The 70,724-nt window shown below is 38.4% G+C and overlaps 6 protein-coding genes across 9 annotated transcripts; 4 read left to right on the forward strand and 2 right to left on the reverse strand.

The window, feature by feature from the left end:
* Nucleotides 1–10,797: 10,797 nt before the first annotated feature.
* Nucleotides 10,798–17,150, reverse strand: u2af1 (U2 small nuclear RNA auxiliary factor 1). Its single transcript, XM_042495337.1, has 8 exons — nt 17,063–17,150; nt 15,528–15,615; nt 14,905–14,971; nt 14,411–14,460; nt 13,713–13,811; nt 13,459–13,592; nt 11,793–11,885; nt 10,798–11,699 (listed from the first exon to the last, which is right to left on the reverse strand). Exons 1-8 carry the CDS (start codon nt 17,104–17,106, stop codon nt 11,576–11,578), a joined length of 699 nt encoding a protein of 232 aa, XP_042351271.1. The 5' UTR covers nt 17,107–17,150; the 3' UTR covers nt 10,798–11,575.
* Nucleotides 17,151–19,413: 2,263 nt separating this feature from the next.
* On the forward strand, nt 19,414–27,192 carry gabpa (GA binding protein transcription factor subunit alpha). 3 transcript variants are annotated; one of them, XM_042495335.1, is made up of 11 exons: nt 19,414–20,040; nt 20,303–20,375; nt 22,594–22,693; nt 22,788–22,932; nt 23,057–23,141; nt 23,263–23,487; nt 23,580–23,774; nt 24,571–24,627; nt 25,463–25,588; nt 25,720–25,912; nt 26,421–27,192. In XM_042495335.1, exons 3-11 carry the CDS (start codon nt 22,617–22,619, stop codon nt 26,641–26,643), a joined length of 1,326 nt encoding a protein of 441 aa, XP_042351269.1. In that variant the 5' UTR covers nt 19,414–20,040; nt 20,303–20,375; nt 22,594–22,616; the 3' UTR covers nt 26,644–27,192. The 3 variants fall into 3 exon arrangements, with proteins under 3 accessions (XP_042351269.1, XP_042351267.1, XP_042351268.1); XM_042495333.1 differs by having other exon boundaries at nt 19,414–20,375; XM_042495334.1 differs by lacking the exon at nt 20,303–20,375.
* A 1,591-nt stretch (nt 27,193–28,783) lies between these two features.
* Nucleotides 28,784–44,122, reverse strand: LOC121949599 (amyloid-beta A4 protein). Of its 2 annotated transcripts, XM_042495330.1 has the most exons (18): nt 43,892–44,122; nt 40,294–40,461; nt 39,912–40,041; nt 39,688–39,800; nt 38,886–39,076; nt 38,536–38,768; nt 38,230–38,397; nt 36,378–36,511; nt 36,173–36,247; nt 35,680–35,838; nt 35,235–35,363; nt 34,971–35,070; nt 33,729–33,796; nt 33,342–33,480; nt 33,116–33,169; nt 32,217–32,308; nt 31,982–32,128; nt 28,784–31,896 (listed from the first exon to the last, which is right to left on the reverse strand). In XM_042495330.1, the coding sequence occupies exons 1-18, from the start codon at nt 43,949–43,951 to the stop codon at nt 31,795–31,797; spliced, it is 2,262 nt and encodes a 753-aa protein (XP_042351264.1). In that variant the 5' UTR covers nt 43,952–44,122; the 3' UTR covers nt 28,784–31,794. The 2 variants fall into 2 exon arrangements, with proteins under 2 accessions (XP_042351264.1, XP_042351265.1); XM_042495331.1 differs by lacking the exon at nt 38,230–38,397 and having other exon boundaries at nt 43,892–44,121.
* Nucleotides 44,123–45,357: 1,235 nt separating this feature from the next.
* On the forward strand, nt 45,358–52,482 carry LOC121949602 (butyrophilin subfamily 3 member A2-like). The gene is made up of 5 exons (XM_042495336.1): nt 45,358–45,658; nt 49,388–49,702; nt 49,821–50,105; nt 51,020–51,134; nt 51,321–52,482. Exons 1-5 carry the CDS (start codon nt 45,616–45,618, stop codon nt 51,358–51,360), a joined length of 798 nt encoding a protein of 265 aa, XP_042351270.1. The 5' UTR covers nt 45,358–45,615; the 3' UTR covers nt 51,361–52,482.
* A 2,343-nt stretch (nt 52,483–54,825) lies between these two features.
* Nucleotides 54,826–63,653, forward strand: piga (phosphatidylinositol glycan anchor biosynthesis, class A). Its single transcript, XM_042495332.1, has 7 exons — nt 54,826–54,936; nt 56,339–56,809; nt 56,898–57,168; nt 58,004–58,136; nt 58,575–58,707; nt 61,354–61,560; nt 62,349–63,653. The coding sequence occupies exons 2-7, from the start codon at nt 56,375–56,377 to the stop codon at nt 62,634–62,636; spliced, it is 1,467 nt and encodes a 488-aa protein (XP_042351266.1). The 5' UTR covers nt 54,826–54,936; nt 56,339–56,374; the 3' UTR covers nt 62,637–63,653.
* A 2,022-nt stretch (nt 63,654–65,675) lies between these two features.
* On the forward strand, nt 65,676–69,736 carry asb11 (ankyrin repeat and SOCS box containing 11). The gene is made up of 7 exons (XM_042495078.1): nt 65,676–65,772; nt 66,184–66,263; nt 66,351–66,458; nt 67,478–67,628; nt 67,881–68,015; nt 68,724–68,912; nt 68,996–69,736. The coding sequence occupies exons 1-7, from the start codon at nt 65,676–65,678 to the stop codon at nt 69,118–69,120; spliced, it is 885 nt and encodes a 294-aa protein (XP_042351012.1). The 3' UTR covers nt 69,121–69,736.
* Nucleotides 69,737–70,724: the final 988 nt, after the last annotated feature.

Genomic DNA, 70,724 nt, shown 5'->3' on the forward strand with positions numbered 1-70,724 from the left:
AACCCAGTGGTGCCTGTGAGAGGAGCTTGATGCTGATGTGCAGAGAAAGGCAGAGGTGGTGCATTAGATGGAGTGTAGAGCTACTGTGAGTCAGACTGTGCTGCCGTGTCAGCTCGTCCAGACAGACGCTGCTCTCCAGGCTCTGTGTAGGTGTCTCTCAGGGGACAGTCGGGCTTTTCTGTTACGAAACTAGGAGTCCAGGCCGAGCAGCCGCTGCAGCTTTTCAATACTTCATGACATGCAAGGGGCCGCCTGCCTGGTAACACAGCAGAGCACTTCATCTGAGGGTCACAGCGACTGAAGAATAAAATGTTTTTAAATCAGACATCCATTAACAGATTATCTGTGGACCTCACTGTTTTTGAAAAGCTTGTTACATGATCACAATAAGCATTTCAGTCTGTGTTTCAATTACAGTCATGAAGGTCTTTGCTCAAAGACAACTTACTGATGTTTGCTCCCTAGAATAAAAAATTATTTGTGCATAGATTATTGGATTTTTCTGCTGGAACAAAATGTATTAATATGCATCCATCAGGGAGCTTTTTTTCACAGCCTCCTCACAACATTAAATTAAATTTGGCAGACCTTATAGTTAACAATAGTCAGCAGTGACTGAACTAAGTCTGCTTTAATTTGTATTTCCTGGCTTTCCATGAAATAGGATGAGTGAACTGATGTCAAAGCAGCCACCATCAAAATTCAGCAAAATGTGATATTTACCTAATTTGTTTATTTATCAAGGAAATAATGTCACTTAATGTCACTTAGTGATACTTATTGATATTCAAAATTTGCATTCACGAGGAGAGCGCATGTGAAATAACTTGAAAAAAAATAAAAAAATAAATGTTTAAAAATAAATGTTTAATGTAATCTAGCTATCCTCAGCAAGATATGTTTTTTAATTCACCACTTTTTGAAGATATGTTACTGGCAATATTTTCTCAAATAACATTTATTTCTGTTTTTTTTAAACCCAATTCTTTCTTTTTTTAATGTATGTGTGTGTGTTTATATTATAAAGCACACATGAGGACAGAAGCAGACTAATTTCCCTTGCTGTTAAGATTATTTTTGTAAATTTAAGAACTTAATGCATTTTTTGAGAGATAAAGTGTTCATGATAGATATTATCGTTTTTAACTTCAAAGGTTTAAACTGTAAAAATAATGGATGCAGCTCCCATGACTTCACCCATTGGTTTGTGGTCTCAAATTTGGCATTTCAGCTGGCACCATCTTGTTTTTTTGAGGTAGAAATGATCAGCTTTGACAAGAGGTTGGATCTGACTGAGAAGTCGAGGACACTATCGGCAACCAACACCCTTAATTAGGCGTAACTTAACGGCCTTAATAAAATATAAATGTGTGAGTTATATAAAAATTCATCCATATTTTGTACCAGGCTGTAAACATTTTTATTTCTGCTGTAAAATTGGACATTTTAATCTGGGGTCTATGGGGATTGACTCTGTTTCGGAGCCAGCCTCAAGTGGCTATTCAAGGAACTGCAGTTTTTGGCACTCAGTATTGGCTTCATTTCTCAGCCCCAGAGAATGAAGTGTTTGCTGTTCAGCTCCAAAACTACCTGATAAGGTATAGGTAAAAAAAAAAATACATGGTTTGGTTTAGAAAAAACATAACGGATTGGCATTAAATAAACACTACCCAAGCAGCCATTGTCATGAGCTGCGTGCAGACAAACACTGAATCACAGATAGCCTACGCTCTGAATGTCACATACAGCTACTCTAACACTTTAAAACCTGGATCGACGTCTGTTTTTTTTTTTTTTTTTGCTGCATTCAGACGCCTCTCTCAAGCTTTTTGATCCTTTAAAGACTGAGCAGATTGGTTTGATTTCTTTAAACAACATGGAGAAAAAGGAAATTACCTACGTGGCAAGAAATGTTCCCAAAATGGAAAGAAAGAGTAAAATGTCCAAAAAAATATATTCCAAATTATAATTAATATTTTAAATCATGTTATGGACAAAATGTAATTTAAAAAAAAAAACCAAAATCAGCATAGTCATTCTTCTATTTTCAGGCAATTTTCTTGTAACTTTTTTTTTTAACTAATTTTTTGTTTATTTTTAGGCTATTTCTTGTTAAGTTGCTTGTTGCCTTCTCCCGATGTTTTTTGAAAGAAATCAAACCAATTTGCTCATGTTTTAAAGGGTTGAATACTGGTAGTTAGCCTTGCTGGTTGCTGGTAGGAAAAAATCATTGTTTGCTTAGTGACAGTAATAGTGACAAAGACCAGGGAAAAAATCCTTGCATCCTGAAGCTAGCAGCTACTTTGGCTCTTTATTAAAGTTGTCTGCAGTGGATTTTGTAACATGTACTGGCGACTGACATCTACGGTATCAGCAGCGTTGTCAGTGGCTCCACTGTTCCTCTGTTCTGTGCCACATTATGAACTCATTATGAGCAGTGTCTCTGCTATCCGTGACCTTGCATACCACAGGCTTATGTAACTGTAACGGTCTCTGTTTTCATAGACGTGTAACACGAGCTCCGGCACAGACGTCTATAAGCTCCATGTGGTGTGTGAGTGAGATCAGTCTGCAGCTTGTGCAGCCTCTCACACAGATGCTATTAAACACACATTTCTATCAGTTTGTAGCAGCTAGGTGGCACATTGTGTGGTGCTGATTTAATTGAGACATTTTTTAAATATTGGAGAGAAATTTAAGAGAAATAGCTCCATTAAGAGTGTGCTAGTGCAGTGGATATAAGTACATTTCCTCATGTAGTCTTCATAAGGACAAATTTTAGGTACTAGTATTCAATCAAATCTTTATTTGTATGGCATTTTTCATACAAAGAGTAACACAAAGTGCCTAACAGAGATTAAAAACAATAACAGAAATGAAAAACATCAAAGAAAATCAAGAAAAATACAGACAGCCTGACCCTCCCACCCCCACATATACGTACGCAACAAAACACACACATTCATGTAGATATTCCCACACATATTCGCAAAAGGCACCCGAACACCCCCCCTTACCACCCCCACACACGCACACATACACCAACACACACCAGCTGTTACTAAAGAGACATGGCTAGAGAGACATGGCTAGGCACTGAGACCTGAGGCGAGGGAGAAGCTACCTTTGGGGGCCAACCTCACTGAGAGAGGTCATGGTCCAGCACTGCCGGGGCGCCGCCACAGAGACCATCCCAACCCGGGCGGACAGGAGTGCCTGCACCAAGATGCCGAGCCCTCTAGCCACCCGGGCCGAAACAGTCCACGGTACAGCACCCCCAATGGTGGACCAGAGACCACTCCCAGTCCAGTAGGCCCCGATGAGGAAACACTGGAGCTAAAAACTAACACAATAAAATAAGGTAAAGAACATAAAAGCTAAGAACATAAGGGACTAAAACAGTAAAATAAGACAAAGAATACAAGTGCACAGTAAAATAGTTTAAAGGTTATAACCGCTAATAAATAAATAAATAAATAAATAAATAAATGGGAGACTAAAACAGTGGAATAAGATAAAATAAAAAAGTAGAATAAATAAATAAATAGTTAGTTAGTTAGTATTTTACTTGAGGAGTCCCATTTTATGCAACTTTGATGCTTCTACTCTTCTGGGCCTACATTAGATTTATTCAAATTGGAGATATATTGCACCCCAAACGACCCCACAGTATTATCTCTGTAAAGTGTCCTTGAGTGCTGAGACATGCACTTATAAATAAAATGTATTATTATTATTTTTTCTAATATAGGCTATAAAAGATAGAAATTAGCACAACTTTACGGTTCAGATGAACAGCAGTTTGAGCATAGCCGTGAGGCCCTGTAGATGTAGTGCTGTTGGGATAGTAATGTCCGTCAAGTTGACAAACTCCATCAAATGATCCGTGTAAATTAGTTGCTAAAATAGTCTATTGTAAAATGCCTTGTACATAATCTGGAGCTGTCACTGATTCTACTTTCCTCAAAGTGAATAAATTCTAGGCCACGGCTTATAAATACGGCACGACCACTCGTTTTTTGTGGGAAAACCCGCAGACGTAGCATGCTGTTGCAAACAAGCTAACTTAATCTTAGCTCTGCATTTTTAGCGTATATTGTTGTTGTCATTGTGGGTGCACAATATGGCTGGGAATGTTATCTCAAAAGGATTTAAAGGGCATTTTCTCAACTTAAAACATCTATACCAATACAGTGCAAGATACACATTAAATCAGCAGTAATATTAATCCAAAAACATCATATATTGTAGTAAAACACTGACAGGAAACATTTTAATGCACAATGACTTCTTTTAATTTTGATACTTTAAAATATGATGATAATATAGACGTATTTTTACTTAAATAAGGATTTGGATGCAGGACTTTTATTATGAGAGTATGGCGTTTTCATGGTTTGTTTTTTGTACTTTTACTTATCCTACATCACTATGGTTGTTTATGTTTGAGTGGATGTGCGAAGGTGTTTGTGCCAGATGATAGGAGAGATGCACATTGTTGTTCTGACTCAGGAGCTTTTCCATTTTGGGAGCCCCCGTCCTCCCATCTGTTTTTATCATCTCCTACGTCAATGCCTCCTAACTGTCACTGAGTGAAAGGGTTTTCCCGCTCAATGTCCCCTGAGAGCTGCTGCCAGCCCTACTTTATTACTGTAGGCACTTTTACAGAGTGAGCTGCAGAGAAAACTTCAGAGGAAATACTGACTCACCTTCCTGACTAACCCCCCCGACTTCTTTGTCTCCTTTGTTATGGCCGCATTTTTCCAAACAGGTGTTTGTCCAGTGATATAGTAAACTTTTTTGTAATTTTTTCCCCTCAGTGAAACGGCAAAAGTGAACACGAGATCATGACGTCAACAGGACGTGCGCTCACTTCCTTTGAGCAAAGTGCTATGTTCCTGTCATTTGACTTGAGGTCATGCAATGACTTTGTGTAAAACAGACGGGAAATAACTGATATAGCGGTTTCAAAGCGTGGCTTGACTCTCGTAAATGAACAGAGATGCGACCAAGCAGAGGATTCACAAAGTGACAGAGGATCTGAGTACGTGACCCAGAATATAACAGCTGTGGATTAACGGGAATGAAACAAAAAGAGCAAAAGAGGAGCAAAAGAGGCAAATCTCTTGGACGAGACTGTTAATTACCTCGACAAATTCAACAGAGCCACATGACTGCTGAGCTGGAACAAAATATTGCCTCTTGTCTCAAACAATCTGCTCTACTAATGCCAACCCCTGCCCTCGTACTCAACCCATTTCTCTGCCCTCCGTGCCGCTGTGCAAACACACATGACCCACTTAGAAAGGCTCACACACACACACACACACACACACACACACACACACACACACAAGCCCTCTGCAATCTTGTATAACCAACAGTTCTGAGGAATGAAAGACAGACTTGTAAACATCTTGCAGACTGTTGGCTGTATTGTGGAGCTGGAGAAGCTGACGTCAGTGCAGGCTGATGGCTTCATGTGTCCCCTGCAGGCTGAGGAGGTGACAGACAGACTGACTGATTGACAGAAAGGTGACACAGATAAACAAACAAGCTGCATCCAGACAAAGCAGAAAAGAGACCCGGTCACTGAGAGGAGAGCATGAGGCAGCAGTTTTGACCTATAACCTGCAGAAAAATGTGAGACCTATATGCATGTGCCTATGTGTGTTGTTTATTGTGTTATTGTTTTTAAAATGCAACATTGCATTACATCAGTATCAAACAATTATGTTAATGTGATTCATTTACATGAAAACATATGTCAGTATACCCCAAGCGGTTGATTAAGGGAAATGAGGGGCAGGTTTGCTAGCAGCACAGACTATAAAAATAATGTACATTTTTTGGACTCTGATTTTGAGTTCTTGAGTTTGACATTTTGGCAGTTGCCATCTTGTACTTTCTACGGAGCCCCTCTGGTGACATTGGATGACAAAAAAATAATGCGTGGCCATGTATTACTATCTCGTCGCCACGAGATAATAACTTGTGGCCACGAGATTCCTTGCGTTTAAGCCCATGCATTTTGAGCAGCCGAATTAAGTGTCTCTTGCTAAGAATTACTCCATGCTTTGCCGCAAGTGACTTAAGTATGTCATTGTAATTCATTCCTATATTAAAATAAAATGAAATTAAATCAAACTTGTCCATGATAAAAGCAACAGTCTGCATGGGATGACTACAATTACTATCTGGTGGCCGTGCGTTATTATCTCGTGGCCACGCATTAACTATCTTGTGGCCACGCATTATTTTTTTTCATCTAATGTCACCAGAGGGGCTCCGTAACTTTCACATAAAAGCTTCTGTATGTGACATTAAGGATGTTATCATAGCAGAAAAAGACTATTTGCTATGTAAAGATATAGTGGAGTAATGTCTGAGCAGGGCGTAAAGTTATGCTACCTCTGTGCTCCGAGCTTCTCTGTTGTTTGTTGTAGCCGGTCCTGCTGCTCTTGCATGTCAGTGAATGCATGAATCTTATTGTAAATAACTGGTTGGCAGCATCATGGAAGCATAGCGTCCATCCTTAGGTTACTCACTGATTAAACCTGCTCACTCTGTCAGCACTGTTTCTAATTGTTGAGTACTGTTTATTAAGTTAGCACTGTTAGCTCACAGACTTCCCAGTCAATGCTAAACCATATACAAGACAAAAGTCTCCACTGTGAGACCAACCCAACTCATGGTGCAACAAAAAGTGTCACATGACTAAACAACAATAATTCAACAGGAACACACACAAGGAACACTAACACAAAACAGAACATGATAGGCAACGCCTGAATGACCCTGAACACATCCAAACACACTCCAAAACACAATCCCCATAGGAATGCTGGGAAAACCCCACCTACATATCTCCAACACGCTACCATATATGTATATATGATACAAAACGACCAAAACCGTCTGTATAGCTCCTGAGCTGAGCACACAGCTCTTGCATTCACCGTCACTGGTTGACATGAACACCACCACGAAGCAGGAGATCAGCGAGAATCCGCTGCAATAAGACGTCAGTTTAACACTGAATATCAAAGGGAGGAGAGAGATTTCTGGGCAAACCCTCTCCTACAAAAGTGATCATTTGATCCACTGTTCACCTACAAATATTGATTACAGCTGCTTTAAGTGAAGGATTTAAGGCCCTTTTCCACCACTGAATATTGCTCTCAGGAGGCAACTTAATAGATTCAAGTTTCAAGACCTTTATTTGTCCCTGAGGGGCAACAGATTTTGCTGCAGCAGCAATAAATAAAACAGCTATAGGCTACACACAAGATAAAAAGCAAACCACACACACATAAATACAAGAGTAATAATTGAAAATACACATAAATATTCAATTTATATAATCATAATACCATCCAAACATGCCTGATAAAATAATTACATTATCTACATTTAGGCACTTTTGTGCGTGCAGCCTTGTGTTGATGACTGACGGAGACCAGTGTCATCCTGTGGTGTCGTCTGCGCTGATGTTGACTGATCAGGTGACCTCGTGCAGAGGACAGTCAAGGACAGTATGATGTGTTATCTGTGGTTTACCATCATCCGTTATATTGGTTGTGCTATATGACTAGTTTGCTCCTGTTCAGCAGCCCTGCTAAATAATGAAGTTGATGGTTACAGTTTCTCGCTTAGCACACGCCGTCGCCTCCGTGTGAAGTCAACGTTCAGTGGCGTGTCCAGACGTTTTTTACTGGGTGGCCCAAGCGGGCACAGACTTATGCAGAGGTAGTATAAAGTACAAGCGCTGCTGTGAGCACGCGTCGGTGTGGCTTTAATTTGCCATTTTTGCCTCCACCACCCAAACCCACATTAATTACTCACATTGCAGTGTCTTACATCCCTATTTAACCCACTGCTGACATTTTTTGCGATCAAATTGCTTCACTAAAAACTTGGTAAAACCTCAGTTTAATTTTATACAGATGTTTTTATATTGTGCATTTTAGTATTCCAATTATACTTTAAATCTATTCAGTTCTATTTCATTTTATTAAGTTGACTTTTTTTTCCACCATACATTTAAAAAGACTTTGTCAATAGATTCATTATTATTTGTATTTACTTTTATTTGCTTATTTGTTATATTTTGTTTGTTTATATGCTTATTAAAGTAGGATACTTTTATTTTCAGATTTTTATGATATAACATTGACAATTTTTTTACCATAAATTTTAAACTAGATTCATTTTTATTTGCATCTATTTATTTTTGTTCATTTATTTTTATTGTATGAGGTCACTTTTATTTTCAGATTTCTATTATATTACATTGTCATCTGCACTTTATTTTTTTACAATGCATTATACTATACAATCTAAAATGTCTATTTCTATAATCTATCCATCTAAATCGCTAATTTTTTGCAAAGGTATTTCTTAGTGTGACTGTTAAAGGGTTAACAGATAAACAGACCTACCACACAACACAACAGAGTGGCACCACACATACGTAAAATAAAGCTTCCATACTTTGTTAAAGAAATTGTTTCTCCAAAAGTAAAGACTAAGTAGCAAATAGTACATTAATAAGTATAAAGAGACAATAAAATTTAAAAAATTAAAATGAAGAAGCCTGTGAGAACAAACTTTTTAACAGTTGTATGAATTTATTAGTAAAATTAGTCAGGTTAGACACAGAGCGGGTAGAGAGCCAATCAGGTGTCCAATCAGATTTTAGGAGCGACCTCCATTCAAAAAAAGGTTTGGACAACCGTGGAGTAAACCAATGCACTCTCAGTGAAAAAGAGAAAAAGTTGTGATCTGATGGAGGCGACAACATAATATTTTGTTATGATGATATTTGCTGTACTTTTTGTTATAGTATACGCAAAACACAATTTTAAGTAATGACATGGAAAATTCATCTTATTAATGACGGTTATACGTCAGCAATATTGATCTACATTTTGTCAACTAAAGTTAGCATTAGCTAACATTATCTACAGGTCACACTAAGATTGTAACTGCGGCAGTTTATTGAATTGAACCATCTCATTGTTTGTGACTTTCTCTTTCGAACGAGGAATACTGTGTTTTTCTCTTCAAAGTGTAGAAACACCGCTTATACATGTCGTGCAAATTTTTAGGAGATTAACATTCTACAGCTTTAATGTGAAAACAGCATATTTAAGAAAAGGAAAAAGTGAAAAATATTGTCACAAGAAGGGATCTTTATAGTGTAAAGGAAACAAAATTACAGAGATTTTGGACAGTCAGGTCCCTGATTGAGTTTTTTTTTTTTTTAAGAAAAAGAAAGAAAAAAACTCGTCAAAAACTACCATTTGGTGTAAAATCAGTATCATATGCAAAAAGATTAGCAAAAAAAGGATCAGCCACATGTGGTTCAACTAATCCTCTAATAATAGTCGTAATCAAATAAAATTGATATGATTCCAGTCATGCTATGAGGACACGCTGTGCTTGGGTGATTTCTTCTAAAGATTATCTTCTTAATTTAAGAAAAGATGATTTACTTAAATTACATTTCCATTCATTAAAATGTGTCTTTCATGAGGGGATGTTAAATTTTGTCTTTTCCATCTGTTTTCTCATTAAACTTTTAATAATCCATAATTTCTTAAAAAAATCATGTGACAGGGAGCTGTACCTCCAACAGCAATTATATTTTTTTTGTTTTCATATTTTGTGCTATTTCTATCATAGACATATTTTTATATTTTTGTTTTACCATTAATTGATTTTAAATTCTTGGTCTGGGGACTGTTTATGGTTTGTATTGGTTTTGGTAGGTTTTTTTTAGTTATTATTTGTATTTTTTCTGTTTACTCACTACTTGCTCATTTGCTTTATCATTATTTTACTGAACAAATATTGTGCTGTCCATCTCTTCTGTTTGGAAAAAATAAAGAAAGAGATCTGCTGTGAGATAAAGTGCTCAGTCCAAATCTTGTTGTACTTGAATGAAGAATAGATGCGTAATTATTGAGGACAGCGTGGCCCTTTAAGTTCCACTGAACACGATGTTCTCATTAAGGAACTGAGCAACAGTACAGTGTGTTTTAGTGGAGAGTGATCAGTGTAGATCCAGTTTGATGTCTGTTCTCCTGCAGCGAGTCAGTACTGCCTCCCTCTGGTCAGTAGAGACACAACAGCTGGTGACAACAAGCCAAATAAGGACATTTAATTTAAGAAAGGTTACCCTTCTGTCATACTGAATATTCTTCGTGAGACATAGGCCATAAAAATGCTCTGATTTGAATAATTATTTGTGTCTGGTGTGTTTTTTTCCCCAGAAAAAAGAAGAGTTCAATTACTTTTTTCAGACATTTTTAAGATGACATTTACTCCTTCTGCCTCCATGAAAAATCCCAATCTATGAATATGCAAATATTGTGCATTTGAAATGTTTAACAACTTGACACGAGGTGCCTCTTGCTTCACATAAAAAGCCAGCTCTCAGCGAGCGTGTGTTAGACGTTTAAAGTTTCCACATTTGCATGCTGAATTGTGATTGACTTTAGAACTAGTTTTGTCAGAAAATCACTGTCAAAACACTTAAACTCTGATTTAACCCTCTCAAACAAATTTGATGATTACAAAAAAAAGAAAAAAAAGAATTGTTTTCAATATACTTCATACAAAGCAGTTTTTTTTTTGATTATCACAGTCTGCGATATTTCATTTGTGACAGTGCACCTCGTGGAAATAACATGTATTTTCTCCGTATGCTAAGTATGGTAAAAACAACAACATCAGATGGTAAATAGTTAAAATTACAGTTTGAACACTTGAACAAATTACAAGATACTCAGATAAAGTACTTAAGTAAATGTATTTCATCAGTTGAAATCACCAGAGCTATCTTTCAATGGCACCAAACATCCAGATGCACGGCACAAAAACTAATGACCGTAGCCAGAGCAGAATGATCTCATTTCCGTCGTACATCTCCGTAACACAGTAAAAGACCCAAAAGTTAAACAAACACTGTGCCTTCAGGAAACGCGTTAAGTAAAAAAAAGAAATCAAACAAAAAATGCTTCCTCAATTTAAGTTAACAAGACAATACAGCAGTACCGTTCTCACTTAAAAAGCTTCTCAGAAAAGTAAAGACCGATAAAAAACGTGATCTTTTTGCTGCCTTCTGTTTTAAATGAATAAAAAAATTGGGTTGAATTGCAGGAACGTTAACTGTCTGTATCTGATAAAGTTAACAGGATTTAAATGTGAAACTGTGACCTCAGGGCAATGAAATGAGTTAAACTGCACATTCGGTTTAATAATCGTCAGTGTGCACATTTAGTTTTTACTGTATTCCATCAGGAGCAGTCGGCACATAAGAAAACTATTTACGCTGTGTAACAAGTACGATTCATCAGTCACGTTGAGTAAAAATGTTAAATTTAATGAGGTGAAAGTCATTTTCAGAAATAAAGAAAAGACAAGTTCGTCAATGCTGTCACAGCTTCAGAATCAGGTACCTCTCAGTTCGTCCTCAAAGGGACCTGGAAGGGCACAAACTTAAAAAAAAAAAAAAAAAAGACTGGGGATGGATACAGGGAGGGGGGGACAAGTAGTCATGGCTTGTGGTTCAGAACCGTCCTGAACGCTCTCTGTCTCTGGAGCGACGTCTCTCGTGGTCGCGGCCGCCTCCTCGACCTCTGTCCCTCGAGCGAGATCGCCTCTCTCTCGATCGAGACCTGGACCTGTGGCGGCTGTGGAAGTGAAGGAGGAGCAATTATGAATTTCTACAAAAACAACAGGTTTACTGAAGTGCCTGAATGTGAAAAGATGACGGATGTGTTTACCTCTTCCTGCGACGTCCATAGAGCTCTCTCCTCAGCTCACGCGAGATCGGCTTCAGATGCATGAAGTTACAGAAGCCACCTCGAGTGCACTCCCTGTGCAGAGAGGGCAGCGTGGAGCGGAAAAGACAGCACACAACATTTTAATTGATGAAAAACTTACTAACGTTGACATGCTGCAGTCAAAGCTGAGGGCAAGGTTAGGTTTTCTTTTTCGGAAAAAAATCCAGCGTTCCATTATATACGAGGAAAAGAACGGTTGAGGTCGTTTTCTTCTCTCTTTTGGACTACGGTAATGTTATACCGCTTTCCCACTAAAATTACTGCATGCACGCCGGTTTTTCAAACATGGGTAAACCCGCTTAATCCTGCATTTCTACTGCCAGCGAAACGCTGCATCATACGAGTCGGCCTTTCTGTCAGCTTTTTGTGTGTGTTGTTTTGTTGGTGTGTCTGTGTGACATCACGGACAGGCAGGAGAACAGGCAACAGGTAAACAGCAGCAGGAACAGAGGTTTTTGAAATCAGAAATAACTCATATTCAGGAAGGAAGCTGGGACATATTACAGCTACTCATTTTTATAAGCACTGATAACTGTTAGAAAATAAGTAAAAATATGAAAATATGTGCAACTGTACATTATTAGTGTGTATATAAATGCAATGCAAAATATTGCATTATGAAATTACAGCAGAGAATACTGCAGCAGTTGAATTATTGCGCAATTTATTATACAGGTAAGGCAGCGATGCACAGTAGAAAATAAAAATATATATTTAATATATAATAAATAAATTATGGGGTTATAGCTGCTGATGGTTGAAATAAGTCCCAGGGTCGGTCTAATGACCGAGTGTCTGACACACAGAGGAGGAGAAATGTTTGACGGCCACAGGTTTGACAGGCAGGAAGTAACTCGTAACAGAGACACTGAACCGAAGCTTTAGGTTCCCACTTACAGATCACAGAGGATATGAAAGCAGGCAGCGTTTGAGCCGGAGGAAGAGTCACCGCTCCATTCAAGGAGGACAACAAACAACACACCCAGAGACCGCTACAAAATCATTTAAAAAAAACAAATACAAGAACCGGTGTGTCATATTAGAAACAACTGATGTAATGTTGTGTTGATTACAAAGAAGATTTTTAGAGATTGTAAAGTCGCCGCCAACAAAGCTGCAAACTGTTGGCAGCTCTTCATCCCCCATTTGGCAGCTGAGCTAATGTTATATTACAACATGATCATTTCAACATAAGTGAGCAGTATAAAGCTGCCTCACGTTAGCTGTGTGAAATTGTTTCAACAAAGCTGCGGCTCGGCTCCAAGTGTCCAGAGACCACGATTATTATGACTTTAGGTATTCAGATTCTGTTTCAGTTTCAGTTTAAAAATGAGGAACTTATAAACGGCACAGATCCCCGTTTTTATTTCATGGGAAACAACTGGAAGCAGGGAGGTGGTAGCGACCACACGTTTTAAAGGTTTCGGGCCGAACTGGGTACAGTTTGACTCACCGATCAAGAGGAATTGCTTTTTTTATGATGAGAAATCACAGGCTTTACAGAAGCTGACAGACAGCAGAGGTCTTGATTTGAGATATTCCCTCCCACAATCTTTTATATGTTTATTATTGAAGCTTAAGCTCTATACGATAACGTCGCACTCACCCCATCTCATACTGGCGACAGCAGGCTTCTCTGAAGTCTGTGACGGGGGAGAGCTCGGCATGGATGGGCTGTCCGTTAAACCACCGATTATTCAGATCTATCACCGCCTTCTCAGCGTCCTCTTCATAACGAAACTGCAGAAGGACATCAAAAGACAGACAGAGTGGCGTTGATTAGAAAAATAAGTGGCTCTGGATCAAGCTTAAAAACAAGGCATTACAGTAGTGGTAAGATATTTTGGACCTGACACCCACCTTCACGTACACATTTCCTACTAGGTGGTCCCCGAGGTTGTCACATACGTTCATCTCCTCCACCTCTCCGTACTTTTCTTCCATCTCTGTAAAGACCTCCTGCAAGGGGAAAATTCAGCGTCAATTTATGTGTTTGAGTGTTTGTTGCGATGTTGAATTACATTATTATTATTATAACTGCCATCTGTTACGTTTATTCTTCTAAAACTTCATTCATCTTTAACTGCCTTTCGAGATCTGCCTGTTTTATCACTTTTATTCTTTTTATTTGCTTTATTCTTGTTGACCTCTTGTGTTTGCATTTTGTTCTTGCTTTTCTTGTTTGACTCTTTGTCTTTCTAGACCTCTCTCTTTTTGGCATGTTTGTTGATGTTTATTTCATTAACCCCTACGTTCCTGCCTTTGTTTTGTCTGTTAATGCACTTTGTAAACATCTGTTTTGATGATGCTATATAAATAGTTATTTTTATAATTATTATTTTTACAATCCCTTAAAGGAAGAGGCAAGATAAAATTTGGTGCATTCACACATGCAAAATAACCCCACTACCCTGATATTTAAAAAACAAAACAAAACTAAGAATGTGTTAAATGGCTAAATTATTTGATTATTTTTATGTAATTAACAGCTACATGTAACATCTGTGTATATATATATATTTATATATGCACTAAATCCTCCGAATGGCATGACTTACCTCAAAAAACTCATCATAGTGCTCCTGCATCTCCATGTCACTGATGGCACCTAATGGTCATAAGAGAGAAGAGATAGCAGGAAAAACAAAACAACAAATCATAGATAAAATGGATTATTTCGGCCCCGGCATCCTGGGGGCTGTGTTTATAAACACAACTTCTCCCCCACAAATATTCATTGGAACAATATTGATACAAACAAGTACTTCCTTTTGCAGAATTGGTTTGACAAAAAAAAATCCTATTAGTAAGTCAACCTCTAAATGGCGAGGGCTTTAGACATCATATTAATTATTAAAATAAATATACAAATAATATATTTAAAAATAAAAATCAATAAAATAATAACAAATTCTTCTAATTATTACATATAGTAAAATATATGAAATAAATGGATGTGGTCTCCCTGTGAAACCTAAAGAATACTCTGCACATCTCTATTAACTCTGTAAATACAAACAGACAAGCAGTCGAAACGTAAAGAAGTACTTACAGGTCAGACCATCAGCAGACTGGGCACTGTTCTGAGGGTTCCTGTAAATGTTCAGGAGGGCAATTGTCTGAAACCAAAAAAAGTTAGTTATTGGGGTGATTTGTTTTGATTAAGGTTGGATGTTGAACCACTGTACTTTTTTGCTACCACCTAAAATGTGTCAACAGCACAGAAAACTGCCAAATAGCAAGTTGCAAAAAAAAGTAAAAGTCAGATTTTAAATGCAAGAAGACGTTTTCCTTTGCCATCTTTTGCTGACTGAGTACACACAAATAACAAGAAAAAGCCTTAAGGTTTGCTTCATTTTGCAAATAATACTAGGATGCATTATCTGAGTGACACCCTGCCTTATTGACTGTCTGATATTATTAGGACTCAAAGAAACATATGACACATAGCTAGGATTTGTAGATCACAGATAAAACCTAAAACCAGTAAGTTCAAGCGATGTCAAGTCAATTTTATCCCGAACGCCAACCGTTAAAGGGCAGATATGCTCTGCCCCTTTCAGACCTAAATCTTTCTATATTTTCCATTTGACATGGGGAAATATTGTTTCCCCCTGTCAGGTTATTTATATTATAACATTTTGGAAGAACAACAGAAAAAAGGTATGATGTTACCTGGCTGAATGTCGGCTTGTTGTGTAATCTGGAGCAGCGATCTCCATGTCGGCAGGCACCAATTTTAAAATAAAAAGAGCAGTTGACCCTGGGGGAAAAGAGGCAATAATAAAAATAAGTTAAAGTTATCATTAAAAAAATCTCCAGACTTTGTCAGTATTTTTGAAAGAAGCCATCTGACTACAGAAATGCAATATCACACAGGGAGTTTTCTAATTTTTACTTTAAAGAGGACTAAAAAGAATCAAATACAAAAGAGATGTCAATAGGGGTCGACCGATACTGTTTTTTTAGGGTCAATACCAATAGCATTTATTAGTATTAATGAGACCAATAACTAATATGCATTTAAAATGAAAATATCTGTAAAAAAAGTAGAATTAAGAATATAACAAATTCTAAGACAAAACTCTGTTTAAATGCATTTAGTAAATGATTAATAAAAATTGAAACTTTCAACATCACATACAGCAAGTTCCCAGGCACTTTTTTATATATAGAGTCGTGGAAATTTCAATAAATAATGCATAAATAAAAAAGTTCCCTGGGGTTTTACAAAGTAAAAGTCTTTCATGCTGACACTTTCTTTTAAATTATTTAATTATATCTACTATCATTAAAATGCAGGTAAAGATAATTGGCAAAATGTCAAATATCAGTCCCAATAATCGACCACGCTGATAATCTGTCGATCCCAGATATCACAATAGAATCTATCAATTCACTGTTTCAGGTCTTTCTGTCTTTGACATTTTGTTTATTTTCAGCTTGGTTGAACCAGAGTAAATTTTTATTTTCTGTCACACAGAGATACAGTGAAACAAAGTGAACTAAACAAAAGAATGTCTTGAAAACATGCTTAAATCACTTCTATATGAGGTAGACCAACAGTACATAAACAAGTACACTATGGCTAAAAAACTTTTTAACTAACGTTATTTGTAAAAGCTTAGTGTCTGGGTGTTTACTGAATGTAGAGTTCACTAAAGGGCAGGACGCGTTTACCTGCTCCCATTCATTTACCTTACTCAACATTAACTGTCCAAAATGATAAGAAATATTAACACTGTGCGGTGTACTGATCAGTGAGCAGATAATGAACTTTAATTAAGTGATTAGGAGGCATGATTGGAGACTATCCGTGTATCTCCAAATGAAACAAAGACTTCTGTGGGCTTCGGAAAGAAGCTAACTATTGCTAACTAACACGAGGGTAGGTGGTAGTTAGTGTGCTATTTCAATACAGGTTATTGGGTGAAAATATTTTGTTCTATTTCTGAAAGAAGGTGACTTGTTGCGATTATTTTTCCCGACCATCCAAGCTCTGCACAGCACACAGATGCAGTAACGGCGCGGTATTTTACAAACGTTAGCTAGCCTGTTAGCATTAGCTTAGCTTTCAGTTGCTAAACCGGGTTAGCAGCCACAGACTGCAAACACCGCTTTGTATAAAGTTGGTAGTCAAAGGAGAGTTTAACGAGTCAAGCTTATAAAAAACCGTTCAACAATTTAATAAATCAACGATAACTACTTACTTATCTTTCTCTGTCCCAAAAATGGACGCCAGGTATTCTGCCATCTTGGCTCGCCTGAGTTCAAGCAGCCGCAACAACGACAACACTTCCGGCCAACTCCTCCACAATAATCGGAAACATCGAATCTTGGTTTTTATTTAGTAATGATTAAAAATGCATTTTCTACAAAAAAAAGTTGATCCACTTTTGATAGGATCAGAATCAGAATCAGAAAAAGATTTATTGCCAGGTATAGTTAACACAATACGAGGAATTTGTTCTAGTGGGTTGGTGCAACATAAATATAGAAAAAAAAAAAAAAACAGATAAAATAGACGATACAAATATAAAATATAAAAAGTACGAGTCTAAATATAAAAAGTACGAGTCTAATATAAAAAAGTACGAGTCTATAATGTGCTATAATAAATGCATATAATAAATGTGCATCTAGACTGTAGAAAACAGGTAATCTCAAAAAAGGGCTATTGTCAAAAACTCTTCTTTTTGCAAACACCCCGCACATATTAAGTTAACATCCGTAACTCAGTCTCAGTCCACTCATTTAAACCCAGGCTTTAATAGGCTACCTTCCTCCCCAAATCTGAACTGTCACAACTTGTATATTTTGTATTTTTGTTCTAGTCTTTGCATTTGTTCTTTTGTTTTTAAGAGTATTTTAGGTCCTTTATTTTGTATTTGTATTTTTGTATTTCATGTAAAACATCTTGGAGTTCTTACAAAAGTGTCCAGTGTCAAAAAGTCCTAACAATTATTCTAATTATTAATTTTATTAGCGTACAACAGTTAATCATGAGCAAACATGCCCGAGCCCGATGGAATTTTAATAGAAGCTGGTGATTTTGATAATTTCATCTTTAAATTCCAGAGATGCAGCAGGATCAAGAAGAAATACAGTACTTTGTACTGTGTATCTTGACATGACTTTGGTAAAAGTCACCTACTAGAATATTACTAGAATAAAAGTCTTAAAGTAATGGATATTTACTGTACTTAAGTATCAAATGTAATTTGACCGCCTTAAAAACCACTGACGCCTTTATTTTGAAGGTGAGACACACAGACCGGATTTCGTCAATATCGTTTATTTCCGTTTCTACTGAGATTTTCGAAACAAGAGCTGCTTTTATATTGTATGTACATTACGTGCAGTGATTATGTGTTACATATTATGTAGCATCCTTAAATGCCTCTGAATCAGTTGGTTGAATCACGCAGTGCTTTTAGTAGCACAATTCTGCATTTTTAGTTGCATTTTTTTAACTCAAGTATATTACTATTCCTTGACTGTGGAGGTCTGCTTTAAAAAATGTATCAGTGATATCTTTTCAGAGGGCCTTGCAGTGTGACTGCATGTGAACTTGAATAAAAAGCTTATTTTATCCTAGTGTTTCAGGAGCTACAGTGCAAGTGAGTGTGCATTAGTAGGAAACTTTAAAAGCATGAATTATACACACGGTGCTATAGGATCTAAATGCACTTTCTATATCCTGTTTACAATATTTTTGCTTTTTACATGCCGTTTTATTATAGAAACATTTAGAGATTGCCAGGCAGAAACATTATGACATGCAAGAAAATGAGTGTACAATGAATGTAAAAACAAAGCCAAACCCTTTGTCAGAATATTAAGGCCACAAACAAAAGCAATTAGATTTGATCAAGGACTTTATTATTATTTCCACACTTAAACATTTAATGTGAGAAAATGCCATCAAGAGTTAGAAACATTACTGCAAATCATTCACCAAACATCGTCACATCTGCATACATTGGTTTATTCATTATGAATATTGGAGTAAAAAAACAATGACAAAAAAAGAAAAGGGAAATGACTTGAAAAAGTACTACAAAGAAAAAAAAACTGAAAATAATAAATACATAATCATAATAACTATACATTGAAAAATTATAGTTCTCTGGATATTTCACCTTAAAATAAATAAAACATTTTTCTACATTTTTTCTCTCTTCTTTAACAAACAAACAAAAAAGAAGCAAATATTTAAATTAATTTTCAGGTTATATTCTTGTCACTTTTTCCCCAATTTCTTTCAATTTGTGGGGTATCTCTTGCCATGTTTCCCAAGTATTTGAGTATTTTTGCTTTTGTTTCAAAGGCTTAAATTCTTTTGAAAAGTGCCTAAGTGCCACACAAGAAAACAGATGTCGCTCAGGTTTTAAACGGTTTATCAAACAAGATCACACATCCCTAATAAACATGTAGCTGATAGAGCTGCTAAAGACAAATCACATTTTGTGTTTCCCAAAATAGTTTTAGGGAATATGATAATAATTTTGTATTTAAAATTATGTTACATAATTAAAAAAAATAAAAACTTGTTTTGCCTTTTTTGTGTGCTTATTTTCAGAAAATTTGCTTCTAACTTTTTTTTTTTTTTTTTATGTTTTGCTAAATTTTGGGCCACGTATTAAGTAGCTTGTTGCCTCCCCCCTGTGTTTCTGAAAGACATCAAACCAATTTGTTCAAGTTTCAAAGGGTTAAACAGCTTGCAGTAGACACTAGTGACTTAAGGATTAAAAAATGATTGTATGGGTTACATATTTTGTTAGTTACTTGATGGAATTTGATGGGAATATTTTTGTTAAAGCACTGCAGAGCGGATCATTTTAAAAGCATGATTATCCACGACATTAAATCTGATGGCAAAAACACCAACATAACTCCATTGTTAAAACAACAAACTGCACAAGATGGAAACAAATTTGTACAGATCACGATCCAAACTTACAATAACACCAAGAAAGTCCACGCTAGAATAAAGAGAAGTCACATTTTGTGTTTTCCCACACTAGTTTTTGGGTAACTGTGTTGCCAGTTAGTCTCCGCCCTCTGAGTGTGTGTGTGTAGTTGACCAAAAACTTGCATGATACGACTCGACTGTGTGTGAATTTTGGCTCCTTTCTCCACCACAGTTGAATACAATCAGCATCTTTCACGGCCTGAATTTGAGCAGGTATGGATCTATCAGAGAAAAGCTTGTTATAAACAAAGTGTCATGTAGGGTGAATGTCGTGCTCGCAGTCTTCCCGCTATTTTGTGGCTAGCTAACGTTAGCTAGCTGTTGTTGATTAGTGGGAAGAGGACGCCTACCTTCGCAGAGCCAACTTCCACTGAAGCTAGGCTAACGCAGCTTCTCCCGGTGCTTTCTCGCCATCTGGAAAACTTAAATAACGTTATTATTATTATTAATTATTCCTATTTTACGACAAACCCAGATATACCAGTTCTGTTAGCTTGGTTGCTAACAGCAGTGAAGAGGAGCCTGCTGATCGCCGCCTCAAACACACAGTGCGTATACATCCAGAGACGATTAAAAACCCGCTTTTTTAGTCCTTACTTCCCCGTATAGTCGCAGTTTGTGTTTAACCGAGCCTCGTTTCGGTATATTCTCGACACCGCAGCACGTCTTTGTTGTCATTTTCCCCCTGAAGCTTGTGTCGTATTTATCGCAGCTGCTCTCGGAAGTCTTGTAACGCTGTAAACCTTAGCCAGGATTTCCGGCTCCTTTCCATTTGCCCTATGCTGTTTTGTTTCCGTTTATTCTATTTCCGTTTTAAAAGTTTTCTACGTGCAGAGTTTAAGTGTGATTTAACAAAGATTTGTTTCGGCCATGCAGCGCAGTGCGTTTTTAGGATATTTTAACGGTTGTTTGGCACGCGGGGACCGACGGTTGTGTAACGGGCAGCCTCGCCCCGCGGAGCTAAAACACGAGCTAACTTGGTTCACTGCGGACCAGCTTCAGTGAATCCACACGTGCAGCCAGGTGTTTAAATCTCACTTTTATGCGTTTTTACAGCATGTGCTCGTGATGTGTGAATATGTTTGGGCACTATTTTTGATAACTGGTGGCCTAGCGGTTGGCCTTTAGTCGGCGGAGCCTCGCCCTCGAGTTGGCTAACGTTAGCAGCTGGAGCAGACTGAACTGTTCCGGGCGGACAACGAGGAGTCGAGGCTCAGAGGCCTTTAGACCAAAACCCCCAAACTGCTGCTTCATATTCACATCATGGACCCTTAACCCACTGCCACAAATCACACACCACTCACCAGATATTCTCCATTATCAAAACATACATTTTTCAACTTTTTAAAGTGTATTTTAATTGTTTATACTACTAGACTTTTCAAATAAATACTACATGAAAGAAATAAAAATCTGAATTTCCTTTCCTGCAGTGAGCTGCGGTGTATCTGAATCAGAATAGGATTTATTGCTAAGTAGGATTTCAATTTGTTTTGGTGAAAACATTAAACATACAATAAACATTAGGAGGATTAAATAAGAGGCAATATTTAAGTTTAAATTAAAAATGCAAAGATACCTTTAAAGTACTATAACAACAGATGTGTACACAATATAGCTGTTTTAGAATAAGCTGCACAGTTTTGTGTAGGGCGAGCAAAATCTGTGATATTTAGTCATATTGTGTGAAGATCAATGTTTTTAATTTATATTTTCATGTTGTCATTTATGCTATTTCAAATGTAACAATTTATGATGATGTCACTTTTGGCCTTTGAAAAGTTTGTGTTTGTGTTTATATTAGAAAGTCGACTAATCTAAAATTAAGAAAACAACCATTGCAAAACAGTCAGAAGGGTATTTAATTTAAATATTTGTATTAAAACATTTTTGGTGAATTTCAGTGACTTTAATCCGTACATTAATTTCCCCATATATTATATAAACTATTAATAACTACATGCATGTTTATTCTGTACATAATAATAACGTTATTTGTTTATTTATTTAGTGCAGGATCAATGAATAGCTCTACAGTTTGGGGCCTCAACTACAACATTTATTGGTTAGAAAGTTTCAATCAGCTAACTTTTTTCTTTATATATGTGAATTGCTTGGGCCCTAAAATATTTTTTAAAAAATAGTGATATTGCCCATCACTAATTTCCAGATCCTACGAGGATGTCTTCAAATACGTTTTTTTTATATGACTAACAGTCTGAAACACAAATATCTACATTAATATAAAAAAGAAAGGGCAGCATGTTTTCACATTTCAGAGGAAGGAATAAGAAAGAGTAAGGCATGACTTAAATCATCAGCTGATTGACCAAATTATTGATTGATTTTAATGGTCGTTTCTGTACCCCTTAAATTAAGACAGCCTTTGTGAATACATTGTCAGATCTTTTGGTCATATTTTTCCAAGCAAACTTTCATGGTGGACTTTGATTGTTTTCCAAAAACCAAACTGAATATGCTGAAATATTAATTTTATTTTTATTTATTTATTTATTTATCTATTTTACAGTTTTCAGCAGTGAGTTTTTTGCATATAGTGAGATAAACATTCATTTGAGATCGTTTTTTTTAATCAGTGAGAAATAAAGCAGAGGTGGAGTTGTTATTTTGCAGGCGCAAGTACCATGTGGACTAGGTTATCACCGATAATCAATCAATTTAATTGGTCCTTTGTCGTACATTTTTGGTCCTGTTAAGTGATAGTAATATGTATGAATTAAACACTCTTTCATTATTTCCCTTCAGCTTGGCTCTCTGCAGAGAACAGAATGTCTAAAAGTGAAACAGAAGAGATGATAGAGATCGAGATCGATGAACGGGAGAAACAGGCGTGCCTGGAGGAAGGGTAAGCGAGATGATGGTGACTTAAACTGCATACTCTTGCACATGCAATAAAAACACATTTACAAGTATTTGACCCTCTCCTTTTATACGTGTAGAGTTGAGGAGCAGACCATCACGGCATCAGATTTGATTCAACAAGATATTGACATCAACGAGCCTATTGGCAATTTGAAGAAGCTCTTGGAGCCTCGTATCCAAATTTCACTGGATCCATATGAGATCTGCTTGCAGGACATTCAGGTAGGTATACATAAATAGATAATCTCATGATCTCTTGTTGCTCTTGTCCATGAAACAGTCTGATAGCAATCTCTTGGAGCAAAGCATGTGTCTGATTCAGCTTACCTGTTGTTTTTCTTCTTAGCTTCACCCTGACCACAGCCTCTTCGATCAGGGAGTGAAGACAGACGGCACCGTGCAGCTCAGCCTGCAGATTATTACCAAACCAGGTATTGATAACACACCTCAGAGATCAGGAATAAACAGCCATAAATTGTTGTCTGTGTCCAAAATTAAGTTTGCACATTCACACATGAAGGTGGATCATCTCTGTTGTTTCCCTTCGTCCAGGTGAGGAGAAGTTGAACATTTTGGAAATTGTGAAGCCGGTAGAAACAGTCGAGGTGGTGATTGATCCAGATGCAGCCGGAGAGGAAGGAGCTCTGGTGGAGGAGGGTCAGCTCATCGCTGTGGAGCGATCTGGCCTCTCTGATGAGACCTCGGAGCAGGTCACACGCTGGGCAGCAGCACTCGAAGGCTACCGCAAAGAGCAGGTTCGCCTGGGCATACCTTACGGTGAGAAACACTTTAAACAGATACATTACTGTAGGAAAAACAATCCTTAATGTGGTGACAAATAAACACGGTGTGTCTCTCTCTCTCCTCAGATCCGGTGCTCTGGTCAGCTGACCAGGTGATCCACTGGGCCGTGTGGGTGATGAAGGAGTTTAACATCGATGAGATGGAAATTGGCAGCATTCACATCCCAGGCCGAGATCTCTGTGGATTCAGCCAGGAGGAGTTTCTTCAGAAAGTTCCCAATGGAGAGATACTCTGGAGTCACCTGGAGCTCCTGCGCAAATGTGAGTGAGATAGAGTTAAAGGTTTGAGGAGAGTGTGTGTCCACACACTGAGTACGTTTACATGATGTTAGAAAAAGTCTAATTATTGTGTCAGTCCTACTAAACTGGACTTTTAAAATATGTGTAAACATGTTGATCCAATTGAAATCAGACTCAGTCACATTTAAATAACATACCAAGATAATTCGGTTGGGGGTCAATTTACTCGTTGATGTATACGCCTCAAATGGACCAGAACTGGCTTTGGCAGTCCGCACATGCTTCATAGTCGCCGTGCCAGACTTTGACCTGGAAGCATAAATTTGTGGAAGAAAGCCAGGAAAAACAACAGAGGGGGAAGAAAACAAAGCAAGATGAAGGTATCAAGTAAAGCATAGAGCACATACGAAAGGTACAGCGCTGAAAAAGTTATCCATGTTCTCTCTGTTCGACATGAAATCTGTTTGCTAACGTGTTTTGGTGCGTGACGTAATCTGTCAACCTGAAGACAGTCCAACAGCAACTAGCTGAAAGAAGGCATACTGCATCTACCGTGGCAGAGTCAAACATACTTCCATCACTAAATCGATTCTCCCCCAGTGCTTGTATACTGGGACAAGACCAGTAGTCCAATTAAACGGCCTAATAGAGCTTTGACTGTAGCGCGACTGAACTGTGCATGTAAACGTAAAAGTGTTGATGGTTGACAGTCAAATAAAGGCAACAGTTGCATCCCATTTGTTTGTGGGACAGTAATCGCAGCCTTTGATACAGAATTTGTCCTAATTCCTTAACTGTCCTATCCTGTTAATTTCAGATGTGTTGGCGAGTCAGGACCAGTCTGGAGGCGACGCTACTGTCACCATCGACCAACGTAAGTCTTGTATTGCAAAGTAAACTAAAAAGGGGCAATTTAAGGTCTCCATAAAACATGGAAATGTTCCTGAAGAGACTCAACTATGGACTAGATTTTGCCAGTCATGAGTTGCTCAAGATCTTTATCTGATCCGATGAGACATGACACAGAGAACCCTTTTACTAGCCTACAGGGTAGCAAAATCTTTTTTTTTTTTTTAAAAAAAAAAAAGAAAGTTGGAACAGACCTAGAAAATTTAAAGCTGGGGTAGGAAGAAAGCGACTAAGAATACACCCCACTCCTGCAGCTCTCCCCTCTCTGTCCTAAGCCCCTCCCACCAGGTGACCACAGGCAAATGCACGAGCTTCACACAGTAACTGAACGACTTTAAGAAACTCTAGAAAGTCCAGTTGCCAACGATTTAGCCTTTAGAATCCCCACAGTAACCCAGTTTTCCCCAAACTTTGCATTATTTAATCCTGTTTCATTGTAGCACTTTCTCTCAGCCCCTCCTGGCCCAGCACTCTGTCTCTGCTAATCAGACCACAAATGGGACAAGAATTAGCTCACTAGCCACCCCACCGTCCGTCCGCCTCGCTCTCTGACACTGCTTCCTCGGGAGGAGAGCCGGAGCTTGAATTCAGCCACTTGAATTACAATATGCTCAGTTTATTATGAGATTTATGCCCAAATGATGCCAAAATTAAACTGCTACTCCAGCTTTAAGAGAGGATACTGATCTTTTCGTGCAGATTTAACAGTTCTCCTTACAACACAGTGGAAACTAAACACTTGCAGTTGTTGTGCTCAGTGATATTCTGTCTATCTCTAACTTTTCCGTCCGTGTCTCCAGCTGTGCAGATAATTCCCGCTCAAGTGAGCACACCCACTGCCATAAAGGTATTGAAACAGAGCCGTGGCCCTAGAGCTCCCCGAATTTCAGGAGGAGAGGAACGCAGCTCGCCTGGCAACCGCACAGGTAGTGTGTGTATACACACACACACACACACACACACACACACACACACACACACACAACCTCTGTCTTCAGACAGCTTGAAAGCACAGATTAGCTGCAACTACATTTCACACGAAATACCTTGTTTCCAGGTAACAACGGTCAGATCCAGTTGTGGCAGTTCCTGCTGGAGCTGCTGACAGACAAGGACGCACGTGACTGCATCTCCTGGGTGGGCGAGGATGGAGAGTTCAAACTCAACCAGCCAGAGCTTGTAGCACAGAAATGGGGCCAACGCAAGAACAAGCCAACGATGAACTATGAGAAACTCAGCAGAGCCCTCAGGTTTGCATCTGTTTTTAAAGCTTTGCATCAAACTTTATAAAGTCATCTTCATAAAACTGATAAAAAATCAAAATCTGTGCAGAAGACCCCCAGAACACACACCCACACACAACGAAATTGCAAACTATGGATAACGCAATATGTGTATCATTCAACATGCTTTCGTTTAAATAAACAGTAGTATGTATTTACCATACCATTACTTTAACAATTATATTTTTGTTAACATATAAAACTAATTATGTAGTTGCAGATTAATGTTCTTGAACAATAAAACATTCTCAGTGGTTTTGTCATATCTACAGAAATATCATTACTGCAAACATGCCCTGAAATATCTTGATATTATTTTAAGGCCATACCGCCCACCCTTAGTGTCATAGTAGCTTGTTGAAGATGTGTAATGATGAAAACAAAACGTCCTTTTTTGTTTCAAATTTATTTAAAAAAATATTCTCGTCTGACTTTATTTGTGCAGCGAGATTCTGACTTTTACGTTCTCCTGCAGGTATTACTACGACGGGGACATGATTAGCAAGGTGCAGGGCAAGCGTTTCGTCTACAAGTTTGTGTGCGACCTGAGAACTCTGATCGGCTACAGCGCCGCTGAGCTCAACAACCTGGTGACCGAGTGTGAACAGAAGAAACTGGCCCGCATGCAGATGCACGGGATCGGTCAGCCCATCACCACAGTGACGCTGGCCACCACGACACTAGACAAAGACAGTTGAAGGAGGACGCATCAGAGCGCACTCCAGCTGCCAAAGTTTGTTCTCCACCGCTGATTGGAAATCAACTCTCTTCTTCGACACGGCTGTGTTTATCAGGCACAGAAATGCAAAGCTGATCCCTGATCAGTGCGGATTAACAACTTTGTTATTGTCTTTACAGTTTGAAGTTATACTGAGGCAGGAAGAAGTTTTATCTTTTCTTTAACTCTAACCAAGAGAAGTGTGTTCAGGATGAGGAGATGGATGTGTGTGATGACTAAGAAGTGCTCTGTGTGTGTGTGTGTGTGTGAGTGAGAGTGAGAGAGACTGAATGTATGAGTGTGTGACTGAGTGATGAGCTTTGTGTACTGCGTTCCTTGTCTGTAGTTTAGGATCATTTCCACTGTATATACCGGTACTTCATGTTTTTGATAGCCACAAGGACAAGTGTATTTTCATATTTTCCATTTATAGAGGACCTGTTTTGTATTTTATTTAGTGTTTGTTCCCTAAATTGTTGGACCCTTTTTTGTCCACTAGAGGGAATAAAGTGGCAAGCATTTTTCTTAATGTCTGCGATTCAGTCTTTTCATCTCTCAGCCCAGCAGAGTGATTTCCAAGTAATCACACTGATGTCAGTTCAAAATGAACAGTAAGTGACACTGATGATACTCTGTTTACTGCTCTGAGCAGAATGATTTAAATGCATTCAGGACACAATAATACGGACACTGCGCGCTTACAGGTGTTGTATCAAAGTCTGGTGCCCTTTGAAATAGTGTTCCCCTCCTGTTAAAATGTTTCCCACGGCACCAACACTGGAAATTCTTGCAGTGAAGTATTGAATTCAGATAATAAGCTACCTCTAAGTACAAGGTTTCCACACATTTTCATGGACAAAATTTCAAAACTTTTCCATGACAGGAACCATCAGGATTTTTTTCCCTTGCCAGACTTGCCAGTCATTTTTTAACATTTCAGTTTCAGCTAGCTGGCATACATGAAAGGAGAGATGTAGCTGGGGAGAAAATGAAGAAACAAATGTGGTAAAACTAAACGTCCCACATGGATACAGATTAGAGCACCAGATAATGATTAATTGACAGCTACAGAAAATAAATATTCTGTAACATTGCGTGTAAGGTTACCAACCAAAGATTACTGTAACAATTTCTTTGCACAACAAAATTCCATGATTATTCCCGAAACTTTCCATATTTACTAGTTAGTAGACTTTACCAGTCCTCAAAAATGTAATTGTGAAATTCCATGACTTTTCCAGGTTTTCAATGACTTTGGGAACCCTGACAGCAATAGCTGTCTACATAAAACAAATTATATTAACTACAATGGCAGTCAGTAATTTCTAACAATTGCATTGCCCACAGTTTTCTGTTTCTTCAAAGAAATGCACTTTAAATGACCTCATGCTGGCTATTCTACCTGTTCTTATTTACATCGCTGGTAACCTACATTAAATTCTAATATATATACATACACATTATACTATATTCTTTACCTCAGTTACACCGTGATGAGTAGAAGTGTATTGTTTCTTCCTCAGCATCACCAAGGTGACAGTTGCTATGACAACCCACCAACCATGAGTCCAGTGATGTCACATTTACTGGACCCCACATCCTCAGTGAAAAACACCTGTCATTGGAAAAAAAAAACACGATGTACACAGAGAACTTACACCACTTCAGGATGAAAAATCAGTGATTCGATGTGTTTTCTTACCTGTATGTAGTCTCATTCAGAGCACCGGTTAGTCGAATTTGGTAATCATGAAAAGTTTGGATCTACATCAAGGGGATCCAATCCAACGTTGCTTTGAAAACTGGCACAAAAATGTCTGGATAAAGACTGAATCATTATGATCAAGTTTAGAATTTTTTAATAACTTGACCCAGGATATTAGGTTTTCTCTCTCCCAAAAAGGGGTGTGCCAGCTGGAATTTCTGAGAGTAAGGAAAGTTAGCAAGAGCCATTTACAAATACCTGGGGAAATAAGGGTTTAATAATGTATGACAAGAGTAAATCAATAAATAAACAGTACCTGAACAATCCTGCAGTGTATCTTTAAGGACTTGCGGCCACCCTGTTTATAATCCTGTTTATACAGCAAGAGATTCAACATAACAAATCAGCCAGAAAGTTCTGTACATTCAAAATTTTATTCATGGTATAGTGAGTGTAGAAAGCTTTTTCTTACTCTAAGCAAATGGTTCATTTAACTACACACAGAGGAAGGTCACTGAATCAATGAGAGAAACAAAAAGCATCTTTTTTTTTTTTCTCAACACAAGCCTCCAGAGTGAGCATTGATACAAATTTCAAACATTCACCTGATTAAGAGCTTCAGTTAGTGTGTCTGTACACGAGTGGATACAATATGTAGAGAGGTGATATGTGTTGTATTTCTATGGTATAAAAGCACAATAATATGCATGTCACATTCATGTTTACCGGAGGTGGCGTTAATAACTTAATTGAGGGAGAGGGGAACGTGTCTCCATGCTGATGTGAGTTGTGCTCGTCCTCTCAGCGTCTTCACGAGGACTCGACAACAGATAATGCAGACGAAGAAATATCCACCACAGGACGAACAGAAGCACTGTACATGTATACACAGGAAATGTAGAAAAATAGACTGTGAGATTTGGTGAAGGAATGTGTGTGAAGAGGAGTTTGTCGGCCCAACGAGTCCCGTCTTTTCAGCAAACACTCCCCAAGTGCTGCGCTGTACAAGATTGCTGACGCAGCCAGAAAAAGAGGATAAACAGGACAAACCAGGGTCAGAAAGAAAGACTGAGAGGTTGATAAAGAAACTGGGCTGTTGAGAGCCTCCATCTTCCAAATATTTACAATCAAGAGAGAGTGGAATGATAACTCTGGAATGATACTTTCAGAAAACCTTCCTAAAGTTTGACCTCCTCATTCTAATTTAAACCCAAAATGTGCAGCGACAGCGTGAATCTTCATCCAGGACTTAACAGCAATAATATTTGGTGATAATAATAATCAAGACTTCCAAAATGACAGAGTGCATAGAACGCAAACAGTAACAAAATCGTCTTCCTTTCGGATACTATTTCACTTCATATATTACATATAGAGCATTATGCCCATGCAGCTAACACAACAGTGAAGCATGGAGATGAGCGTTAACGAGCCAAGATTCAGTTAAAGCAAGTCTGTGTGACGACAAAGCAGACCAGGTTCTGAATACTCTTTTTCTTCTTCATATCACAAGGTCACAAAGAAGACACTAGAAATGTACAATCCTGCTAAAATATCTAGTACGAGGACCGCTCCCGAGGACCTCAACATACAGTATACTGTATCTGTCATCAATATTGCCATGCACTACATATACTTACAGCTAATCTCTGTCTTAATATATTACACATTAAAAAAAAAATCAGAAAACAAAAACATTCAATATTTTTCAACTTTTACATATTTTGATTATGTAGAATTTTTCTGCGTTTTTTTTTTTTTTCCTTTTTTGAAAAACAAACCTGAAACAGTTGGGCTTTAATCGTGCGGCGAGGCGCTCTGAGAGCCCCCCCCCTTCTGTTGCCAGCTCTAAGAGCTGTTATGTCATCAAACACAGCACAGCTGTCATCAGAGAGTGGAGGTGGGGGGAGCAGTTTGGGGGAAAATGTAACAAAGAGTTGGAGCGATGAGGGAGTGACTGGGAATTAAACTGCCTGGATTTATATGTTTCTGAGACTTCATATAAATCGTCAACAGGGTTTTTCAGTACAAACATCATGGCCCTGGTTACACCTGGTGTTGACATGCGTCCTGGGTGAGTGGCAACAAATGAACAGCTCTAAGTACAGGTGTGAATGCACCCAGTGCGTCCTCACTGTGTCCAGAGATCCGATCGCTCAGACATCATCACCCAACATCCTTATCTGACCCATTGGATGGGTCTCTGGAGCCCCTCTACCCCCAGTGAACGGTCTGTTCAACATCTGCCTGGTTAGCACAAGCTAACACAGCAGCAGCAGCAGCTGTTATACGGTCCCAACAAATCCACACTGACACCAAAACGGCTAGGCTCTGACGTTCAACCCGTTGATAACTGTTGAGGAATGTTAGCTGCGGGATGCTAACAGTTAGTCGTGGTACTGTGTGTTTGGCCAGGCGGACTCACACAGCAGAAGTCTCGTAGCGGCACTTGTCTCATGATGAGAGTGGGGCAAGGAGAGGCTGTGAATCATTACACGGCAAGAAGCCTTACAATTAAGATTTTACCCAAGGTTTCCAACGCACATTTATTTATTTGTGGCGGCCTGCCACAATTAAAACATCTGCTGCCACACTGACTGACATTTTTTGGGGCGGACTGTTTAGGAGTGTTGTTGGAATATGTTGTTCAGTTATTCATTCACCACACTCCCAGGCTGCAGAGCGTACTCTGGGCAGACACCAAGCAGCAGAATGTAGGGACGGATCAGCAAAAATGTCTGATTTTAGAGGACACAGAGTGATAAAAAGGTACCACGCCCCCCTCGTCATCAGCAGCCATCACACATGCTATTTCTGTGTTTTACTGATTTTAAATAGTAAAGGATGTAAGGGTGGCTATAGCAAGACAAACCTCCAGCTGGATAAAAACAACGCGTTCGGTCCTTGCACGTGGAAATGTTGTGTTTAATTGCATATAAAGCGAGGTCGTGAGATCTGATCACAAGCGGTCACGAGGCGTACACAGAGTTGCATTCTAATGCCGTGAACAGACAGACTTAAAGCTGGCCACCTGTGATTGGATCACCCAAGACGCATGTGCAAACAGGCTCTGTGAAGTTTTTGTTGTGATAGGCAGACGTGTGCGGGTGAAACAGGGTACCCTTGTCTGATCAGGTGCAGGTGAACGTAAGCTCTTTACAATCCAGGGATCAGGGATTAAGAAGGCTTTGTTCCATGTTGTTTTCCTTTGGCCCAAACCCCAGACAGAGACATAAACTGGTGCAAAGATTTCAGTTATCTGTTTCTAACTTTCAAACAAGATCAAATTGAGCCTTTGTAGCATCTTCACACCTTTCCTTTGCCTTTAACAAGGTGAGAAACTGAAGGGCTGAGGGCAAGGGACCAGAATGAAACAGACCTTACGAGTGAGAGTGTGGTGGGGAGAACATTACGATGAGCAGTTCTTTAGTTCTGCATCTGCTCGAAGAATTTGTAGGTGGGATTCTCATAACCGTTTTGCTGCATCTTAGCCAGATGACGCTCCTCTGGTGTCACTGCAGCATCCACCTGCCGACACAGAGAGAGGAGGTTAGTGAAAGAAATAAATTATCCCACTGAAAAATAAAACGTGTTTGCAAAGGCTTTTCCTTACCTCAATCACACCGTGATGAATAGATGTATATTGTTTCTTTCTCAGCATCACCAAGGTGATGACGATGACAGTTGCAATGACAACCCCACCAACCATGAGTCCAATGATGGCACCTTTATTGGACCCCACATCTTCAGCGAAAAACACCTGCCATTGAAAAAAAAAAAAAAGTTTGCACACAGAGAACAGACACCACTGCAGGACAGAAAATAAATAACATGATGTGTTTTCCTACCAGTTTTTGATGGTAAACTTCATAACCAGCACTTTGCCTCTCTTCAGTCTCCATCCGCACCTCTGGCATCTCCTCTGGCTTCAGGGCAGATACTGAAATGAATCACATGGACAGGGCATGTCAAAAAGTAGAGTCTCTGCAGATAAATACAAATCCACACACTTCTAGTGAGTTCATACAATGTATTTTTAAGGAATAACCTGCATAGTATATCTTTATGATCTCAGGCTATCATAGCGTTTGGTTAATTATAACTTGTTATATTTGTATGATGATTACAGTAAAACTTTAGTAAAAAGCCTAGTCCCAATTAAATGCCCAGTCCCTTTGACTAGCCCGATGTGGCTACACATTTTGACAAATAAAGGCCTGTCTAAACTGGAGGGCCAGTTACCATACAGTTCATTTTTAAAAAGGTTCTTTAGATGTACAAAACTGGGTTGTTGGCTACCTGCTAGAGATAATGTTAGTTAGCAGTTTGATCACACAAATACCAGAATATATTTTAATATGTTTAAACCCTTTTCAGTATGGATATACTACACACATCGTTAGCAAGCGCAAGTGCAATTTATTTTCCTGAAAGCATGAGCACCAAAGAAGACAATAATACTGGCAAAGTAAACGAGAGATGCTAAAAGGAGGTTCAAATAAACAATTTGATTCTATTTCCCATCCAACTGAGAAACAGTTTTGTATGAAAGGAGATAAAAGCCTGTCCCAGCCTGCTGAGTTTATTGATTTAAGAAATTCATAGCCCGGGCTATTAATTGAAGTTATGCCATTAAACAATAAAATGGGGGTATCATTAAAGGTAATACTGATTGATTGCCATGTGTGAAGTACCTCCCCACAGGCAGCGATACTGGACTCAGAAATACATACAAACACACACTCACCAGGTCGCGTGGGGAGTCCTCTGTCTGGAATTGGACGAGCATCAACAGGCTCAACTGCAGAAAAATTAATAAAGAAAATTTTAAAAAGGCGATAAAATGTCAAATTTGCAAAGTCAAATTTACGTGTATTATTTAATGTAATACTAATGGTTTTAATTTCATAGAGCTACTGTTGTACTTGCGTGGAGAGTTTCTCATTTTATGATATTCAAACAAGTATCTGTACCGTGGTTCTCAGTATTCGGCTGGTTGAAGCTCTCGGGGTGGATGAAGCCCAGTCCGTCCAGGCCAGGGTCCATGGGAGCAGAGCTGTAGGCCTGATCGGGCATCAGAGCATCGTTACCGTAACTCACTCGACCATCCACCTGTGAACACAGAGGAGCATTGATGAGGACGTGACGGTACTGGACTGAAAGAGAGGCTTTCCATTAAAATGGAATCTAATTATCTGCTAAAAGGTGAAAAGTCTGACACCATCCACAGGACCTGAAGTCACTGATGTCATCATGTGCACAATACACAAAACAGAAAATTCATTATCTTTATGCCTGTGATCTGATACTCCAACCACAAAAATAAAGGAAAAATGTGACGTGGGTGCAACTTGACTCACCCGCCCGTCGCTCTGCAGGGAGGAGACTTGCTGAGACAGCTCCGACTGAACTCTCTGCATTATAACAGCTGTGAAGAAAAAGCAGAAAGAGTGCGTAAGAGACGGAGACACAGAAGTGTGATAGATGGGAGGGAGGAACGGTGTGTCTAGTGTCCTGATAACTGAAGACAAACTGACAGGAGAGATGCTGTGTTAACAGCAGACATCCATCACTGGACTTAAGTTAAGCTGTTTCAGTGGTTTTCATCCTCACTCAGCACTACAACAGACTGCGGGGCTAATTAATTAAGTCTGGTGGTAATATACAGGCTGGTTTAATTAAACAATATGACCTCATCTTTTTTTTTTTTTAAATGAAATGAAATTAAACACAACACAATATGGCAAATATAAAAGAAATGTTAAACATACTGACGAGGGCTGCTACAAACCATTAATTTCATTATTTATTTGTCATTTTCATATTTACCATTGTTTATTTTGCTGGTTATTTTCACAATCAATTCAAAATCAATTCCTCGTTTAGTCCATAAAATGTCAGACACTGATTACATTACCATTTCCCAGAGTCTTCAAATGTCTTAATTTGTCCAATAACAGTCCAAAATAGAGAAACATACATTTTTGGTATTAGTTTTTAAAAACAACATCCATCATCTAGATTGCTGATTAGTTTTCTGTTGATCTACTAATCAATTAATCAACTGACTGTTTCAGCCCTAACACCAACATTAACTGAAAACTGGGGTTATCTGGAATTTAAGGGGAAAACAAGAACATACACATAAATAAATGGGTAAGTAAGTAAATAAATAAATAAACAAAAGCACTAAGCTTTGGAAAACTGTCATCAATTAAATCATTCCTTTAATTTCCCATGTCTCAGATATATTGATCTCTACATATGTATTCACTGAATGGGATTTAATTATTTACTTTGACTGTTCCCTTACGAGAGGACATGCTTTTAAAAACTCATATTCATGGTAATGTAATGTTATACAGCATTTAGATACAAAACAGTGAATTGTCATATAAAAAAGCAGTCTTTCATACAGTTGAAGGCAAACCAGAATTGTGATCACTTTTAACTCAACTTTGTTGTGCAATGTATTTTGTCTTTTTGTACTTGTGTATCATATCATATATTATATAATATGTTCATTAACGTGCTCTGTCCCCTATTAAACAATGAAATGATGAATAAATACATCAGTAAGAAGTATAAAAGCAGACACTTACAGACTTGGTTTTGGATCTCATTCGCCACACTGGGCACTTTGTAGAGCAGACCGACGGACTGATTCATCCTCTCATCAATCACACGAAGGTGGGTCAAAACCTAAAAGTCAAAAGCAACTTTAATTCTGAAATTGGAATTTTTTAAAGCTTACATGAATATATCAATTAATTTACGCAAAGCACCAACACACACCTTTCAACCCTCTAATCACATTACAGGTTTGGTACAGCTGAAGGGTTTTGACTGTATTTGTAGGTGAGTACCTGAGGTCGGATCTGTGCAGCCTTCTTGGGATCAACCGTACGGACATGCTCATAATGTTTCAGCGTGTGCTGCCTGTCCTTCTGCTCTGCACGGACGTACTTCTTCAGCAGGCTCAGCACCTGACGGGCCTGGTGGTGGCAGTGTTGTGTGGCATTAGTTTGGTTATAACACTTATGCGTGCCTTATTAAAACACATATGATGGTGTTTTTATTATAGTTACACTTCGTTAAATTTTCTGCCAGGTACGACTGCAGAATAATTTAACACATTGGGGAAATGTACTGAGACAGCTATTGTTACTTGTCTCTAAACCCTCCCATTAAACGACTCCTTTGACAGTGAACACACCCATGACTACATGTAACAGCTCGGCTTTTGTTGGAAAGTCCAGAGGCGCACGTGTGTGTGTGTGTGTGTGTGTGTGTGTGTGTGTGCGTGTTTACCCGTGGAGGGTTGGCTTGTAGGGAACTGAGGTAATTTTCCAGAGCCAGGCGTCGGCGGCTGTTGAGCAGAGCTTCCACCCGAGCCATGTGGGTCTCCACCAACTGCTGCCTCTCTCCTGCTGCCTCCCGCTCCAGAGCCTCCACCTTCTCCTGGAAGTGCTGCAGATACAGTAAATTTTACGATAAAATGTTTTTAATGAACATCTGATTCTCAGAGCCAACATTCTTAAGAAGTGTGATAAGAATACATAGAATCAATGTCTAAATGTCAACTACTGAAATAAGATGAAATAAATTGCACAAGTTCACCACTGCAGTCTGTAGTTGTGTGTTTCGAAAAACAAAACTTCTGACCGAATAACACAGGCGGCTTTTCACTCATTTTGGCAACGATAAGAGAACTAAAATATTTTCATCACAAACATCTTTGATATTTACAACTGATGGTATAAAAAATACAGAAAGACAGGAGAAGTTGTGATGAGTGTCCTACCTGGATGACAGCCTTCTTGTCAGCACGAGGAAGGTTCTTGGCCTGTCTCTCAGCTTCTTCCCACTCCCTCATTACCTGGACATTAAGAGAGTGTCACGTCAGAGACGAAAACATCACAAACTGACTGGCTTTGTCTCATCAGATCAGACATTTGGACACTTTGTCAGGTCAATTCCTCAGACCGAAATGTGACACATAATCATACCTGAGACATCTTATCACGGTGTTTGGCCTCCAGGCTTTCCTTGGCTTTCTGGAAGTCAGAGTGTTCATTGTCGTCCCCGGGAGATTCGAGGTACCGATCCACAGCGTCTGGAGGGCTGGGAGCCATGGTGGGCACTGCAGGAGGACAAGGCAGTAATCAAATACAGGGCAGGGGAGAAAACAAGTAAAAACGTTGATAAGACAACAAGTAAAGAGGATGCAGGAGAAACACTGATCTCAGTGTGTCTGAAACACATCAGAGTTTCAGTATTTCCGCTCAAGACACATAGACAGTCATCAATGAGATTTAAGTGTGTTAAAAACAGACTCTATGTTAGGTACATACAGATAATTTTAATACAAACAAAAATAATTAGATACATAAAGACACACAGGTTATCAAGGGACAAAGGGTGAGTAGTTTCCCAGTACAAGTGTTGTGTCTATGTCTTTATTTAATGTGGGAGCCTGGAGATAAGATGAAAAGTGCCGAGTCAGGATCAGGGCTGACACTGCACCACTGATGAGTTGGTTGGAAAGAGCAAATGCACCCATTAACCCTAAACAACACCCTCCCCTATTCTCACACATATATATGCACACGCACACACGCACACAATGGTAACATAACAGACGTGTTTATTGTTAGAGACCCACAGCTATCAGGGCAGACTACTACAGAGCTGCAGCAGCAGACACCTTGCAGCTGCAAGGCATGCAAACACACATGTATAGAAATGCATGCAGATGCACGCCGACACTCAAGGTTCAGTATTCACGCTGCCTGGTCCACATGCTGCAAGAAGTATCAGTTAGTTAGAAAATGATGAAATGAGTAATAAAATGATTTGGAGGTGAATGACTACAAGAGCATCATGGCTGCTTTCCAATAGGGACACTCACTTGGTCAGCTTGGCTTTCCATTTTTCCCTTTAATTCTCCTTTGACTGTGATGTTCAAACACCATCAGTTAAACCACTGACTCTGCTGAGGTGAAATGGCTGGTCTCAAAGCTCCTTTAAAGCTACAGTTGGTAACTTACAAAAATAACTTTGTATAATATGTGCTGAAACTGTCACCATATTCTCAAAGAAGTAATTGGCTCCATAATTGTACATTATACATTAATAAGCAAATGTGTTGCATTGGCTGGTGTTTCATGGGCACAGTGGCTTAGTTTCTAGGTGAATCACAAATTCGTCATGTTGCTTCTCTAAATACTAACCAGAGAGCGGTGTATTAGTCCGTGACTGAAAATGGTCCCCAACAGGCGCTATATCTACTTATGTTTGAACAACTACTATCTCTAGATGTTGTAGGAAATTACACAATACATTTTTAAATATTTACATCCTCTGTAGGAAGTAATGGGCTCAGGGCTGAGAGCCACAGATACCGCAGTGTTTGAAAGTGTTGAAAGACGGACCAATAAATCGTTGGTTTTAGTCTTAGTTGGATTTGTTGAAGGCAAATAGAGAAAATCATCAGCCTTATCATAAAAGCTGAGGGCTATCAGTTTCCTTCATTTTTACCACAAACTGAAAATATTTTCTTTGCACTCTGTGGTACTACAAAAATATGTTATTCCTTAGTGATGTCTGATTTCATGGCCTTTCCTTTCCAACAGACAGATAGATTTTTTATATCTTCTGTCTTGAGAAAATAATCCTATAATACTCCGCACAAGCAACCAAATCCACTTCTCAGCGCTCCGAGTGGTTAAGAGCCATCAGACACTCAGGACAGGGAGAGAAAGATAAAGTAAAGGAGACAGAGACAATCTGCAGCAGCCTGAGGACAGGAATCAGGCTCGTGGTGCGGACACTTCAGATGGCTCCGGCCCTGGGACTTACACGAGCTGCTGCAGACAGCTAGGCAGTACTCCTCCGAGTCAAAGTTATTCCTGTTGCCCCCACAGCCCCCAAACAAGAAGGGAGCACAGCGGCCCTTCTCAGGCACGAAGTACCAACGCTCCAGCATGGCGTGACACGGGCCGGACTCAGCACGAGCCCAACAAACAGCTGAGATGTGCACACACAGGCAAATTAAATATCAAAATAAAAATGAATACAAAATAATCAACAAAACAACACACAATGAAAGAGAAACAAGGAATGAATACATGTAAACAAGAGGTGTGTAGCTGCGCCATTTCTCACCTCGGACGACTTCTTCAACAGACTCAGTGGTGGTAGTGGTCGTGGTTGTCATGGCGATGTTAGCATTGCGCTCATAGCTATCCCGTTCATCGGTCACGTCATCGTCTTCCTCGTCCTCCTCCTCATCGTCGTCGCCATCTCCGTTTTCATCCCTTTCAAAAGTCTCAGCCTCTTCATCCTCATCCTCATCATCCTCAGCGGTGGCTGGCTCAGTGTCTGCCGGGCGCGACATGCTGCTGACGAGCAGTTGGTTCAGTTCATGTATCAACAAGTGTGTGTGTCCATCAGACCGGATAAACGTGTGATGAGCATGTGATGAATGTGTGATGAATGTTTGCGAATGATGATACCTGTTGTCAGAGTATTCAGTCTCGGCTCCTCCCCACCAGACGTCTGACTCCTCCCCTTCCAGCTCTGTGCTGTCGGTCTCTTGGTCCGCCTCCGCTGGACAGCACACAAACTCCACCCCACGGAAACGATCAATACCGCATGGCAACAGCATCCCGTAGTCATGGAGATTCATGGAGCGGTCTCCACAGGACTAAATGTAATAACAAGCATAAATAACGACTTCATACAGGCTATAAACAGTCACCATGACTAAACACAACATTCAATCATTTCATAAGCTTATTGAGTTAAACCTCTGTGAGTCTAGATAAAGAGCCCCACACTCATAATTCAGCTCTGATGCACAAGTTATTATTATAATAGAGGTTAAAAAAAAAATCAATGTTTGACAGACAGTTGTCTTTGTGGGTGACTGAACATGAGTGAACACTCAGAGAGGAACGACAATAAAAGAAACACTAATCGGAACAAAGTGGTGCGGATGGCTGACGGCAGAACGGACGAAGGACAAAGTTAAGGAGTGCTGAGTCATTCAGAGGGAGCCAACAGAAGACCAGATAGAAAAGGAAGAAAAAGAAAGAAAAAGCCATGAGAAGATATGAACAGTGCAGTAGTGTTGGGCAGTCACGTATTACAGTGATATTAATTTTACCAGTAACAAGCAGTGTAACAAATTACATATATAATGTCAGTGATAATATTACAGTCAACCCCAAAACAAATGACTTGGTATACTTTTGCCCCCTACTGATTTGAAATCAGACAACACGCTGACACTGAATGCTGTATTATTTGTCTCACCTCTTTGGCGACAGTGTGCCAGTGCAGGTGGCTCTCACACTGGTCCATGCGCTCCTGGTGCAGGAACTTACATTTGTCAGGAACTAGCAGGGCATCGCTCACGAACTCCCCAACTGCGACAGAGACACGCCTTTGCTCATTACACGTAGTTAGTATATCCATTCACAACCACACACACACACAAACAGGCTCAGTAAAAGACAACTATCATTAAAAATGGTTACCCAGGCAGCGGTATGGCACCACAATGTGGGTGTGACTGCGGCATTGCTTGCGGCCTTTCTTGCACCAGTTCTGAATGCTGACGGGCTGGTTGACCTCCACAACATTTGTGATCTGCAACTCGGGGTACACCTGGAGAAAGTTGAGAGATGTTTAGGTTGTTTTCTTGCTACATTAGCTGTCTTTTTGTGAGTTTCTCTGTCTCTACATGGTCTCACTCTTAAAGGAGTAATTCACAGAGAGTCCTTGTATAAAACTAGGCTGTCAGTGCAATAGAAAGATGGGAAACCAGACTGCTATGCACCTGACGTAACATAATGTGTCATACTACCAACAGTGTTTTGATAAAAAGCTGATCAAAAATGGGAGAATCCCTTTAAATACCTCTTGGCAGTACTGTAGGATACCCTCCTTGGTGCCGATGCAGCTCTTGGTGCCAGAGGGGTCAGACTCCCATTTCCCACTCTGCACATTGATGTGCATGTTAAGCTTCCCGCAGAACATGGCCACCTGGGGCTCAGTTAGCAAACCCACAGAGTCATCAGCGGGCACCTGGAAAGACAAGGAGAAAGAAAGGACAACGATGAAGAATGATGATACCAAACTGGCTGAAGAATAGCTCAACCATAAATATCTCCTGATGCAGCTGATATATATTTAGCTCCTCTTAGTTTATTTTACACCCTTTCACATAAAATCCTGCACATACGTCTCTCTATACAGTACTGGGATTAGAGAATCATATGGATAAATTACACTACAACATCACTGCACTTTTAAGGTATTATATAAATAAATAAAGAAATTTACTACTGGTTTAAGCCTAAGCAAGGCATGATATTTTGTTTCATCCCTTTGAGCCCATAAGCCGGAGAGCTTAGCATCACAGCCACGGGGCAGCACATGTGCCCTTTTTCACTGTCTTCTGAAGATTACCTCATTTCCAATATTAAAGAAAGTGGAATGAGACTGTGGAGGAGATCATGTCCTATCACAGAAAAGAAAGAAGGGATGGCCCGATCGAGTCTGTTTGCCCCCAATCCTGATTCAAGTAATTTGATAGAAGTATCTGCCGATACCAAGTCCTGATCCGATACTTGTATTGGCCTGGATAATACAGCTGCACAGTGCACACTAAAAGTACTTTAAAGTTATTAAAATCTATACAGCGTATATACTTGACAGCTGATTAACTCCGCAATGCAATACAAGAAAAAAAGTCTACATCCAAACAGTTCCTTAAGGATTTATTTAATTTCTTTACAAAATAGTAAACAAAATAAAACTATGTCTATATGGCTCTTATCGTCATACCACTTAGTGCAGCATTTGTTTCATCACCATATAACAAAGTAAACAAGGTAAAATGTATACTCTGAAATTGCTTGCAAATCCACTTGTCACATTGTAATAAAAGTAAAGAATACTATGAATGTTATTCCACTTCAAAGTTGTGAATAGCTTCAGTCACAACAAATACATATGCAATACATATGCATAAACAAGGGTTTGGGCGTGGCGCATGCTCAAAATAACCAGTCCTATTTAATTAAAAAATGCATTGAGAGGGCTGGAAACCAGTACTTCCAAACTGATTCGGACATGCCTGAAAGAAAGAAGGGAAACTTCTTGAACTACAGAATAAAAATATCAAGCTGTTGCAAATATGAGATGCAAAAATCCACTTTCAACTGAGCATGTTTTGGTCTTGTACTTTCCAACAGGACATAGCTTTCGGCTCTATTTTCCTTCCTTTGTGTTTGGAAAACAATTAGAGGAAGTATCAATGTGTTTCGCCTTCTGTGCCCAGTATTTTTATGGCAGACATCAGAAAAGGCTGATAATACAAGCTGACAATACGCTATCCAACAGGCCATCTGTTGCCAATCTTCAAACGACTAATTACTGCTTGGTGAAATGTTTTCCTGTGAAGACCTCCTTGACATCAGCCTCCAGCAACACTATGGGAAGTCCATTGTTCTTTTCTGCAGAAATGACCCCATCCTCACCTTGTATTAGTTATGGGAATGTGTGTTACAGCATGTGAAACGAAACTGTAGAATATGTGATGGGTGGAATGAGACGTCATCTCGGAATAACAGTCATAACACCTACAGCATATGCTTCAAATCCCACAAAGCTGAGCATACAACTCCATGTGTAGTTGTTCACCCCAGGTCACCGGCTAATGTTCTTCAAATCGCATCCCCTGTAAACACATTTAAGCCACAAGGTACAGTGATATCAAGCCATGTGCCACCAGTCAATTGCACGTGCGTTTTAGTACAAGATTACACTGAGACAGCCATTCAGACCTGGTCTTATATCGAGCAAAGGCTCAGAAACCCTCCTGTGTGACAGTTGGGGAGTGTTGCAGCAGGCCATGACAAAAGGTTATCACATTTGGGTATAGCTGCTGCAGGGCATGTTTGACTGTCAGTCATGACTCAGCCTGTAAGGTGAAGAACATGCAGCACAAAAAATATAATACATTGCAACACAATGGGTGGATTTACCTAAATTAAACTAGAAGGCTATAAAGTGAATCTCCTCAGACAGATCATATGACCCAAGGGAAAAAAAATAGTAAAGAAATATTACGGCAAAGATAAAAACTAAGAGCAGTATTGGGACACAATAGCGAACAAAAACACAACAGAACATAAGATTTGTGTATCGAGTGTATCGAGACCCACCCAAAGAGTCACAGGTATGGGGATACTGGTTGAGGAAAGTTCTTGAATGCTTTATGTTTCACTGCAGCACGCAGGGGTTTGGTTAGAGAAGGTGTGTTATGATATTGAATCTGCATTACAATAGCACTCTCTTTAAATCGCTTTCACCCGTGGATGCTGCATTACTGAGAAAACATCTGTATGCATGTAATGATTTGCATTATGCAACGTAGGCCCTGTTCATCATGTTTCCAGCTGGTCCTGAGCTTTGTATTTCTCTCTGGCTCCTGCACAGCAGCAGCAAGCTGCAGGCGCCATCTTGCTTGTGTCAAACTAAAAAGGCTGCATCCTTTTTCCATTCTCCTCAGCAATATCACCACCCTGCAGCTGCAACGCTGCTGGACTGGACCGAGTGGGCCAGGTCGACGCAGCAGCAGCAAATAACACTGGACAGTAGCATTGCTAATTGAATAAAAACCGTGTCAGTATGAAGGGGCAGAGCGTATTCACACAAAGGGTGAATGTTTCGTGTTAGTCATGTTAGCTGGTGTGTTTGCGGGTTTCTTTGAAGTATACACAGCACAAACTGACGACATGCGACGGTATGTTAGCCATTAGCGGTTGCCAATCCGTGTCATTTTCTGGGGGGGAAAAGCTAGCGTTAGCTCTCTAAACTATATTCACTGTTATGTTATACACGATATAGTTAGGTGCTGTAACGTAGCAAACTAGCAATAATAAAAGATAGCAGGCACTGACTAAAAGTAATATTGTTATAATGTTAAATAACTGCGTACAAAAACAACACCAGTCTAATCAAAACATGTCCAACATGGCAGGGCCAAACTGTCAATCACTGACATCTAACGGTAGGCCTTGGTAGCATCGCTGACAGAATTTGGTTTGCTAATTCTACGCAGTAAATCTGTGTATCACTTTAAACCCGTCATATTGATAAATACATACAACAAAATGTTAAAAGCTGTCAGGAAAAAACATTATAATGGATTAAACAAGGAGTGGGCTTCGGAAAAAGGCCAGTCATACTGTTATCTTTAGTGGCAGCTCGGTTGTTAACTGTTACATAGCGTCCATGTCATCAGTGAAACGTGCTAAAATCGGCAGTTTTTAACGGTTACATGTAAATGTCAACCGTTATTTCAGTACGTAGTCCCTCATGTTAGACACGGCGGTTGGCACTGTGGTCAGTGTGGTAGCCGCTGTGGCTACAGGCCCCGCAGATGAGCGGAGCCAGGGAACGGCTCACCGACTCCCCCACAGCCCGAGATTTCTCCGTTGTTACTCACCTCGGATGAAAGCGTCAAGGTCGCCACCAGTAACAGCAGAAACGCCGTGAGCTCTCCCATGCCGTCCTCCCGGTATCCAGCACCCCTGTTAGTTCGCGATTTTATCGTTAGAAATGAAAATAAAGTCAAAGCTAGCGGTGATTCGTGTCGTCAAAAGCGGCAGCTGAAGGGTTCCGATCCCAATCCCGGTGATCCCTCCCTGTTTAGCTCCCGACGGTGACGGTGTGAGGCTGGATGTGTTTGGTGAGGGTGGGGGCTGGGGGAGCGCGCACGTGTATTGGCGTGCGCGCGTGCACGTGTGCGACTGTATATTTTCCTAGAATAATGAAAATCCTTATAAAATGCCTGAAGTAAAGCCATACTGAGCTATACTGTAATTGCATAGGCTTTACGTGATGTATTATAGTCTGCCTGAAGTATTCATAGGGCTGTATGTTTTTGACAGGGACAATTTAGGGACTGTTCTTTATTTATCAGAGGAAGTGGCCCTCCCTCCATGGTAAATCAGTTGTTAGATTTTAAAAACGTACCCTTTGATATTTCAAAGTCAGAAATTGAAGATGAATTACTGAAGTTAAATATAACTTTGATTTTTAACTCTTGTCACACATGCAGGTTAGTTAGTGCCAACAGTTATTTTTTGGCAAAGTAAAGTGATTTTGATGAAATATCACTGTTTTATGCATAGATTTTTGTTTTTTTTAACACGTGTTTGACCCTCATAATGTGTTTGAGGACCTTCATGAAAATCCAACAATTGTTTCATTTTTTTTAGTTCCTGGCTAGGGTGAATACTGGTAAAGTGGGACATTTAAGATTTATCATTTTTATTTTTATGTGTATATATTTCAATCACTAAAAATCATCACTGAGGTTAACATAACCAAGGATGTGATTAAAAAAAAAAAAAAGATTCTATTGCTAGGACATCTCTTCCAGTGGCAACCTTGCATTGAATTGCAGTTGAAAGCGAAATGGCATAGCATTCTTAGATTAATAATGATTATTCATGTTTTTTTTTCTGTCTGTATAGTACAGAAGAGCTTTACAATAATATATATTCTGCTAAGACATTTGGATCACAAATAAAAATGACACATTAAGTAAATTATCATAAAGTGTCCCACTTTACCAGTATTCACCTTACATGACGTGATTTTGGCAATATTTAAAGACAACATAACATGTCCTTTGAAAGACATGGTTTATGTAGAAAAGATGGAATAAATACAAAATACAGCCATTTAAAGTTGCATGCCCATTCCATGAGCCAAAATTAAAAAATTAAAAAGAGTCCCTCCCCAGTGCTTCAAAAAATATTTGACATCCCTCCCCCCTTTTGCACCACCCCCTGCCCTCTCATATATAATGAACAGTCCCTTAGTTCAACGTGGTGTCTGTCGTCCTGAATAGGAGGCGGGTAGTCAATCACTAAGCGGTTACTAATTTCCTTTATATATTTATGACGCTATTGCGTAAACTCGCACCAACGGCTCTTGAACTTTAACTTGGTTTCAGTCTCGCTGAAGACGGACGCGTATGGATCGCTGACATGTTCACGAGCTGGGGGTTTAACCACCTTCATTTGGTGGATCTTGGAAATATAACCAAGACAATAACAAGTCGCGGGGCGGATTAGAAAGATAAAACTTTTAGAGACTGTTGGATAAAGTTAGCAGCAAATCCTCGAGACACTGAAGTCTTTTCTACCCGCAGAGCGCAACATGAAGACTCTCCTGGGAGTGTTAATGGTGTTCATTGTCTCAGGTAAGCCTTCAGTCAGACGCTCGACAGTAATAGATAGATAGATAGATAGATAGATATACTTTATTGATCTCAAAACTGAGAAATTGGGATGTAGAGAATATCTAATCTCTAATGTAATGTAGAGAATAAATCATTAAAGCTCACATGATGCAGACGTTTTGTAATCTTATATTAAATGAGCCTATATGGAATATTTGAGTGTCAAATTTAGATTAGCAAATTCAATATCTACTTTGAAATCACCCCTCAAAAGCTATAACAGGAAGTTTTTTTTTGTTTTTTTTTAAACAATAATCCGTTGTTTATCTAGTTTCTATTCCTCTTTTATCTTTTTTTTCAAATTCTATTTTAAATTACACAGTGAGTTTATTCTGGTCTTATGTTCAGTGTTTGCTTTTTGCTGTTTTTTAAAAAATGTTTTTAATTATTTTATTGCTGTTTTTATCTTATACTACTCTATCTTGTCCTGTAAAGCACTTTGTAACTGTGTTTTGACACATGCTATACAAATGAAGTTTATTATTACATTATTATTAGTATCAGCAGTAGAATATACCACCCGTGTAGACTACTGCAGACCCTATAGGCCATATTCCAATACTGGAATAGTTGGTACTTAATAACGTGATGGTCATGCATTTTGTGTTTCAATTCCCATTTATGGATTGCCTAATATAAGCATAGCTTTGCCTGACAAAGCTGTCCCCTTAAAACAAACATCACACAAATATGTGTCCCCACTAGGTTAAAGGACATTCATACAGATTTGTTAGATTTATTGAACTCAGAAGCATTAAACAACTTTTAACACCAATGTAAACCTAAACAAATAATCAATTGACAATAAGTGCAATGTGTTTACAGGGGTTCAGAGATAAGCTAAGAGAAAGTCTAATATTGTAACACAAAACTTTTTTTATTTAACACTTAATATTTAACTGTAGGTGGTATGTTTTAAAGAAACAACAACTGCTTTTGTAAAATCAAGAGAGTTTTGCCACTATGCCATGTCATAGTCATATGTAGGCATAAATCCAGCTAATCATTCTAATTTAGTATAAAAAAATTGGGTTAAATGGGGTTACAATGTTCTATACATTGTACTGTAGCATAATGCACATAATTTTATATTGAATGTTTTACATACAAACATACAAATACATACAAATAATTTTTGGTGTCTTTTATCATCTTTGGACTGAGTTGAAAGTAAACGTGTTCTCACTTATTTTTAGTTTTATAGAGCCATAAATCAAACCAATTCACACGAGATACAAATATGAATGTGTCGTTAGGTGACATGTTCTTCGAATGCTTTGTTTATGAGCTCAATCTTATTTGAAGGAAATGTATTAAAACATACAGAAACAAACACATTTATATTGGTTATTTTCGTTATTGAACTTCACTTACACTCATCAGAGTTTCCAGATTTGGGCTTCAGTGAAAAAATCTTCAGAATCATTGCAAAGGTTTGTCCATTACTTTGTTTAATGACACCAAAACTTGACCTTTCCTCTTCTTTAGAACCAAACTACTTTACTTGTTGGATATCAGTCAGACTGGAGAACTATGTAGGTCAAGGTTTTCATATTGTTTAGATTACGTGATCTGAGACAACAGAGACTCTCTACATTTGGCTTCTGTCTTTGTGCACTTGGAGAGAAACACAAAGTTAGAGTCTGCCTACATATCTCAAGGAGTGGCTGTGCAGTCGTGTTTGAACAGCAAAGCACAGAAAGGTCAGAGTTTACAAATTAAGTAACATCTGTAAAATCTGCGCAGTTAATTAACCAGATGGAGTTTGTAGAGTTTCTAAACTGATTTCATATGTGGAAGTGTAAATTTGAGGCACTCTGACAGTAAGCACATGTACAACAACGAGAGAGTGATTTACAGCCGAGACCTCTCGAAGTTAGAGGATTATCTAAAATCTTGGACACAAACAAGAGACATTCCTTCTAAACACAATGAAGATGTTACTGCGGAAGCAACTTAATTAAAACAACACAAACAGATGCTAACAAATTCATTAAAAATTAAAAATGAGAGACATAAAAGCAGTTTACACATACATATGTGCACACTGTTAGTGATGGCCCAGGGCTACATGACATTGATTTACACTGTCATGGTTGTTATTTTATAATTGTTATTTTAATAGAGAAAGTTGAGTAGGCTGTGAGAATTAAGTGGAATGAACTTATTTCTTATCATTAACCCAAAGGAGCAGTGTTGGCATCTAGCAGCAAGGACTGTAGATTGCAACCAGCTGAAACCTCTCCCGGTTACAAATCCCTCAGTTTTCATTGTTCAGGAGGTTTTTAACATGAGCTGAATTGTCTGCAGAGGTCTCTTTCTCTTTGAAACAAACAGATCAGGTGAAATAAAAACACTGAATAAAAGAGTTTCACATTAAAAATCTGTGTTTCCATTGTCAGAGGTGGGCCGCAAGTCTAGCACCTACTAACGTGTGCTCACCTCTTTTTTTCTGATAACTTAAAATGCAGATGTTCAGGAGGTTTGTACTGGTACTGGTTTGTACTGGTAGCTGAATATTGGCAGAAGTCTCTTCCTCTCCAAAACAAAGGGACCTGGTGATTAAAGCCATTACTAAATAAAGCAGTTTGATGTTAAAAAAAATCTCTTTTCCAACACTGGTTACTGCCACTACAGTGGCTGTAACAAAAGTCAAATGGCTCTGTTTAGAGCATGTGTTTGGTTTGTCCATTCCGGGCTACTGTAGAAACATGGCGGTGCGACATGGCATTCTCTGTAAACAACTACCCCCTCCCTGTGTAGATATAAACTATAAACTAAGACATCCATGATATAAATGGCTGCATCTAATTTAACAAAGACACAATGATTCCCTTTTTTCAGGCAATTATACACTAAAGAAAACATACTCATTATATCATATTCCATTTCTTTCAGTATATCCCCCTAAATCTTTTATCAATTGCAAGGTATTAAACTTAAAATTTCATTTTAAAAAAACAAACAATAGAATAGAGTCTGTCTGACTTAAAGTATTTTAACTCAAATTTATGAATTAACTGAATTCACTATTGAGATTTCATTCAAATCATCAAATTAAGTTTCTACACAAACAGGATCAGCCAGTAACACAATGTGAAATACCCTATTATAATAAAAGTCTGGAATATAAAATCTTAGATAAAGGGACACTTCACCCCACAATCAAAATCAAAAATACCTATTTTCACTCTTACCTTTCATCAGTCTGGGTTGTTTTGGTGTAAGTTGCCATGTGTTGGAGATATCAGCCAGATGCCCGTCTTCTCTCCAATATAATGGACTAGATGGCACTGGACTTGTCTTTCTTCACTGGAAAAAAAAGAAATGAAAAAGATGTCGATAAATAATCATGTGATTCATGTATTTATCACACTTGGGAACACCCATGTAATTTAACTGAGTGAACCTGTAGAAGCTACAGGCGAAATGCATTGCTCGCTCTGGATAAAGTCACAGTTAAGTCCTTCAGTGTGCAGTGGTCAATTTTGTTTTTCATTTTAAATATTCCTGCTACCGACCAGCACCTGATGATCACACTGGCTGTGCACGGGGAGTCCTGTTCATTGCAGATATTTCTAAGTTAAATCTTTTGTGTATGTGTTGAGAAATGTCTTTTAGAAAATGAAATATTTAAAATTTCGAGGAGAATCCAACAACTGCATTCATATTAATTTACCTTTTCTCTAGGTGATAACGAGACTATTAATGGCACCTTAGAAGAGAGTGTCCTTCTGCCATGCAACTGTTCAATGAGAAATTTGAACAAGGAGTTGAGGTGGCAGGTGGAAAAAGCACACATGACGCTGGTGTTCAAACACAATGAGAACTCCTCAAACTTTTATGGCACATATAAGGGAAGGGGCACGACATTTCTGTCTGAGAACAGCAACAATTGCTCCTTTCTGCTCACCAACATCACCGCAGATGACCAGGGGCGTTACATATGCATTTTTCACGTTCAAGACACATACCAGCAATCACATGTAAATCTAAGCGTTTCTGGTAAGTCAACAATCATTCTGCATTCCTGAGGCATTTATTCACTCATTCATTCATCCATGAATTTACAATAGAGGCAATAAAGTCTTGTGCAATTTTAACTTGAGTCTTCTCTCAACAGCAAAGTACAATGTCTGTCAGCATGAAAACCTAAGTGGAAGTGGAAAAGTTTTCAAGTGTTACGTAAAAGGACGCTACAGAGAGGCTGAGATTCAGTGGAATTTGAATGGAGAGCTCCTTCATAATTCAACAACAACCTACATAACCCACACACACCACGTCCTGGATGCTGCCTCTGGCTTTTACCATTTCAACAGCACACTCAGCACTAAACTCAACTGGACCTCAAAACCTACATGTAACGTCAAGGCTAAAGGAATATCAACCAGCTCTGACTGCAGTCCTGGTAACTGTTTTGTTTCTTTTTACTTTATTTCAGAGTATGGGACTTACAGATGACCATCATTACTCAGTGGGGGAGAAATACTCAAACCGTTTACTTTATTAAATGTAGCAATACCACTGTGTAGAAATTCTTTACTTTGACTTTTGTTAAGTAAAAGTCCTGCATTCAAAACTTAACTGAAGTAAAAGTACAAAAGTATTACTCTCAAAATATACTTGTACTAAAAGTAGAAGTGCTCCCTATGCATAATGGGCAGTTTCACAATAACACTTTTTATATAAATGGATTGTAATCGGTGTTTATTACTTTAACCCTTTGAAACCTGAACAAATTGGCTTAGTTTCTTCAAAAACATGGGAATGAGGCAATGAGCAACTAAAGAAGAAATGACCCAAAAATGGAAAAAATAACCTTAAAATTAGTTTTAAAAAATAAAGTAAAACACAAACAAACAAATAAGTAAATGGCTTGACAAAGTGCTTAAAAATATCTTAAATATGTACATTTTTATTAGGTATGTAATTATGATAATTAAAAATATAGCTATTTGCCTCGCTCTTTCTTTTTTTTCCCACTAGACATTTTATGCTATTTGTGGAACATTTCTTACCAAACTGCTTATTGCCAAGATTTGTACCTTTAAAAATTAGCTATTTCCTTCCCTATTTTCAAGTAAGTAACTAAAATGCTTAGGGAAATTCTAATGGAGTAAAATTATACATTTTTTTCCCCTAAATATAGAGGAGTAAAAGAGAAAGTTGACATAAATATCAAAGCTCAAGTGAAGTACAGATACCCACAAACATACATAAGTACAGTTAGGAAGTATTATTAATTTCTTAAATTGCACTTCTGCTTTCCACCACTGTTGGCATTTCACATTAAAAGCAAAATTACAATGTTTTTTTCCACAGAATTTTACAAGTTGGTGAGAGAAACCTTAAACCTTAGATTCCGGTACTTAACAATCATACCCATTATGTTGGTGCTTGGATTTTTTCTGCTCTTGTCGTGTTCAAACTTCTCCCGGTAAGTTTTTCAAGTATTTATCAAATGCAAGAAATTTGTATTTCATTCAAATCCAGAATTGCGCAACACTTCTTGCAGTTATTTAAATGAAGCCACTGCCACTTTTGCTCCTCTGTGTTGATCAGTCATTGTTACTGGAATCTCTCAGTGTAATTAATCTGTCCATGTCTTTTGTCTTTGGTAAAGGAGTTCACGGAGGACAGGAGAGGTGGAGACGATGATATAAACTGCGAAACACACATGATCAACTGAAATGTGACAATATAAAAGAACTCTCCACCGAAACTGTTAGTCACAAATGTGGCATCATGCCCACACAGAGACTATACAAGCATGTTACATCCTGCATTCATGCCACTCAAGGAATGTGGTGTTTCAGAAAAATATGCCCATTTTGTAAGCCTCCATGGATGTTTACAGGGAGGTGTTTAAGTTCTATTCTTCAAAGTTAAGGACTGTAAAAAAGAGAAAACCCTCTGTGATGTGAAGATAAAGTGACACAGTATCTACAGGTATCTTAAATTCAGTGCTTTTTAGACCTTTTCAAGTTGTTCTATAAACAAAATTAAAGACAGATTTCATCTTTTTGGTATTCAAATATGTAGATATATCTGTGGTCCTGAGCAGAGGCAGGTTTATGTAAGAACTTAGTTATAAAAGTGAGTTAGGTCAATCTGGTAGGTTCAGGTATGAACTAAAAAGACTTCGTTAGGATCAGTGGTAGGTTTAAAGATAAGGTAACATCAAATGTTTGTGGCTTAAGACCTCACAAAATTTTCTGAATGCACAAAAAAGCTCAGCTGATTCAGATATATACTCCTTAGAACTTCATTACAGAAATACAGCACAAAACTGAGCCAGTTAATGATTAAACTTTGTATATACTGTAAATGTCATACCTCAAATGTGAGAAATTAACGTTTCATTGACTGCAGACATTTTAGGTAACTTCATTTGATATTGTAATACTTTGCAACAATTATGGAAAATCTGAATTTTGGGTAGATATGCAACAGTTTTATAAGTCGTTATCTTGACCGTTTATTACAATAAAGATGATATTTAACACAATACCAGCATTGTTAATTTAAATTTGAATAAAACGTAATTAATTCAATGCAGATATTTACGGAAGGTATCAAAAATGTATGTGCCTATGGCTGACTATCTACTGTGATTTTCTTGTAACGTTTCCTTGTTCAAAGCTCTTCTTTCCTTATAATGTGTGCTTAAATATAACCTGTTCTTTTGTAACTGCCTTTGTGATATGATGGTTAAACTGAAAGTTGTTGTGTTGTCAGATTTGCTTTACTTTTTTAAATAAACATGTTACAGTCATTGTATGTCACATCATAGTTTGGATACTTTGGAAGAAACCCCCTTGACAGGTTTGTGACATTGAAGAGGTATGACACCAAAGAGTGAATAATCCCTACCTTGAAAACCAAACAGCCAAAGACATTCTCATCATTTCCAGTTTTAAAGGATGTTGCTGAACTCTGGGAACTGGGAAATATATTGCTGGTCCAGATGGCCAGTCCACTTCTGGTCCCATAGTCTAGGTTGGGTCAGCAGTCTTGCTTCTGTGGATGCAAACAGAAGAAAAAACTAAATCTGACACAAGCTGGATGACAGGGAATTGCAATGATATGTGAACATGTGAAAATGACTTTTTCAAGATCAACACATGGTAAAATGAAACTGATTTTTTTTTACTGGGAAAGAAACTGTACAAACCTGTTACCCACATAATCCATTTTAGCCTTTGTGTATATATATATATTTTCTTGAATTACTAGTTTCGTATGTTGTTTTATATCCTGTCATCATTGTGACCTTTGTTTATGTAAATATTTTTTCTTTATGCTGAACACCAAGCCACTGTAAAAGCTTAGTTATCACGTTAAATTCTTGGTCACAGGGTTCTGGTGTTACTTTAGGCTTTACAGCATGCTGGGGCAGGTTAGTTGAGCTTAGGCAGAAAATGAATTCAGCCTTATTTTTGCTTAGCTGGAGGAAATGTGGTAACATGTGTATGTGCATGTGGGAGAGATTACAGGCGCAATTAAAAACAATACACCATGTCAAATAAATTTGTTCAATCTTGTTTTCCACCTTATCTAACTGAAATCGGTTCGATTTCAGTACATTTCCGTTGTTGCAACATTTTTAAGAGAAGTTCATGACCTCAAATTCAGCAGAACAGCAAAATGACAAAACCTGAGTGGCAAACTCTGTCCTCAATTGTCTTTAAAGGAAAACATCATCAACAGAACAACCATTTCTAATCAATCAGTCATGCTGTGTTACAATGGATTGGTAAAAAAAAACAACAACTTTATTTTCTCATATGCCTCCACAAAAAAAAATCCAAACACACTGATCGATTGGGGACCATCTTCAACAACAACACTTTATCAGCTATCACAATATTTTTGCTTTGTAATCCAAATCTCATTTATCAAATCATTTGCTAAGTATACGTACGCAAACACACGCATTTTCACCAAAACCTTAGTAGCAGAAACGTATAACTCTATTTTTATAACTCGTATAAGACTTATTTTCATTTTTCTTACTTGAACCATATCAACACAAATACGGAAATCTTTTAGCAGCCAGATAGGCTTACATGGTACACTTCTTTGTGAATAATCACTCTTCATGTATGATTTTTTTTACGGTCTAAAACCATGGTCAACAAAATGGTTCAACCGTCTTTTAATGGTAAAGGCAGTGATGCTAAAATAATAAATGTACATTTTTTTTATTAAAAAAGATGAACATACACTTATATTATATATATACACAAAAATATCATATAATTATATTTGTTCCATTATATGAAACAACAATAATGAAACAATTATATCAAGATGATTTTTCACCATTTCTTATATGCTTATTTTAAGTACTGCAGTGGTAAATATCTGGTATACATATGTGAAAATATTACTAGTACTGGTATGACTACTTGTTCTTCGGTAACAAACTGGTATGTGTTGGCATACTAACATATTACAAGCATTGTAACAGTATATGATTCGTAATTTTGATATTTTCTTTCTATTTTACAATTTGTATGGAGTGGTCTATATATATATTTAAAAAATGCTATTATTGTCCCAAAAAAAGTTAAAAAGGTTAAAAAGGTTAGCTTTAAGCTAGTCATGTATAGTGGTAGCCTAATGTACCTTAAAAAATATCCCAAAGGTAGAAGAAGACAGTAGAAGGTAGATTTTTTTCATTTTTTTTTTCATTCATTTTGTCATTTTTCTAAACAAAGTTCAAAAAACGAAATTACATTTGTCTTTGATCCTGCTTTATCTTTGGAGTTGAAGGGTCAGTTGATTAAAATCCCATGATTAAAATCAGCAGTAAAGTCATTTATATTACAGTGAGACTTATAAAATAGTGGGCTGTGTGTGTGTGTGTGTGTGTGTGTGTGTGTGTGTGTGTGTGTGTGTGTGTGTGTGTGTGTGTGTGTGTGTGAAACTTATCTTGTAAGAGTATGAGACCGCATGAGACTACGATAAAACAAAAATTTGGCAAAATTTTCGATAATAATGTCATAAACGTCTCTACAGCAGATGGCAGAAATATGTCTATGGCAACAAGAGATAGGGGATATATGGCAACGGCTCCATGGTACGTCGTTGCGTATGACGCAGCGACGCACCAGGAAGTGATGCGGGCGGCTAACTGGCTAGCTCAGGGGCTAGCGAGTAGAAATGAATATATATCCGAAATAGAGTTTTTGTGCTTTTTCACAGGCTGCAAGAGAATTGAAATTTTGTCCACGGTAAGGCAGTTCGGACAGAGAGGAAAACTATATGATTCAATGTGAACCAAGTGGTTAAATATGAAAAACAGTTTGTTAGCTTGATGCTAATGTATAACGAACATAAACAATGTTGATGTAGCTTAGAAGAGTTGTCACCTTACATTATACCAGCCAGTCTCAGAGGTTTTGTTTATACTATGCTTGTGCTGAGAAAGAAGCAGGATTATTCCGTAGTTTAACAGATATCAAATGTAAGTTAAAGGAACAATTTACCCTCAAATATGTGTAATGCTTACAGAGAAGCTGCTACACCCAGGAGTGAAATGAAACAGGTGCTTCACTGCAGCACCAAGGCTGGTTTATCACAGGTACACTATCACAGGTGTACATGTTGGTCAACTTAGATAAGAAAGAACACGTTTATGGTTGACTGAAAAATGCTTGAGTTCATTAAGAAACATTATTACAGCAGTTTGTTCAGCTTGATTGTTTGCAGTAATCCGCAAAAATGATAATGAGTATCATATCACAGCTGAGTAGTTAGTGCTGGAGGATGTTTACATATGATAACAGCCTGGATGTTGTATGGGAGGTGTCATGTGAACTATATAGCTGGAATGTCATCATCAGAATTTTGGACTAATTGTATTTAATTGTTAATTTGGACTAAGTACTTCCTGAGCAAATTGATTTGACTTCTTTCAAAAACACGAGGAGAATGTAACAAGCAGCTTAACAAGACCTGCCCCCCAAAATTGCAAGAAATGAATAAAAGGTGACAAGAAAATCTCTGGAAAAATGCCCAGAAAAACTAAATTTGAAATTAGAATAATTTTATATTTTAAAAATACAAAAACAAATATAATAAAATATTCTGAAGAAAGGAAGAAATTGAATAATTTTTCAGGGATGTCCCAATGTTTGTTTTTTTTTTTGTTTTTTTTTTTGCCCCCAAGTCCAATTTGGGGCATTAATATAGCTCAATATAGCTGATCCCCATCAGTTAAAAAATGTCTTGATTGGCCCATTACTGTTTTTTGAGACCAGATCAGGACATCCCTACATTTTTCACAGCTTTCTGAGATTAAATAAACTAATAAGTAAAGTGGATAATAAAAAAATAATCAACCCATGATGTCTGAAACCCAAATACATACAATTTACTGATAAACTGAGGAGAAAGCACATTCCCACACCCAAGAATTTAGAAACTGGGGGTGTGTGGCATTTTTTTGTGTTTAAATTACTTAAACAATTAAACTACATCCAAATTGCTGCAGATTAATGTAATTGTTTCAGCACTAAATGTATGATATTTTTGCTTGGAAAAAATGGTTTATCTTATTTAACACAAATATACATTTGACATCAATAACTTTGCTGTAGATTAACTAATAGATCAATGACTTAACTGTTTCAGCACTCGTGAGGTGCACAGCCACGCAACGCATCTACGATGGGCCAACGAAGGAGAGCGGCAGCTTCATCTCACAGAGTCTTTGGGGCTCCTGCAGAGGTCGCTGGGGCACCAAGCAGGAAGCACAAAATCTGCATGGTGTCGGACTTCTTCTATCCAAACATGGGCGGAGTAGAGAGTCACATTTACCAGCTCTCCCAGTGTTTGATTGAAAAGGGACACAAGGTGGTAATTGTCACCCACGCCTATGGCAGGAGGAAGGGTGTTAGGTACCTGACCAACGGACTGAAGGTCTACTACCTCCCCCTGCAGGTGATGTACAACCAGTCCACAGCCACCACCTGCTTTCACAGTCTCCCACTGATGCGCTGCGTGTTTGTAAGGGAACGCATCACTGTGGTGCATGCACACAGCTCGTTCTCCGCCATGGCTCATGACGCACTGTTCCACGCCAAGACTATGGGCCTTAACACGGTATAAGACTTATTATGAGCCAGGTCTCAGAATCATTTTGCTGCACATAATCTGCTGACATGAACCTAAAACATATCATCACTTACAGGTGTTCACTGACCACTCACTCTTCGGCTTCGCTGATGTGAGCTCAGTTTTGACCAACAAGCTTCTGACGGTGTCGCTGTGTGACACCAACCACACTGTGTGTGTGTCGTACACCAGTAAGGAGAACACGGTGCTCCGTGCAGCTCTCAACCCAGAGATAGTGTCTGTTATTCCAAACGCTGTCGACCCTGCAGACTTCACCCCCGACCCCTCCCAGCGCCAAGACGACAGGATCACTATAGTTGTCATCAGCCGTCTTGTCTACCGAAAAGGTACAGAAATGCTGAACATTTTAGCTATTTTTGGTTCATATTTCTGCAGATCAGTGTAGGTGGTAGATTGTCTTGGTGAGTAGGACACTGCTTGGTTTTTGTTCAAGCTCTCATGTTGAGTCGTTCACACCTAAAAATGAAACAGCTTTAAAATATAAACATCTGATCATTTTCAACTTCTGTTTATTGTTTTTTTTGTTTTGTTTTTTTAAAATATACATACTAAATTTCCTTCAGAACAAATATGCATGTACATTCTTAAGCGTAAAGATCATGTACAATTACATATACACGTACTTAGTACACAAACTTAAAGGCAAACAAGCAAAAATAAAAAAATAATAACAATTAAAGATTGTTATAACACATTAAAAATAATAGAAAAATATATAATTGAAATTTAAAAAAGGATGTGATTATAGTGTTATCAAGAATCAGTCATGGGTTTATTCTATTGAAATGTTTTATAAAGGATTGCCATGTCAGGTAGAACAAATTCACATTTACCCTCAATGAAAATTTTATTTTTTTCTAAATGTAAATGCTTAATCATATCGTCCAATAAATGTAGGTGGGTTGGTGGGTTTTTCTGTTTCCAGCTCAGCAAAATCACTTTCCCTGCCAACAATGTTGCAAAGCGTAACATGTTTTATTGGCTATTTGTCAGCTCTATTGTAACTGCAACATCAGATTTTTAAAACACTCAAATTTTGGATATTGGAATTAGCTACAAATCATTGGTCATCATCATTGGTCAGGCTATAATAAGCATGAATTAAGTATTGCATTACTTTTATTGTCAAAGAAAGAGTTCACAATTGCTTTATCTTTTCAGGAATTGATCTTCTTGGTGGAATAATCCCAGAGCTTTGCCTCAAACATCCAGATTTGCACTTCCTAATCGGTGGAGAGGGACCGAAGAGGCTCGTACTGGAGGAAGTGAGAGAGAAATACCAACTACATGACAGGTATTACTGAATGCTCATATTCAGGGTTTCCATGGTCATGGAAAAGCTGGAAAAATGCATTAACAAAATTGTTCCATTAATCCATTAATCTTCAGCAGCAGCTTTTATTTTTTTAAATTACGCTCCAAATTGGTGGAATAACATACCAAGAGTGTTAAGAGATGTAGCCTCTGTGAATTCAGTCATTCTTATTTATTAATTTTTTTTTTTTTTTACTAATTCTCTTATTTGTATTTTTCTTTATGGTCTCTGTTTTTCTTTCTCACTTATATATTGTAATCTGTCTTTTTATCATGTAATTTTATTGTCTATTTGCCCTCGTTTTAATGTGTTCCATTTTTATTTTAGCTCTATTCTTTTTGCTACATCTTGTATGAAAAGTACTTTAATAATAATTATTATTGATACATCTTTGACTTTTGACTTGTGTCACTGCAGGGTGCGTCTGCTGGGGGCTTTGGAGCATAAAGATGTCCGTGGAGTTCTGGTGCAGGGTCACATTTTCCTCAACACGTCTCTGACTGAAGCGTTCTGTATGGCTATCGTGGAAGGAGCCAGCTGTGGACTACAGGTGTGTTGCAACTCATTCAATAATCAAAGCACAGGAACGTCACAGGAGAGAGTCCGTCAGCTTTCAGTTCAAAGATACAATAACCAGGCAAGCAGTTGATTTTACTGATAACACTCCTACTGCTGGAGAGGAGTAAATTAATCCTTGAACTCACCTCATGTAATGTTCAAAGTGAAAACCTAAACACTTTTGGCCATAGATGGTGAAATATTTCTCCTATCTATTTCCATATCTTCATTCCTTTTGCTAACCCTTTGTCGCTGTGTCTCTCACTTCCTGTTACAGAGAAATTTGCCTAAATTATTCTGTCCTGGAAAGTCAGCTTAATTCACGTGACGCACAGCAAAGTAAACCACAGATTTATACAATGTTTCAAGTGAATGAAGAATCTTTGTATAGTACAAATTAACTTTATTGCTAAAGGCTTAAAGCATTTCCTAATCTCAAACCAACCAGCTTTACAAAAAACCCAGCCCATTCAGCTGACTATAATTGGTTTGACACAGCTGAAGATGTTGAAGAGTTCTTGTCACAGATTTCCTGTGTGTGTGTGTGTGTGTGTGTGTGTGTGTGTGTGTGTGTGCGCGCGCGCGTGCGTGCGTGCGTGTGTGCGTGCGGTTCTTGTAGATGGCTGCTCATCTCAAAGCGCTGCTTAAAAATCTCATAAGGGAAAAGAACAGGCTGTTATGGCTTATAAAAGGAGTCACGGATAGAAAAAAGAAATTGTTAACGGTGGTAGTTGTGGCAGCAGCAGACATGTGACAGGAGACTGGTGGTTTCTCAGGAGGAAGAGAAAACAGTGTCATCAAAAACTATGAAGAATCACAATAACAGATTAATGCCATGTAATGGTAAGCGTACCCTCACTGGTCCTGTCATGTCTGAAGCCATAAAAAACATTAATGTAAACAATATTGAAGATTGTTAGAGCCTGGCATTAAGCGGAAAATGAGAAGTGTAAGGGTTGTTTTTTTTTCTATTTATTTTATTTTATTTTGAATGACAAGAATAAAGTTGATATGTGGAAAATAAACTAAACTTTCAGTATTATTGCCAGGCTTAATGAAAAATAATTTAGAGAGGGATGATTTATTTATTTATTTGCATTTTGAGAATACAGTTGAAATGTGGAGAGTATTCATCTCCTCTGATCCATCAAATTGTGTCTTGTGGAACGCAGCGGCCTGCGGCTAAAAGCTGAAACGGATTAAACTTTTGCAAAAACACAACCCAACGTCACACTGCAGCGGCCAATCACAAAGGCCCGTAGTTTATGGGGAAAAAGTAATACAGTCTCTTTCTATCGTTAAATATGATAATTAGTATAAGAAATAAAGTATGTATTAACAGCTTGTGTGTACTATCCTATAACAGAAAGCACTCACTTTGTTTGTCATTTGTGGCAGAAAAGATACTGCAGTAATGATAATAAAAAGGAATTTTACAACTCTTTTAAGCCAACATAAACGAACACTTCTAGGCTACTCAGGTGCTTAGATGTGCAGATTGGCTTTCTTTACACTCTCCACTCGCCGACAAATAGGCCATTTATAGGAGACACGACAGATTTAAATGAAGTGAATGCAGCCTGATACCAGGGCTCCCGCAGGTACTTAAAAAGTCTTAAAAGGCAATGAATTTATTAATCTAAAAATATGGCCTTTATTAGTATTAAAATGTCTTAAATTGACCTGTCAAAAGTTTTGAAAAAACAAAACAGATTTTATCTTTTTTTTTCTGGTATTGTGTTGTAAAATTTCAAAATTATTATTGTTTAACTTTTCAGTAATTACCAAACAACAACACATTTACATCCAATCAGATAATGAATAAAAAGTTGTTTATCTTTTCAAGGCAAACGAAATGGATAGTTTTATAATAATATATGTTTTCCATGTGTTTTTTTTTGTTTGTTTTTTTTTTGTTGACATTTTAAGTAGATTATCCAACTTTTTAACTTGACCAAAAGATGTTACCATAAACTCTTGGGCAAAATTGGTCCTAAATTTAAGTAATTGATGTAGGTTCTTTTTTTTCCTTACATTTTTGTTATTGTGAAAATTGGTCTTAAATTTAATCCAGAGTGGCATTAAAAAAGTCTTAAAAAGTCTTAAATGTATCTTGTCTTAAGCTGTAGGGACCCTGTAATACTCTTATGTTTAAATGCCACCTATGTTTGAATGATTAAAAAGCCTTTACAGTCTGATGAAGTCAGAAATAATAAGCATTTCATGTCAGAAATTGGCCTTGGAGTTTCAGACCAAGGCTGAAAAACTATTCAGATTTTTTTTCAAGCATATGGAACAACATTTAGAGGCTGGTGGCTTATTTAAGAGTCACTAACAACAGGATGAAAGTTTTGTTTTTGCTGACCTGCAGTGTACTCTGGGTGTGGTTGGGTGTGATGCAGGGTGTGGTGGGAGGTGAGACAGGCTTGAAACATTTGACCGGAAGAGGTCCACAAAGTTGTTAATTCACTCTGAAGTCAAGATGAAGCATGTGCTTTTTTACACAGCAGAAAAAAATCACATTAAAATCTTGAAAGTGATGCTAGAGCTGATGTTAAAGTCTTGTGCTAAGTGGGATTTATTTTCACTTCTGTTTTTGTTTACAACGTGTATATCCGGTGTTTGTTTTGTTTCTCAGGTGGTTAGCACTCGTGTCGGGGGCATTCCCGAGGTGTTGCCTGAGGACCTGATTACCATGTGTGAGCCTACTGTGCGGGCGTTGTGTGCTGGTCTGGAGACGGTTATCGCCCGTCAGCGGTCAGGATCTGTCCCCTCCCCTGCGTCTATCCACGCACGTGTGCAAAACCTCTACACCTGGAGAAACGTTGCTGAGAGGACTGAAAAGGTAGTTTCATCAACACCAAAACCTCCAGTTTCATTCAACCGTGTTCTGTTAGTACATGTGCATGGACCTTCTTGTTTCAGCTTTTAATAAGTGGGCTAGTGGGCTTTATTTTTATTGCACATTTCATACAACATGGCAATTCAAAGTGCTTTACAGAGCAATAACAAATAAAAACATAATAAAGGATACAGATTTACAATAAAAGAGTAAGGAGATAAGATATAAAAGGCAAAACAAATACCCCCATTAAATATAGCAAAAATGCAGACATGTTATGCAAGGATAAAAAGATTACTTAAATTTTAAAAAATCAAGTTTAAAATATGTTTGCAGTCATTACAGGGTGGAGAAGGCAGTGTAAAAAAAGGAACATTTAGCAAGTAATAGTAAAAGTATATGTGGCTTCTAAAAGTCTTCATCAATTTCCACAGATGAACAGTTGACTATTTGTAAAATTCAAACACCTTAAGATAACACACACACACACACACACACACACACACACACACACAAAAGAAAGACACCAGGCTGCAGCATCTTTTATCACTAATACAGTTACAATAAAAAATGCTTTCAAAATAAGACATGGGGTAAGGGAGCAATGTGAGTACTGACCTGATGGATGTACACACAGATATAGGAATCAGGTCACTGCAGTGCATATAAACATGTTTACTGATTTCCTTTGTAATCTGATTTTCTTCTGTACGTGTAAATCTCCTGATTGTTCACACAGCCTAGGACCTCACACTGAACGACAGACTCTGATCACTGTGTTTTTCTCTCAGGTGTACGACCGAGTGGCCCGAGAGGAGGTGCTCCCCCTGGACAGACGGTTACGGAGGCTGAGGGCTCACTGTGGCCCCGTGGCTGGCTCCATCTTTGCATTTGTTGCTGTTTTAGACTTCCTCTTTCTGCTGCTCCTGCAGTGGTTGGTGCCAGATCGGGTCATGGATGTTGCGGTGGACGCCTCAGGTCCTCACGGACTATGGAGGCAGGGACCGAGCAGTGAAGTCGGAGCTCATTTGAAAGGTGATGTGAAGCAAAAAGTGATAGAACCAGAAATGTCGACATAGCAGTCAGTCCATGTCTCTGCCTTGCCTCCAGGTGCTTACGTTGTGTGATATGTGCTACTCTGGTATTAACGTGTCTCGGGTGATCACAAGTGGACAGCTCTAAGTCTGTCTGTTCACAGATAGCAATAGAGTGCGTCTCCAAATACTTCTCGTCTGAGTGCTTGTGATCGACTCTCACTTCACAGCTCTAAATGGAAATAAAGACCTAAATCATTTCCATTTGCAAAGACCAAATGCTTTGTTTTATGTGGTTTGAGATTTACCAGTGAAATCTTATTTATTGATATTGATTTGCAGGTCCTCGTTAACCCGCTCTCTCTGTTTATCATGAGATGAGAGGTGAAACCACTCTGTCCCCCCTTTCCACGATATGATGTTATATAAAGAATGGCAAGGCGGCATAACGGCGCCATATTCCCGCCACGAAAAGGCAGACACATTGGGTGTATTCACACCTGTGCTTAGAGCTGTCCTCTTTTTGATCCGAACACCCAAGACACATGTTAATACCAGGTGTAAACCGCCTTTGTGGTGCCGACTCACATTTGAAACATGGCTACTGAAAAGGGCTGCAACTAACGATAACTTTCACAGTTGATTAATCTGTTATATGATGCCCAAATTTGTTGTTTTGACCACGCCCTAAAGATATTTAATTTACTGTCATAGAGGAGAAAAGAAAACATTAAGTATTTACATTGAAGATGTTGGAATCAGGGAATTTATTTTCTTTTTCCTTAAAAAAAATCACACACCGATGAATTTGTAATCAAACTAGGTGGCAATGAATTTAACAGTTGTCAACTAATCGGTTAATCGTTGTGAATCTACTACTGAATGATGAATGTGCTCATGGTAACGCAGACATTGTTTACATGAACTTATCAAAAGGGACCTTGTGTGAAAGCATTTAATCTACGACTATGATGCAGCATTTTTATATACATATATTTAATGATAAAAATGGAAACCTGTGGCACTCCTCAGCGCTTTGATAAGCACTTTCTTTACTCAGTATGGACTGCACTGAACAGAGGAATTAAAAGGACTGGTTAACTGAACGCTTAATGGGAAACAAAACAGCAATGAGCTTTTTTTCTGTTAGCTGCCTGCTGCATTTAGATCAATGTTTATGTTGGTAAAATTCGCTATTTGTGCAAAGCTGTGTGTGCAAATTGCTTTTTTTTTCTCTGATTTTCATATCCACATATTATATCATATATTTTCATATGTCACTCATTTGACACCAGGGAGTTTTAAATGATGGTGTGACTCCCAGTAAGGAAAATAAAGCTTACTTTTTAAAGTGTCATCACTTCATCTTTTAACTTTGTCTACAGCACCGCAGCAGTTGCATCTCTCTGTAGACCACTACAGACAGTTCGCCTACGAACACATTAGACGACTGCTCTCTCTGAATTAGTTTTACAAAAGAGACGACTCTGTGGAATGAAGAGTGCCAGACAAAACACAGATTAGCTGTGAAAGAGGAGGTGAAAGAGATGGCTGGCAAGGCTTTTCAAGGACAACAATGGGGATTTGCATACTGTGGTGTTTGGAGGTTGAACATTTAAGCATGCCTGTTTAAAATAAACACTTGAGTTCCTGTACAGAACGCTACAGCTGAAGTTAGACGACTGTAATATATTTAATGTGCAACAGATCAGTGGATGAGCTTATTTTTTAGAGATATAGAGCAGAGGTTGCTTTAAAGTAACTGTTCAAAGTGACATTTAAGTCTCAAGTCTTTGCATGCAAATGCAAAGTCAAATTCCATTTAACAACTGCCAAGTCCAATGTTTATGAAATTTGTGAGGAAACAAGTTTGTTAAAATTTACTTTGCTGTTTAGCTAATGTTAGCAAAGTGTTAGCTGTCTCACTGTCCCTGCTGACCATGAATAATAATAATAATAATAATAATGATAATAATATCGGCTGATGTTGATATTTAGTTGAATTTAGGTTTTGATGTCAGGTGACCAAAATTTAATGTAAGGACAAAACATCTAATGGTAATGTCAATTTGTCGCAGAATACTAACGACCTTAATGTTTTGTTGGTTTTCAGTTGTTGTTATGTAGAATAACTACATTTATCCTGAGGTATGGAGACCAAAACCCAACGTTTGCAAAACATCATAATGGTAACATGAAATTCAACATTGTTAGACATTTACAATATCGCCACCCCAACTGTCATTCGACCAAAATTTTGCATCCGTCCTAAGCGCAGCACTGCTTCTACATGGTTCTCCCCTGCAACTTGATGGATGCTGTCAGACTGGTTCAGACAAAGTGGATCTGTGGAGTTAGGTGTCGTCTTACTGTGAAATGAATAGTGTTAATGTTAGTTGATTCAGGAAATGAAGAGAACTTAAGTGATTCTTGGCAAACTTTTTAATAACACACTTTTAGATCTTTGAGTTTGGGGGAAAGCATCAAATTCTCAAAAAAGATTCAAGCGAAGTCAGGAGCCACTGGTGTAAAAGTAAGTTGCAAATCTTTTGTTTTTTTAAATTCTGTCAAGTTGAATCCAAAGTCATCAAATTTGTGACTTGAGTCTGACTCGATTTCTCACCTTTTTTTAAATAGCTTTGGGCACTTCTTGAGAATATACTTTTATGAACAGGTTGTGTTTAATTGGAATTAATTAAACATATAAATCCTGCAATGGCAGAATATTTTAATCATATAAAATCTAATGAGCCTTTAACTAAAAACGTGTTATAACAGAACTCCTCTTGTATGATCCCAGTATCTGCAGTGTGAATCTTGAGCAGGTTTATGTGCTTGTAGCTGTTTGCGTGCACATTTTTTAGCCCTTTATTCAAGGCCCATCATGAGTACAGGCCCTTCTGAAGAACTATTGTTATGCACATATTGTGGACTTCATGCATGGGCTGGGACGAGAGTGGGCGTGAGGCGGTAATGTGGGGGCGGTGGCCAAGGACCCAGATAAGAGAGGGAGGAAGGCCGATTCCAGGTTTGTGTATCCGCCTGGACAGTGTTGGAGGAGTCTTCTGTTGTTTAGTTTTCACCATGGCTGCCGTTCAAACAGAGCTTTCCCTGTGCTCACAACCTTGGCAGAGGCCTTTGTTCATCTACGGGGGGTTGGCATGCAACTCGTTGATGGCTGGTAAGTTTTTTTCTTTGCCTTTTTGGTATTTTCAGCTAATTTTTGTTGTACCATGAGATAAATTATCGTGTATCGGATTACTTTTGTTACATCTTGAGCGTAGACAGCGTGTGGTTTAGCTTTGCACATCTTTGACTAAAGCAACAAATCTGAGTGTCTGTATATTTTTTGGCTCTTGAAGGTAAAACTTTTTGGACTCAGGATCACAGATTGGTTGAGACCTGAAAACTTTGCATGTAACCTCTGTGTATTGTTCAGTAAGTTTGGAGTTCGGTGTGACCCTGAAAAACCAGATGAACAGGTTCAAATGAGGTCATCTTAACATCACAAAGGACACAGAGCAGGATCACGCACTTATTGGTGTGTTTTCCAAATGTAGGGACCATCCTAACCTAATTCTCTGTGTCTCAGATTTCTGGTCTGACAGAACTCCTCTCCATGAAGCCGCCTACCAAGGCAGACTGCTAACCCTGAGAGGCCTCATCGCTCAGGTAAACTTTCTGAATATGTGCAAGTGATGCACAGCGCACACATTGTTGTATCTGACTGTTTTTTTTATCCTCTGGTCTCCTCTGCAGGGCTTCCATGTAGACACCCTCTCCATGGACAGAGTGTCTCCTCTCCATGAAGCGTGCCTCGGTGGCCATTATGCTTGTGCCAAGTTTCTGATTGACAACGGTGCAAATGTAAGAACATTTGCAGTTTAAGGGCAGGCTTGTTTTTTGTGTGTTTTTGATTTGTGTGTCACACTTGAGGTAGCTTGGAGATAAACTTAAGTTTGTATGAGTTTAAATATTTGGGAATCATAGATATAGATAGGTACAGCTTCAACAGAAAGTTGAAGAAATATCAATGAGAAACCTTTTAATTAGGTAATAAATGCAGATGACGTTAGTTTTTAAATTTCTTTATTTTATCACGTGGCTGTCACACGCTTTAAACTGGTTTGAGAGCCTTAAAGGGGATTTCAAGGCCCTGACACACCACTGCGATTTTCAATGTCAGGCCACTGATGAATGTCTGTCGCCCTAGTTTTTGCGGTGTGTCCGGCATCGTTGGTGTCAGTCGGCCCTCTTTACCTCTTTTTCCAGACAATTCAGCATGTTGAATCGACATCTGAGCAGTAAGTTTGTGGATGAAATCACTCTGATAAGCAGTTCAGGTCAGACAGAAGAGGAGAAACAAAAGTGAGGAAACTAAACTAACAACCAAAGCCAGGAGGGAGTGAGATCAACACAAACTTGTTATATTCTGAAAGATTACTTTTTATAGCTTATTAGCTCTTTGGCAGAAACAGGAAATGTGTTATTATTTGCTAGTGCTCAGTATTATTATAATTTGTTCAACATTAGGTGTGTTGTTAATGTGCTAATTGGGTAACTAGCGTCTTGAATCTGTCCTGTTGGACCTCCGGTGTCACTTTTGAATGACGAATCCAGACTACACACAAAAACTGATGAACTGCCTCAAGTGATGTCTGGAGGATAAAAACTACAAGTTTGATGACAATAAAAAATGTGACGGTTATGAGTTCGAAATGCCAAAACTGGGGGACTGACTTTTAACAATCTTGTCTACAAAATTGTCGACAGGCCATATTTGATTTTTGTGTGCATATGTGCTTGCAGACCTATGAATCTGCAGAATCTGCATGAATCTTTTGGCCGTAGTATCGTCATCTTCCCTTTTATATCTTCCCCCTCAGGTGGAGGCAGTATCAACAGATGGCGCCACACCTCTCTTCAACTCTTGCAGCAGCGGGAGTGCTGCTTGTGTTAGGCTCCTTTTGCAGCACAGTGCCTCCACACACACCCCCTACCAGCTGGCATCACCCATCCATGAGGCCGCCAAGAAAGGTGTGTGTGTGTATGTATGTTTGTGTGTGCAAACAAATTTATATTCATTTATTCATTTTTATTTATCAAGGCCATCTTTTTTTACAACCATCCTCCATTCATTGCATTTACAAAACAAAACGTGGGAAAGGAAAATAAAAGAAACAAGCAAACAAACAAACAAACTTGCTCACACAAGGGACCACCAAACATTCAGAGACCATCTCGATGTATAAAAGACATCATCACATTCTGATGCTGTTCCTCCATCAGGTCACAGAGAGTGTCTGGAGCTGCTTCTGTCGCATGGAACTCATATCGACTTGGAGTTGCCGGTTGTGGGGACGCCGCTGTTTTCTGCCTGCATGGCCGGGGCTGCAGAGTCAGTCAGGGTGCTGCTACACTCAGGTAACGTAAGCAGCAAACTCTGCAGCATCTCAGAAAACATATTGAAGTATTGCTTTTTTTTAAAAAAAAAAATAATCTTATTTCTGTTTCCTGACAAAAACACAGTTTATTTTCTGATTCCAGCTTTTCAAATGTGACAATACAATGATATTTATTTTTCTCACATTGTAATAAACTGCGTATCTTCAGGTTTTGGAGTGTTGATTTTTACAGATGTGACCATGGTCTGTGGAAAATTATAATGAACATTTTAACAATTTTCTTCTAGACAATTAATTGAGAAAATAATCATCAGATTAATTTATAATGAAGATAAATGCAGATGAAGTTGCTGCTTTAGTTTCTGTTGCTCCCAGGGTTTTTTTTTTTAGCAGTTTACTGTTTGTCTTCACTCTCGTTGTCAATGGAAACAGGAAACTAGTTTCACAGTTCAGAGCAGCACATATTTTTTATGGCAGGTTTGTATCTGTTGTTATAATTTGCAATTGATATTATTTATGGTTCTGTGGTTCAGCCCTAACTTCCCATTGTTTTATTTATTTATTTCTTTGAATAGCCATCAGTTTTCTCTCTGCTTCCTAATAACTGTAACCACACAGTGCTGGAAAAACAGTCTGGGTCTGGTTTTGGATGTTAAAGGTCTAAATTACATAATTTGGCTGTTTCGAGACGATTGCTTTGACCTTTTCTGTTTGTTTGCATGTGCAGGAGCGGATGTTCAAATCGGTTGTGGTCAGGACAGTCCTCTACATGCTGCAGTTCGAGGTGGAGCAGTCGATGTTGTGGATCTTCTGCTGGACTTTGGGGCTGATATGTGTTATCGGAACGCAGAGGGAAAGACTCCTCAAGATCTGTCATCACCAAACAGCGCAGTGAGACTAGTATTTCAGAAAAAAGGTATGCTCCAGACACTCATGCAAGGAACATAAACCCAATGTTTGTATTGGAGAGTATAACAACTCTGCCCTCTGTCTCTGAAGGTCCCTGCTCTCTGTCTCGGCTCTGTCGCTTCTGCATTCGTCGAAGTCTGGGAAGGAGTCGTCTCCACAGAGCCTCCGGCCTCTTCCTCCCTCACAGTATCAAGGACTTCCTCCTTTACCAATGAGATGTCTCCATCCTGCTACTGTGACTCTGTGTGCCACATACACTTGAGACGTCCTTCACATTTGTGCCTTCTGTCACTGACAGGATAGGAAAGTGGAAGAAAGTTATCCACATTCAGAGAATGGGACTTAGTCAATATTCTGTATTTTATAATACAGTAGCTTTTAAATTATAATAATTGTTGTTTACCTATTACTCAAATGGAGTACTTTGGGTACCGGCATTGTAGATGGTTGTCACTCCCAAGTCGTCAAATAGCAGCAGACACAGAAGCACAGAGGCACCTGTGACAGTGACAGTATGATAAGCATCAGGTGGCAGCTGTTTTTAATTCAGTGGAAAATTACTGTGTTATAAAAAGCAAGAAAGTCTGTATAAGGCTTGTGGATGGGTCAAACAAACACTGGACTTTCACCCGGGAGGCCCCAGTTTGGATTTATTGTGAAGTCAAAAGTCAGTTTAGTTATTTTAATATTTGAATTGCATGCCACATGATGTAGGTCACGTGGCTTTACAATATGTGTGTAACAAGCGTACTTATCTTAAGCCAAACCATGTTTTTTTCTAACACTGCCCACAGGCTTTTGTTGCCTTAACTTGAGGAAGTAGAACGTGTTGTAACCAAAATTCACATTGCAGTAAATTTAATGCTTAAAGTTTTGTATTTTTTTAATCTTTAATTGCATGCTTCCCATTTTGTGACCATGTTATTCCAAACTGTTCTTAAAGGGGAGCTGATTTTACAGACTAAAGTCTGCTACAGATGTTGGATAGCAGTCTACACCAGCATATGTGGAAAAAAGTTGTATAAAGCCATTTATGTCTCCAGAGGGAGCTGCAGGAAGTTTGATAAATTGCCTCAGGTGATGTCACTTGAGGAGTCATTGTCTATTGAAGACTTAATGTTTGACAATGAAAAAAAAAATAGTTGGAGTACCTACTGGCTTAAGACTGATATTGTTGTGCAGGATCCTACACAAAAAGGCATAAAGTGTAAATTTCTGTTTTCACAAAAACTTGATACTGTATTTTGTAAAGTATTTTAAAAAGATGATGTTTTATATACTTATTATCTTTGTTGATCTACATTTGGCCTCGTCTGTTGGCATCACACTTTATCATTGTTTGTGTGTAAATCAACATAATTTATGTTTGTATTTCTATAGTGTTTTCATCCAGTAGTGGGTATTATACTGTATTAGCCTTAATTGGCTCTGGATTCCACATTTGTATTGTATTGTATTGCAGCTTTAAGTATTTGTATTGTGGGTTGTGAGTTCTTGCAAGTGGAGTTTCTTCAAAATTTCTTTTAAAATGAGGGTGACCTCATCTTGCTATCGGCACATACAATGTCCATCTACTGCTGTTACTATGATAAAATCCACTGACCCGAGGATCCTCTCTGCTGCCCTTATTCTCTGACCAGTGTATCTGCTGATCCAAACAAGTTAAAGGTTTTTCTAAAGGCCTTAGCCTTCACCCTCAGGGCCCACTTTAATACTACACACACTCGTACTGTCCTGCACACAAGATGCACTTTTCAAAATCAGGCTATAAAAAATGTTATAGTAACATCAGTCCTAATCATAAATATCAAATATTCAT

The sequence above is a fragment of the Plectropomus leopardus genome, chromosome 10 (genome assembly GCF_008729295.1).
Source record: "Plectropomus leopardus isolate mb chromosome 10, YSFRI_Pleo_2.0, whole genome shotgun sequence".
Taxonomy (NCBI): Eukaryota; Metazoa; Chordata; class Actinopteri; order Perciformes; family Serranidae; genus Plectropomus; species Plectropomus leopardus.

Coding starts and splice junctions, on each gene's coding strand:
- piga (XM_042495332.1), top strand. CDS start 56,375: ATGGGCCAACGAAGGAGAGCGGCAGCTTCATCTCACAGAGTCTTTGGG. Junction 58,137..58,574: donor AAATACCAACTACATGACAG/GTATTACTGAAT, acceptor GTGTCACTGCAG/GGTGCGTCTGCTGGGGGCTT. Junction 58,708..61,353: donor GAGCCAGCTGTGGACTACAG/GTGTGTTGCAAC, acceptor TTTGTTTCTCAG/GTGGTTAGCACTCGTGTCGG.
- LOC121949602 (XM_042495336.1), top strand. CDS start 45,616: ATGAAGACTCTCCTGGGAGTGTTAATGGTGTTCATTGTCTCAG. Junction 45,659..49,387: donor AATGGTGTTCATTGTCTCAG/GTAAGCCTTCAG, acceptor CCTTTTCTCTAG/GTGATAACGAGACTATTAAT. Junction 51,135..51,320: donor TCGTGTTCAAACTTCTCCCG/GTAAGTTTTTCA, acceptor TCTTTGGTAAAG/GAGTTCACGGAGGACAGGAG.
- gabpa (XM_042495333.1), top strand. CDS start 22,617: ATGTCTAAAAGTGAAACAGAAGAGATGATAGAGATCGAGATCGATGAA. Junction 22,933..23,056: donor TCTGCTTGCAGGACATTCAG/GTAGGTATACAT, acceptor TTTTCTTCTTAG/CTTCACCCTGACCACAGCCT. Junction 23,775..24,570: donor CCTGGAGCTCCTGCGCAAAT/GTGAGTGAGATA, acceptor TGTTAATTTCAG/ATGTGTTGGCGAGTCAGGAC.
- u2af1 (XM_042495337.1), bottom strand. CDS start 17,106: ATGGCAGAATACCTGGCGTCCATTTTTGGGACAGAGAAAGATAA. Junction 13,812..14,410: donor ACTATGATGAGTTTTTTGAG/GTAAGTCATGCC, acceptor TTCCCCTTGCAG/GAGGTCTTTACAGAGATGGA. Junction 11,700..11,792: donor TATGGACGTCGCAGGAAGAG/GTAAACACATCC, acceptor TCACTTCCACAG/CCGCCACAGGTCCAGGTCTC.
- LOC121949599 (XM_042495330.1), bottom strand. CDS start 43,951: ATGGGAGAGCTCACGGCGTTTCTGCTGTTACTGGTGGCGACCTTGACG. Junction 38,769..38,885: donor ACTGAATACTCTGACAACAG/GTATCATCATTC, acceptor GCTCGTCAGCAG/CATGTCGCGCCCGGCAGACA. Junction 35,839..36,172: donor ACAAGAAGGCTGTCATCCAG/GTAGGACACTCA, acceptor CTGTATCTGCAG/CACTTCCAGGAGAAGGTGGA.
- asb11 (XM_042495078.1), top strand. CDS start 65,676: ATGGCTGCCGTTCAAACAGAGCTTTCCCTGTGCTCACAACCTTGGCAG. Junction 65,773..66,183: donor ATGCAACTCGTTGATGGCTG/GTAAGTTTTTTT, acceptor TCTGTGTCTCAG/ATTTCTGGTCTGACAGAACT. Junction 66,264..66,350: donor TGAGAGGCCTCATCGCTCAG/GTAAACTTTCTG, acceptor TCTCCTCTGCAG/GGCTTCCATGTAGACACCCT.